Below are 69,551 nucleotides of genomic sequence, written 5' to 3'. Positions count from 1 at the left end.
GATTCCATGAGTTGATTTATATCATTTTCAATCCAAAAAGGTATCCATACCGAAGTTGCCGAAAAATAACACGTTAAAAGAGAAGGCCACATGCTCTCATCCTTTATGCAACTGACAAAGCTATGTTAAATGAGTGCTAGGCAGGAAGCTCAGCTCTCAATTTATAGGAAGGTACTTCTTAAGGAACTCTCCTTCATACAACCGTTCTCTCATTAGAGCACCCCTGTAACTTTTCATGAGCATGCTTGTCCTACTACGAGTGCAAAACTTGTTCTCTGAATAATAGCTATTCCAAACCTACCAATCAACCTTTGCAAGCATGCCTTGGAATCATATTACACAAGCCGCAGAATAATCATCTTACCTGACAGCCTCTGGTGCAGAATTACAATAAGGTGTATGCAAGCAAACCAACTTGGTGCAAGTCAAACACAAGGTAGCGAACCCCACTCCCATAATGAGGCCATAAATGCATTTCCTTGAATCTAACCTCGTTGCTCTCTTAATTATTCTTCCGAAGCTTGGTAGTAATCCCCCACAAGCAAAAACCATCACATGGTCTAGACCACTATAGTCAATTCCTGCAAGTATGGCTCCAATTGCAGATACCGGCCCCATGAATCCAATTAGAGCGGCAGCCGCAAGGGAAGCTTGCCAGCTGTCAGTGGCACCAAAGATGCAGCTTGCAACAGCTGCACCTCGGGGGAGCCCATGTAAGGAGACAGGAAGGACCATATGTCGTCCAAGTCCATAAGCTTTTGGTGCAGCCACTCCTAGCGCGAGCCCTTCAGCCAACGCATGGAAGGCAACTGCTCCACAGGATAAGAATGATTGTAGAGTGTGAATGCTCACCGGGAAACCACTCAAGGTTGGTAAGTCATTTGCTGAAGTCTTCTTGCAACCAGCAAGCCTCAAAATGTTAGAGCTTAAAGTACGGATAAAAATAGCACCCGCTGCAAGCAAAAATGAAAGGGGGATAACTCCCATCTTTGAAGAAAAAAGTAACTGTAGTGGTCGCCATGCGCCAAGGACAAAGGCAATGCCAGAGGCTGCACCCATGAGTACAGCATGCTGAAGTTGGAAAGCCAATGCAAATGCAACAAGAACAATTCCACCAAGCAACGGCCCAAGACCAAAGAGTAGTGAAACAAAGAAGCCCGAAGCATCCTCTGAGCTGCAATGTAGAGAAAGTTAAAATTTGTCAGTAACAGGAAATGCAGACACATTCTGGGTCATATAACTATCTCCTCTTAACTCTAACCTAAACCTATTGACGATGTGAACATTTTCTGACACAAAATTATGGAGCTGCAACCCCAGTATTTGAATAAGAAATTACGAACCATGTAGTTAAAAGAATGGTCACCACAAACGACAAAGAAGAAAAACAAAGATAGTTATATAGATATCTCTCTCTCTCTCTCTCTCTCTCTCTAGATATATATAAATATATATCGCCCTTAGTAGACAAAGGTACTTCAAAACTCTAAGGTGCTTACTGCCTAGGCCTGAAGATATCAATTTCAACGGCCAAACTACAAAAGCTTGATTATCATATCTAAATTACTGATGACATCAAAGACGGATTGCATCACAAGACATTCTAAGAAATGTAACTACCAAAAAAGCATAATATGGGTGTGCAATAGCATGGATAAATTGGCAACTCTTATAATGAGAGAAACCACACTGAACAAATATTGTTACAGCTTCAATTCTCCAGAATAAAACGAAACTTCTAAAACAAACTCACTTGTAGTCATGGCTGAAATTCTGAAACAAAGTGCTAAGAGCTTCCATAAATGCCACAGAAAGAGTAGCTGCCGATGCAACTTGTGATGGAGAAGCTTCCTGCAGCCAAGAATCCGGCAGATTTTAATCATGGCTTTCTTGTGTTGACACCCCCTCAACTTTTCGAATTTAGCAATTTGGTCCCTATTCTTTTGTTTTGGCAATTGCCCCCTTAAACTTGAAAATCTTTTTGGCGATTCTGATCATGTGACGTGCACGTGGGCGTTTGTTGAGGGCAATGAAGGTCATTTATCACCATTGGAATGTCTATTAAGGGTAACGACACTTGAAAATCAAATGTTGTTTATTACAGCTTATTGTCTTCAGACACATTAGATGACTCTAACATCAATATAACGGAACAAATGGTATGCGAAATGGCCTTCATTACCCTCAACGAACACTCACGTGTGCATCACATGATCAGAATCATCAAGAAAACATACGCCGTTTTCGATTGGTCCTTAATTGCAAAGATTTTCAAGTTGAAGGGGTCAATTGCTAGGAACAAAAAAAGAATGCGGACCAAATTGTCAAATTCAAAAAGTTGACGGGGTATCAGTAACAAATAAACCTTAATCATTGTGTGTTTGGATACTGGAAGCTGGAAGCCAACAGCAGCAGAAGCATAAAACGAAAAATTCCACACAAGTCAGTGAGATATGTTACCTTGAATGCGTCAGGAAGTACCTCTGCAACAACCATCCAAATCATACATCCAGCAGCAAATCCAGTACAGAAAGGCAGAAACTTGTTGAATGCATCAGCACACATGAATGCAGGGACTGCTACAATTGGCTGCAAGAAGCAAGAACAGTATGTTCAAAAGGGAAATGGGTTAACGGGATCCAAGTTGGGACAAATTATTTGTGCAAAATTAATTATCAATATTGAAACATTTCTACAAGGGTCATAGGGCTGAGCTGCACAATTATACATGCCATGTATATGTAAAACAGAGTTTCATTGTGGACCTATGCCACATCTCGTTTCTCCAATCGCATTGAGGTTATAAACAATGAACAAGGGCATTCATAAATCCATAATCCCTCTCCCCTTTAGAAGCTCACAATTCAAACATGCTTCAAGGTATTACAAAGATACATGCATAATCACTACCTGTGGCAAGGATGTAATTACACTCCATAACATGGCATTCTGAGGAGACACACCCCTGGATGCAAGCACCATACTCACAGCTAATCCTTCGGGTATGTTGTGCACAGCAATAGCCAGAGTTACTAAAAGACCTTGAGAAAAACCCTTGGAACCAGCAAAAGAAACCCCAACGCCAGAGCCCTCTCCAAATGAATGAAGAGTCATTATCCCAATAACAAGAACCACCTTAGCTGCATCTGCACCTTTTATGTCCAACATACTTACCTCACCATATCGTTCAAGAGACTGAAACCAAACAAGAAAATTCATTATGTAAAGACATAATAACAGCTCGATAAACCCTCAGATTATGCACTAAATAATACATATAAAATAAAATTTTAAAGGCATCCTTTCTATTATAAATTAATCAACTCAGATACATCCCAATTCATGTTTCCTGTCACGCCAGTCTAGCATAAAATGAGATGATTTTCTTCATACCTTAGATTAAGCTACCTTCAGAAAACTAACAAGAAAGGTAAATCACTCCGCTAGAGGACATAGAAATCGGATTTCCAGGAACCAGCATCTAAATTTCCAACAACGAAGAACATGCATAACACGTATATAAGAAAATGACACTGGAAAGTCATTACCTTCTTACAAAGCCAAATAAAAACGCCACCAGCTATAATCCCTACCATGACCCAATTTCCAGCACCATGCTCTTGCCCTTCTTGTACAAGGTCAAAGCTCGCAGCCAGCATCACGCCAGCAGCCATTCCATTGCATAATCCAGCCCATTGTGGATGAAGCTCCACAAAGAAGAATGGGACCGCACCTAAACCAGTGGCAGCTGCCATAGCTAATGTAAATAATGCAACAGTTGATACTGAAACTTTACTATTTCCACTCTTCTTTTCGCCCACTCCACCATTGGTGTCCTCAAAACTGAAAGAGGTCTCTGCCCCTGAGCCATCAATTACATTGCTTCTAACATTCTTGTGAGGAGCTTTTATCGACTTTTGTGAAAATTCATATTCAGACTTTGTTGTAGCATAACCAAAGAACACTAGGAACAACAGTGAAAATAACAGCACTTGCTTAAACCTCAACCACATTTTCGCTCATATAAATATTAACACCTTCCGAAATCTGTGCAGCTGCTCGCTAAATTCTTCCTTCACTGCACTCAGATATTAAAAACAGTCTAAAGCCACTTCTCCACAATTGATGAGAACAACACTCAGCGTTCCGAACACAATGAACAATGGTAGTGAAGCAACAATGAGCCACCTTCCCTTTAAGGTATATTAGCATCACGTAGGATCCACTTTGTGCAGTCCTGAGTCTGGATTTCAAATGCAAGATAACTCTTAATTACACATTCACAACTATGAAAACATTGAGACCTGGACATTAAAAAATTAGCAGACTATTTTTTCTTCCTTCAAACAGAAAATATATTATAATCTGAATAACCCAATACATTAAAAAAAGCTAAGATTGAGATAAGAATTCACACATTCATAATTTAGGATCCAAAATTCTAAGATCTCCAAACTCATACACCGCAAAACATGTGCTCTTTTTCCCACCGATAATGACAAAATCCAATCAAATTCCCCGTTTCCACAAACAATTTCGTACAAATGATTTCGGTTCAAAAGCTTCAAGTTCAACAGAAAAGAAAAAGAAAAAGAAAAAACACAAAACTGAAAAATTCAAAGCATTAATCGGGTTCCAGGTCAATGCCCTATCGAAAAACTCAAAATTCAAGACAACCAGCGCCGAATCCAGCCATTGACCAGCTATCATTAATACGATTCCCAAAAAATTACGTAATTGTGTAAATTGAGAAACAAAAGGAACGAAATTGGACGCGCTTTTAAATACAACCTTTTGATCGGTCCTACAAAATTCGACTTTTCCGTTTCTTCTCAATCACCAAAAGTTCTCGAACACAAAGCAATCTCTCAAATCACAAAACCCTAGCGATAGATTGATCACCAAGAGATTAGCATTAGACAGAATTATTCCCAAAATTTCAAAATTTTTCCCGTAAAATGCATCAGAGAAAATTGATCAACAAGGTCAACTCCAAATTCAGAATCGAATTTACACAAAAAAAAAAAAAAAAAAAAAAAAAAAAAAAAAAAAAAAAACTTACCGGCACAACGAGATCGCTGAAGAAAACAAAAACGAAACGGGGCTACAATTCCATCTAAGGTTCCAAAGGAATAATAAAACCTTAATTTTTATAATTTTTTGTTTTGCTGAATAAATAAAACTAAGGGAGTGTGTGTGTATAATTATTTTTGTTTTCGGATTGTATATGAACAAGGAAAGTTTCAGAGAGATTAGGAATTGAAATTTGAAAGAAATATAATTGTCAAGGGACGAGGAGTGGTCATAAAGTATGGTATTTCGTCCACAGCACCTTGTTTTGGGGCAAAACCAGCTCCTGAAATTAAATAAAAACAATTAAACAAGTAAAAAGTTAATTTTATATTTTTCATCCCTGCCTCTTTTTTTTTCTTTTCTTTTAATAACATATCCTTTTTTTATATATATTTGATAGGAGGGAAAGAAAATGTATGGGGCGAGAAAGACATAATAGAAAACATGAATGATAAAGAAAAAAACAAATGTTGTAATGTAAATCCATGCTTTTCTTATTAAGATTGAAAAAAAAAAGTGAAGTTATGTTTTACTTATCTGATAAAATAATTCATATTATCATATGTTACATTGATTTACTTGATTTTTTTGATTCATCACATTTTTTCTTAACTTAAGACCTATCAATTCAAAAAAAAAAAAATCGATAGTATTTAATAATAATGAAGAATAAGAATAGTCTGTACATTCGACAGTTTGAATTTTTTTTTAAATAATTAATTTTGAGTGGACAAACATACTCTTTTAAACTATATCCACATTGAGCTTGATTTCAGTTTTTCACATAAATTTTAAAAATCACTATAATTTCTTAGAATTGTTTTTATTTATTTGTATATTTGCTTGCAAAGGTAGAAAACAAAATAAGTTATAAACATAATTTAGATGGCAGGTCATACATCTTGTAGGCGCTTTGATGCCTTTTTTAAATTCTCTAATATTGACATGTTCACAGCTCTATTTGTAGAAAAAGAAAAATAAACAATTTGCAAATAAAAAAGCGGAAGTCAATGGAATGGAATCCCCCCCGGTGTAATTCATGATACGGTGAGACAAGAAAAATAAACTCGCGACAATGATTTATATTAAAAATTATCTATTTTATTTATTTTTTAATTTAATATAATTTTAGTCAAATTTAACAATTAAAAATAGATCTTGACTATAAAGAAATCTAATAAGAGAAACTCTCTTCTTTTAATTAAAAATACTTGAAACATCTTGCGTTTCTATTGAATATATTTTCTGCTTTTTTGTATGTAAATGCTCAAGACACTTCAGGAGTTTATAAAACCAAACTGAAATCACACTGACGCAATTAACTTTAGAAATAATCAAAATTACTTTTTACAATGTATATTAAATGTTATTTTAGATATAATTTACAAAAAATAGAGTAAAATTTTAAAAAAAAAATATTGAAAAAATATTCGAAAATATTTCAATCAAATAAGAGCCAATAAAAACCATATTATTTCATATATGGTTAATTATATATTTAAAAAGAATTTTATAAATATATTATGTTTGTGTTGAGTCAAATCTCATCCCTCTAGTTATTTTAGATATGATTTACAAAAAATAGACTAAAAAAATTTTCAAAAAATTGAAATAATATTCGAAAAATATTTCAATTAAACAAATACTTCAATCATTCACGAACCAATAAAAATTACAATAAAACAAAAGCCATGTTATTTCATATATGGTTAATTATATATTAAAAAAAGAATTTTATACATATATTATGTTTGTGTTGGGTCAAATCTCATCCCTCTACTTGTTGGATGGATCATATTAGGTCAGATCTCGATTAACAAGCACTGATAAATAGAAAGAACAAAAGTGCTTCGTCAGTTGGACTTGACATGAGTCACATCGTCTACTAGGAGGCAAGAAAACTGTTTCCATGCCAACTATCGAACCTGTAAAATGGCATTAGGGTGACAATTCATGTTACCGTGTCGGGTTCGTGTCGTGTCTCCTCTGTTGACACTATAATTTTTGACACGAACACGATCCATTTAATAATCATGTCAGAATAAGAAATCCAAACTCGACTCTTTTATTACAAGATTGACACGAACACGATATAATCAGCCCGTTTATTAAACAAGTCAATAACGTGTTGTGCCAACCTGCAAACACGTTTACTATTTGTATACTGAAATTCAATTCTTAATGATAAAAAATCAACAATATAGCAAAATAGTAAATTAAAAGAAATTCCATAAAAAATGTGAGGAAACCCTAGGGTCTTCCTTATATATCACCTATTTTTTTCTAAAAAATATATATATTTAAACATTTCTCAATAAAACAAGTATTAAATGAGAAATGTTTAAATATATATATTTAAACATTTCTCAATAAAACAAGTATTAAATGAGTTAAAAATGTGTCATGTTCATGTCAAATTATTTATGAATCGTTTATTAAACGAATTATTTTGGGTTAATTTCGTAATGGAGGATTTGTGTCGTGTTCACCTTTTATTTAATCGTGTCTGGTGGGTTTGACTCTTTTTTTACCTAGACCTATTTAAAGAATATCCAAACTATTTAATTTCATGCGGGTTTTAAATCGTGTTATTAGGTCGTAACATAAATTGCCAGTCCTAAATATTGTCTTTCTATGAGCATAATATTTCTTGTCATCCGCCAAAGGCAGAGGTAATGTGCATTGTGGCGGATTATCAAGAGATCTTAGAAGCTATGACTTGTCCATATATCTTGGAAGCCATTATTCAAATTCAGCCTATATTTTATCAGGAGTGAATCTACTTAAGATACCTTATTATCACATTCAAGATATGGATTCTTTTTTATTCACATTTCCATTAATGGATAATATAATATATGACAGAAAATTGATCAACTTACCTTTAAATGTGCATAGGGATAGATTTTTACCTCTTACTCTTGATTAGTATCATTTTGTTAATATAGTTATTTAACTAAAAACATATTAATTAAGAATAAAAATTAAGACCAATGCACTTTTAAAAAGTATTTATCACAATTTCTCTATAATAATATCCCAATTTACAGGGTGTGATTATTGAAAGAATCCAAGCTTCTGCGGCAGCTGAGGGAAACAAAAGGTTCATCAATCTTGGATGATGGCGTTGGGGATGAAGCACAAAGAGAGAATTTTGTCAATGCCAGGAAAGAATTTCCCAGTGTAGGACTTGATATATTTTTACCCACAACTTATCAAGGCCAAAATCCATGGGTGAACCGATGGGGGAGAATTTGAGAAGATATTGCTTTGCCTTGTTGCCTCAATTTCCATAAAGGGAAATTCATTTCATTGCAACTGACAGGAAGTTATGATTACTTGTTTGTTCATCATTTTATTGTTATCAATATTGTTATTATTACTATGAACTAATGACAGGTGAAAGGACATGGACAAACCCCTTTGTACATAACAAGTATTAAATGAGAAATGTTTTATAAATGTGTGTGTGTGTGTATATATATATATGTGTGTGTGTGTGTGTGTGTGTGTGTGTGTGTGTGTATAAATATTATATGCATTTTGTTTATAGTTTTTTTTCGAGAGGACCATACTTCCACGTTTAACAATAGTTTAGAACAACTATTCTAATATCAGTGACATTAGAAAGGAATAAGATAGTCTTGAGTATTTTCAACCTCGGTTTTTCATTGTCACATTACGTTTCTCATTTCTATACGCCATCAGGCTCATATTTTGTCTTCTGTTGTTCCAAGAAGCAGGAGGAGGAGGAGGAGGAGGAGGGCATTATTCAAGAATTGTATTCCAGATCGTGCATTAGAAGAAGAAGCAGAAGAAGAAGAAGGGCATTATTCAAGAATTGTATTCTAGATCGTGCAAATTGTATTCCAGATCGTGCATTAGAAGAAGTAGAAGAAGAATCGTGCAACATTTTTACAGAGATATACCTGGCTTCACAGCTAAGCTAAGAAGAAACAACCGTCCTTTTCTCACTGCTATTGCTTTCTAAAATGACCATACACTTGTTACAAAATCGTCTACATCTACATTCACCGCTTTTGAGGAATAAAACGCAGAGAAACTCCTTGAAATCAGTCTCAGCGAGGTGTGATGGTTGGAATGACACCGCTGACAAGATCACTTCCTGACATAGATGAGGACACGAGCGAGCTGCTCGCCATAAAGGATGAAGATTGTGTAGTGGACAAGCCAGAAAATGTGGAAGTTGATTCTGAAACAACAGTGTCGGATTCTGGCATCATCTTAAGTATGTCTTCTAGCTCCCTCACGACAGCCAACATCGACGGCCTCCTCTCTGTTTTTTCATCACAACAACTAAGCGCCAAAGCAGCAAACCTTTCCAGACATTCAGATGGATAGGACCCCATTCTGCTGTCTATAACGGAGAACATCGTCCCAGAATGATTTGCTGTCATCACCTGAAAAGGGTACGTTTGTATTATTCCTCGGGAAAACAGTACTACAAAAAGTAACAGTAGATGCAGACATCTTATAGAATTTTTTGTCATATTTAAGTTCCACGAGTTCCAAATGTGACATTACAGCAGACCAAAGTGCCAAAGCAGTAAATTGAGTCAATTTTTATGTGTGTCAAATGAAAAAGCTCAACTGTAAAATTTTTCAGAGCCATAAATGCGAATAAGAGAAAATAGCAAATTTACGTTATAGATAACAAAGGTTCTAGTGTACCTCGCGCACAATGTTTTTGCCATGTGATATCGGATGCATACCCGTCAATAGCTCCAGAAATACAACTCCCAGGCTATAGACATCACTTTTATCTGTCAACTTACGGGTCAAGAAATATTCTGGATCCAGGTAACCCTGCACATGTGGTTCCAAACTAAATAAACTATTGCAAGAGATGCAAAATGTCAAGGAAATTGACAAGAGAAAAGACTAACTGAGAAAACAGATAAGCGACGTGAAAATCTATGGCCCAAACAGGTCCATAACATGGTTCTACAGCTATGTTCTTGGCTGGGAAAAAAATACTGATAACAGTGTTGTTAAAGGTAAAATATTGTCAAAAATATTAACATTTGAGTGGTAATTTCCATTAATACGTTATTAAAACAATTATACAGATTCATTGATATACAGAATATTAAATAACCAACTTTCCAAAAAGCTCAAGTGATTGGAAACAATGCATTCTGCACAACAAAACTTCCAAGGGGGAGCATATGTTTGTGCAAATACATATGACTTTTGATTCCATGCTGTGCTATGCGACATAGTAAACTTCATCTTTAAACACTTCCTACCCGGTTGGTCCCCAACCCAAAACTTAAAGATACCATCTGACATTCTGAAGGAAGATCCATTCCACCGTTAGACCATTATCCTGTAATATTGTGATAGGACTAAGCCTCTACTAAAGCAAGTGTTTGTTAGAAAGGGAAAGAGGGAATAGGTGGTATAAGAAACAAGCAATAAGTGTAATTGTTAGTTAGTAATAGTTGTTAGGCAGTTATTGAGATTGTAGTGTGAACATGAGAATAGGCGATTAAGGAAAAGTGAGGGAATAAAAGGAGGAGGAAGGGAAGAGTGAGGGCAGGAATGATCTGAGTCTTACTGGGAAAGTCTTAGCTCATAAGCTGAGCAGGGGAGGTCTAGCAGTACCTCGAAGCACTGCATATGTAATTCATTTTCTTCAATTCAATAAAAGATCATCTCTTTCTTCTCAATTCTTCTTATTTCTTGAGTAATTGTCCTAGATTCTATCATATTGAAAATCAATCACATTCATAAGACCAGTCATTTGTGTGTAACCTAAAAAAAAAAAAAAAAAGTTGAAATTAAGATAAAAGCATGTGTGGAAGATGATGTTTGAATATTCTTCAATGAAATTTTGAAATCTTAGCAAAATCAGACATACTGGTGTTCCCTTCACAACTGTAGATACATATTCAGGCACAGTTCCTTCAGCATCCAGGAGCGGTGCTAGTCGTGACAGTCCAAAATCAGCCACTTTAGCGGTGAGGTGGGAATCCAGAAGTATGTTGGTGGCTTTGATATCTCGGTGGAATATAGGAGGCTCTGCTTCAGTATGGAGATAAAGAATACCTTTAGCTGAACCCAGTGCAATACTCAACCTCATACTGAAATTCAAGGTTCTCTCGGCCTTAGCTGTGACACCATGGTTACAACATGATTAGAAAGACGCAACTGAAGAACAGAAAGGGATTTAATTTGACACAGGACAGAAGATTCTCAGGTCTCTCACACTCCACATTCCCTTCACTTAGTTTTCCTCTTAGTTGAAAGAGTAATAAGAATAAATTAGACATAACACACAGATTAACCATATTTGATAATACCAAATGAGAAAAAAAGAACTGATGGCAGAGGTCCACCGTAAGAACCAAAGCATAAAACACAAAGAATCCAAGCAACAAAAACTGCTGTTACAGTATTTAAGCAAGCTTATATATAATTGAGTTTGAAACACTCATTTCAAACCAAAATGCAACGATGCATAGACTACATTATTAACATGAACATTTTGCATATCAAGTAATCAAAGTAAGGGCAACAATTCGCTAGCATACAATCAAGGCAAAGACTAAAAGCAGAAGAATATAGGAACCCTAAACGCCAGAGATTCTCATACCAGAAAGCCAGTCCCTCAATGTCCCATTAGGCATGAACTCGTAAACTAGCATCTGCACAAGCACGGAAAAACAGAAGTTGATGAATGATATTTATTAATAATTTACTTTTTGTTTGTCAAGCAACATAAAACAGGGAACATAATTATCCATGTAATGACTTCTCGTTGGTAAATATCATCTACATAATTGCTGCAATATGCTCATGTCTTGAATGTACTTTACACTTATTTGGAAACAAAGCCAGGACAATATCTATCACCAGTCCTCATAGTAATGAAGTTTCCTACTGTGTAGTTGCCAATCAAAGAGAGATTGTCTCCAGAATTTCATGCAGCTTCAAAGCTTGAGCGGTAACCAAAATGAAATCATCATAGAAAAGAGTAAGAGCCCCAACCTATGACTTTTGACTTTTAAGATTGAACTAGACAGCCTTGCGCAAAGCTCAAGGGTGAAAGTAAAAGAGTAAAACATGCTCAACTCTCGAAGTGAAAGCAGTAATAAGCAGAAACAGACAAACAAACAAAAAAAAAAATTTCCAAGCAAGTAATAATAACAAGTTAACAACAACAGTAATGACACTAATATTGTCCCTACTATTATTAGAATAATAATGTCAATATTAATACCTCAAGATGGCAAAAGAAAGGGAAAAAGATACCTGCTCCTCTTCCTCATCACAATACCCAATCAATGAGACGAGGTTTCGGTGATGTACCCTTGATAACAGTTCTATCTCTGTCAAGAATTCTTTCTGTCCCTGCAGTGATCCTTCTTCTGCACGCTTTATAGCCACAATTGTGTCATCACCTAAGATGCCTTTATAAACCTTCCCATAACCTCCTCGGCCAACTTGAGTTGAGCTATCAAAGTTCCCAGTAGCTGTTGCCATTTCTTTGAAACTAAATGCTTTCACACCATCAATCTTTATAGAAATTGTCGAGGCTGCAAAAGAGGGAAAAACGGAGTTCACATCACTTTCCATATTAACATATAGATCTGAGTGCATCGTTATGCTTTCATACTTCAATTATACACACTTACTACAAAGAACTTACATTGGCGTCTCCTTGATGGTGCTTGCTGGTATTTATGTCTAGAGATCAAAAGAAGTACTATTGCAGAGATGGTAAAAACACAAGCAATGGCTCCTAGTACTATGGCTGCCAAAATTCCTTTACTAATGCCTGATCCTTCAGCATTAGTAATTATGACTGCAGAGAAAGAAATTACTATCAATAAGATGGCCTACCTCATAAAACAATTTTCCACCAAACATGTAATGTAATAGTAAGCATACTATAATTTTCCAAATAAATGATAACCATAATTCTTATACTGATATTTTATTCTACCTAACTCGATCACAAAGCCACATGTAACATCAGCTCATATCAAGTGATTCAGTAATCAAAATAATCAATGCATCCACATGCTACTTACATAGAAGGAAAGACACCATAATCTACCTAATTTGGTCAAACAAAGGAGAATTCACCAGGACTTCAAAAGGTTTGTCTTGAATACATACCATCTGAATATGGCCCCAGGAGAGTGAAGTTAAGAAGCTCATATGGCCCAAAAAAGTCGGTGCGAGGAAATTCCCATGATATAAATATGCGTCTTATTCGCTGAACCTCGCTTGTGTTAAATGTATTTGAGTGGGAAGAATTGAACATAGGAAAAAGCTTCAAGTACATCCGGAGACGAGGCCCACTTTCCCAGAAGAAGGAATCAATTGATAATTGTGAAACATCCAACTTGAGAGACCTGGTTAGGTATACCTTAAACTCATTATAATATGGACGGAAATAAGAAAAACTTGGGCTCTTTAGTCTATATCCAATTCTTATTGGTGCTGCGCAATAGCATCGTACAGAGGAAGTTGGTACATATTCATAGAAGTTATCGAATGGACATGACTGAATAGGACAGCTTGTTTCAGTTGGATCTTTTGATTTCTCAGGGATCTCGTTCTTCTCAGCTGAAGATGTACAAAACTGGCCTATGTTTTGTTGACTTGCGTTCTTGCAGATGGGATTGTTTTCAAGCCTGAGGAAAAACTGTTAGAGTCATAAGAACTTGAGAGCATAAAATCAAAGCTAAGGCATATGTGCACCTATTATTATTTGGTGCTACTTGCATACTTTCCAATCTGTTGCTAGCTCTCCTATGTGGCAGGTAAACATGAATTTATGTGCCGAAAGGCCCGAAACTAATACAAGGAAAACCAAAATCTACTTTTTCTGTAATTTAATTATCAGCAATGTACTTGCTTTTAACGTGAAAAGACAATTGTAGTTTGCAACTTCTGCCTTCAGGAAAAAGGGGTAGGTTCTGGTTATAGGCACCTGCACCAAATTACACGGCAAAAGAGTCCACTGTCTTTTTTTTTTTTCAATGACTGAACGTTGATTATAATTTTTTTTAGTTTACCAATCCATCCTAAAAGCTTAAGCTATTACGTGGTGGGCTAACAATAGTTGTATACGTTAACACTCCCCCTCACGTGTGGGCTGAACAATGGGCAATCGTGTATGTAAATTAATTGGAAAGCCCAACACGTGAATATTTAAGCCCGAGATATATTAAAGATCAAACACATTATGACAATTTAAATGAGAATAAAGAGTGTAATTACGGGAGTTTGAACTCAGGACCTCCCGCTCTGATACCATGTTAGTTTACCAATCCATCCTAAAAGCTTAAGCTATTAAGAGGTGGGTCAATAATAGTTTTATACTTTAACAATTTTAAATAGTTCTATCCCAATCAGATCTTAGCAAGCGAGTCCCAGTCGCTACAGAACAAGATATTATTTAGGTGGCGTAACTTGGTTATGAATTATGATTAGAGATTAGCATTGGAGTTTCTTTTCTCTATTTTGTTCACTTTTGCCAGTGATCAACGAAGACTCAACATTTAGAGAAATGAAACTATAAAAATGTAAACCTTGTTTTGACATAATTACTTAGATCATTATTTATTTCATAGCTAGTTATTGCGGGAACATAAAAAGAATAGGCAAAAAAGATGCAGTAACTAAAACCACCTGTCTGTATGTCAAGTAGAGAAAAGGTCAGAAACTTCTATGGAAAAGAATTCATTCTTTAAAAACTAATATACAACAACTGTTCTGTTTTATAAGGTCATCTCAAATAGTTAAAAAGAATTAAAGAGAATCCACTCACCAATGAAGCATATGCATTTTTCTTTTAAGAAAATCCTATGGTAGGCCGCCTATGGTTTAGGATTTCAGGCATGAATGTTCGTATAGTAAGAAATTTCCTAGTATCTTCACATATTTTGCTAACATGTATTTCAAAATTGCAGTCTGCAGAAGCATAATGTGGAGTAACAGATATATTGAAGAATGCGGTTTTCATGTTTGTCAAAATTCTTACAGGCTTGCATAAACCAATGCATAGAAAGCATACCTCAGACTGACATTGGCACCAGGATCTAGATCTCCTGAACTGTCTGACAATGAGTTGTTCCGAAGATCGCTGAAAAAATCAAATTAACAGTCAGTTGAGTGCATTGAGACTATAAAATATTTGGTTCACCCACTGTGGTAAGACTGTAATAGCTAGTTGTCGGGTGCCAATATGTATAGTGAAGACTCCAGTACCATGAGAACAACAACACCGACAACAACAGTAACAAACAACGATAAATAATGAAGCAACAACAAAAACAATAAGAACAACGAGGATAAAAGAAGATTCTATAGTTTTTGCATTGGAGGGAACATGTTTCACCATGTGTCAACAAGGACAGTAACAATTATTTAAAATGTGTTTCCAGTGTTCATTCAGCAATAGAAATAGCAGGCAAATATTTGTCTAATAGCGCCTTAAGTCCATAGTGACTCATACCTAAGATGCAAATATAACTATTCACCGTTCAGAAAAAGAGACAAAGAATTGCTAAATATCATATACACACTTACAGTTTCTGGAGATGAGGAAGATCTAAGAAAGTGCTGGGAATAGAACCATTGAGATTGTTATATGACAGATCTCTGCAACAAATAAGAATTAATTTCTTTATGGAGTAGTTCACATAAAATATGTAACAAAATTATATGGAAAATCCAAAACCAATTTCATGATCATACTCATTTTAAACTTAACTTACGGATAAGCTTTATAAGAACATGTGCAGTGAAAAACTGATTAGTTTGAAAAAATGTCATGTACATACATAGTTGTCATGCTATCAGAAAGCTCTTGTGATGGTATAGGTCCAATAAGATGATTCCGGCTCAAATCTCTGTAGCATGAATACAGTAAAACATTAGACAAGATCATAATAGAAAAGAGAAGAAGAATTTTTCTAATAATAGACACCACCATGAAAGGCACAAACACAATCTTCATTGTCGAACCAAAAACTTACAAATAACTAAGGTTGGCTATCTTGCTAAGATCAGGAACAAATCCTTGCAAACGGCAATTTCTAAGACTTCTGCCAAGCCAAAATGGGGGGAAAAAAAGAGGAATTAGTAAAAGCATTGGCATTCGTCAAAGTATCTGTACTTGTGCAGTATTGCTGCTTGCTTCATCTTAAGACATGCCCCTGTATATTTCTGATCTTATATTCTGATTCTCTGAATAATAGTTTCTTAAGTACGAATGAAATGCATAGATTTCAATTTCATTAAAATAATATTGAGAATGCTAAGGATTAATATGCATATATACCCTTCACAAGATGAGTAGTATTTTTTTTTTTTTTTCAAATAATACTTACAATTTTGCTAAACTGTAAAAGTTTCCATATGTAGCTGGAATGTCAGACTCACTGAAGTTGTTGTTATCAAGTTGACTGCAAAAGGAAGACAATACACATTGAAAACATCAGTACTTTGTTGTTTCCCTTCTCAATCACGATAAACACCCTGATACAGAACCAATATTCTCAAAAAGATAGTAAATAAAATCATGGTAAGGTAATGGCATTAAAAAGAAACTGTTCCCCGATAGCATTTGTCATAGGAAATTCTGGTAGTGTTCTGGGAAAATCTTCCCAATCCAGACAGGGGGCTTAAGTAGGAAAGCAGGGTCTCGGCAGGGTTTTTCTGAGAGATCTAACAAAAAGTGGGGAAGTTTTGATAATCAAATTTGTTGTTAGTCTGATTGTATTGTATTTTAGTGAATTGAAGATCTTGTTATCTTTTGAAGGCATTTCATCTTATAGCTTGAAAATGCCAATAACTGAAGGTACTGCCCTTACTGTGGATTTTTTCTTCTAAATTAGTATGCCATATAAACATTCACTAAAAATGTCTCGGGCAATTAGTTTTATAAGTAATATAAAGCCAAAACATCAAGGAAGAAACACATTTGAGAAACAAAAGTCATTTGCAAAACAAAGATCATATGATAGCAAAATTTATGTAATCACAAATAGCAATCTAATAGTGTTGAATGAAGGAACATACAATATGCGCAGCTCTGTTAAGTTGGAGAGTTCTGGCGGAAGATGCCCAGACAAGTTGTTATTATCCAAAAGCCTGTGAAAAGTTGTTTTATCAACCACGGACTCTCAACAATGAGTCGGCCAGTTTTCATTTCAAAAAATCTTATAAATAAATAAATTAAGTGACAAGTAAACTCACAAGTGAAGAAGAATGGGTAACTTGGAAAGCTCCGAAGGAATTTGACCACTGAAAGAATTGTTGTTCATGTGACTGCAAAGTTACAGGACCAAAGGTAAGACGCACAAAAGAAATGCACACTCCTTGCCAAGTTGAAGTAGCGTTTGGATCAAAGATGACTTACAGGTGCTTAACGCTGACCAAGTTAGTAAATGATTTTGGTATTGGACCTGACATTTGGTTCTGGTCAACCTGAAGCCGGTTTAATTTTGAAAGATATCCGAGCTCATCAGGTAGAGAACCTGAAAGTTTGTTTCCATTCAAGAGCCTGCAAATGAAATGTACAACATACAATCAAAATGGTTGGAGCAGAATCTATTTATTCTTGAATTTTGTCGTATTGAGACTAGTATAAAGATTCCACAACGTGTCTTTCCCAGAATTAACATCATGATTGATAATTTCATTGATTCATGGCCTGATCAGCTCCTCTTTACGTCAAGTTTCAAACTAGTACTTCTCTTTTTTTTTTTTTTTTGGCTGAAGAACTACTACCTCAGATATATACATTATATGCTACAAAGCTTTTAAATGGTATCATCCAATTCACCTATGGCGGTATGGGAAATAAGATGACATACATTAATACGGGACTTCTCTGATATTGAACCTCTATAGTATACATTTCAAGAAGTATCAATCAGATTAAAGGAAGTATACACATCCGATGGAATCTGATGAAAGTATGATGGTTTAGACTTTAGAAATATTATTGAACCCCTTTCTCCTATCCTTGGTACCTCCTAAATGCTAATATACTGCATTTTTCACGCCGTACTTGAGAACCCCCTTATTAAGAAGGGATTCGTTAGAACAACTTTCATATCAGGCACAAATAAAGACGGGTTACCTAAGCTATTCCTTCTAATGCAAGAACGTAGAGAACACAGCGGAAAATGGCATGACAAAGTTTCAAAACAAAACAAGATGTCAACTTACAAGAGTGTCAAGGATGAAAGCTTTCCAATCTCCTTGGGTATAGTGCCCGTTAGTCCATTCCACATGAAATCTCTTTCAAAATCAAAAATCAAATAAAACAACGAAAGGAAATGACATTAGCGTCCCTGAGAAGTGTATCAGAAAATTTTTTGAAAACAAAATGTAAACACAGAGCAGATTACAAGTGATACAACTCACATTATCCAAAGATGATACAGTTGACCAAGCTCAGGTGCTAAATTTCCTGAGAGATTCACATCCAACAGCTGGCTGCATATAAAACTTTTATTGTAAAAACGGACGGCCTAACTGACAAACTGGATCACAGATAGACAAAGGACTACATAGAAATTACGATCTTTGGTGCGGGTCGCGCATTATATTTAATGAAGGGAAAAGGAACAAGTAGTCTCAATTATGCAGGACATTCTGGGAATAACAGCCTGAAGGTATATCATTTTTTTTTTTTACAAAATTGGAAAAGACTAATGGACACAATTAACAAAAGAAAAAAGTGTAAAGAGTGGTATTGGAGAATAACGACATACAGCTCTGTAACATGTAAGTATCCATCATTTCCAGTTTTGTTCGAACATACAACTTTAGTCCAGTTAGATGTACAAGGATCCCCCTTGTGCCAGTTTCTGAGATAATTGTTGGGATCAATTAACCTGCTCTTCACAGCCCGCAAGGCTTTCACTGCATATAGAAACCAATAGTCAAACATTTCAAAGTCTAGTTAGACCCTTCTTCAAGAAATACAGTACTACGCTCATTTTTATAGCAATAAAAATCGAACCTCTTACAATCACTATTAAGACTAGCCAGAATACTGACACTAAACAGTATCCAGAACAGAAAGTTTGCAAAAATGAAATAATCAATAAATAGCATTTGAAGTTTCCAATTAAGTCGGTGATCATCAGATTTTAAGGAAAATTAAAAGTTGACCTTCCGAAGGATCTGTAACTTGTGCTGTCACAAGAAGCAAAAGGCAGCAATATGACGCCGCGATAACACATCCCAAAACTCTCAACCTTCTCATCTTGAAACCCTATAAGAGGACCAAAAAAAAATTTGATAAAACAATCTCAGATTATCAACCATTTAGTATAACCACAAATCACAGAACTTGGAGAATTGTACTACTGGTACCAAGTGTATTCAAATTAATTACTTATTAAGACAAAATGCAAAAAGATGATTTTCACGCTCAATTTTCCAGGAAACCAAACAGAAGACAATCCACCATCCAATTCACCTTAGCTTAAACAACTTTCGGAAGAAATCAAAGGAAAAGACAAGACAGAGACAACAAAAGAAGCATGACTCTCTTGAGATAAGAAGCCCATTGCTGGAGAATTGTACCCTGCAAAAGAGAGAACCGATTACAGTTCCAAATTATCAAGCATTTCTTACCATCACAGTACGGGAAAGAGAAAATTACACTTAAACATCAAAACTATTATTCAGCAAAGAAAAAAAAAAATGCCAGAGAGTTGAAAAATCTTCCCCCCTATATTTCCAGCAAAACCAAACAGAACTAACGCAATGTAACAAAGAATTCAAAGGAAACGGCATAAAAGGGACTCCAAAAGAATCATTGTTCGAAAATTGTATTCTACAAGAGAGAAAACCAGCTAAGTTCCAATCACATGAAACAGAACCATTACACTAAAACGCCAAAATTGAAAAATTTTCCTCGCTATATTTCCAGGAAACCAAACAGAACAGTACTTGCGGAATTTGAGAAAGAATTCAACAAAAAGGACAAGAGAATTGTACCAAACATATTATAGCATAATCACCATCACATGAAATAAACTTACACTAAAACGCTAAAAGTCGAAAAATTTTCCCCACTATATTTTCCAGGAAACCAAACAGAACAGTGGCTGGGGAATTTGAGAAAGAATTCAACGGAAATGACAAAAGAACTGTGCCAAGCATATTATAGCATAATCACAATCACATGAACTACACTAGAAACACCAAAAGTCGAAAAATTTTCCACCTATATTTTCCAGGAAACCAAACGGAACTGTACCTGCGGAATTTGAGAAAGAATTCAACGGAAAGGACAAGAGAGAGACTAAAAATGGAAAGTCATTGAATGATCATACTTGAGATAATAAGTGCAGTAGCTAGCGGTGGAGAGATTGGGGAAGAGAGAGAGAGAGAGAGAGGGGGGGGCAGAGCTCGAAACCCAAAGAAAAAGAGGAGGAAATCTAAAGGATAAAGTCAATGGGCTGTTGGTGGCCATTAACATATGAAACTGAAGAATCAACCATCATTGTCGTCGTCACGATTATCCTAATCCAGAATCGTCGTTTTCTCTCATACTCGCAAGTCGCAAGTCGCAATAAATTACTAACTTCTTTTCCCGCCGACAACATTTTCTTTTAAAAAATATTTCTAACAAAAATGACTTTTTGGAGGAAAAAGAAAAACCGAGAGAAACACTACCCGTCCGGTTTACTAATTCGAGTTGATATGTGATGTTATGTGAGAGTTTTTTATTGTAACAAAAAAGTTAAATGTGACTGTTTCTGAGAGCTTTTTACTGTAACAAAATTCGAATTCTAAACTTGAATCAGCGAAAAAAACAGAGATTCTAACTTGCAAGCCAAGGATAACAATAACTGTTGAGTTGTTAAGCTACACTCAAACTCTAATAATGATTTTGTTGTAATGTTTTTTTATCTTATAAAGAGTTTAAATTTTAAATTTTTTCTAGGGAAATAGTAGAAAATAGACCAATATGAAAAGCTTAAGAAAGTATATATGTCAATTTTTAGTTATAGAAATTAATAGGTCATAACTTGTTAAGTTATGGTTTATAACCAGATAAGTTATGGATAAATTTGTCAAGTTATGGTTCATAGCCAGCCAAGTTATGGACAAAAACCATGAATAACTTGTCAAGTTATGGTTCATAACCAGACAAGTTATAGACGAAAACAATAATTTAGCTTATTTATTAACTTGTGTAAACTATTGGCCTATTAATTTTAATTCATCTCAAATCTTGGCCTATTTCTCTATTTCTCTATTTTTTCTATCACAAAGTTTTCTCTAATAAACTTAAATTTAAGTATACTTTTTAAAAGGGTCTTAAAATATTATCAATAAAACAGATAACTGAAATGGTGACATTGTAAGGAAGGTTTTTTTTTAACAGACAACCCCTCAACTTTAAGTATTTAACAAATTGGCCCTTTAAGTTTTAATCTTAGCAAATTCACCTAAATTTTGAAATTCGTTGTAATGTTTGTTTCAAATTAAAAACAAAGTTCAAAATTTAGACTTTTCTTCCCCGCTAGCGTTTAATGAAGTTAATTCTAATCTATTTGCATTAGTTCTTATTACATAACATGATTGGAAAAATATTTTAAAATTATTGAACCCCCAATTTTTCTCTCAAAATGGTAGATCCCTAATTTCAAATAAAATCTACTCACGTCACGATGTTCATAAGAGGATCAATTTGATGCAAAAAATACCAAAATTAGCCTCATTAAATGTTCAAGTGAAAGAAACCATCCGAATTTTTAATTTTTTTTTTCAATTTGATCAACACTGCTACAAAATTCAAAATTTAAGAGGTAAATTGATGAGATTATAAGTTAAGAGACCAATTTATCAAACTCATAAAATTAAAAAGTGTATGTATAAAAAAAAGGGTAGAGGGGGTATTTTTTCTTTTTTTTAGAAATACAATGATGTCACTCAAAATTCAATACATTCACATTAATGCCATCTCTATTGATTTAGAAAAAATATTTTGATTGAAAAATATTCTATGGAGAAGAAAAAACAATCAGGTAGAATATTATCCCAATAGGATATTTTGTAGTGAAATAAGTGGTATAAATATTACGTCACTAAGTGACATAAATATAAATATGACATTTTTAAGTGGCACTTCTAAATTTAATTTTTTTTAAACTATGAATCGACCAAATTTGAGTTCTATATTTTATGATGGAGTTGGGCATACTTACAGTTACAGTTAGAGAAATACAAGATCATTTTTTTCAATATATATATATATATATATATATTTTTTTTTTTTTGCTCGCTTATTTCTCCTTTTACCACATGTCATCTCAATTCTCTATAAAAATAATACCTAATTATAGACCATTTTTTTTATCTTTTATTACAAGTTTGCCACTCATTAATATAACAAAATTACAATAATTTATTCCTCACTTAATCTTTTATATTTTAAAGAAATTATCTAGTATGCATGGTGTATCGGTAAATCAGATTTTTTTAACCATTAAATTTACGTATTTTTTAATTTTTATATTATTTTATATAGATTTAACGGATAAAAAACTCACCTACCGATATATTAACGTACCGGAAGAAGTCCCTATATTTTATATGTATGTTGTTTTCTATTAATCAAATTATTTTGCAATATTTTCTTTAAAGTTCCATACTTTATAAGTTTATATATATCGTTTGTAACAGTAATTATACATTATGGTTTTAACAGTGTATATGTATTTTGTAATGTTATATACATAACGTCTCATATATAAATATATACATGCACACGCGCGAATAATGTTGCAGTTGTTTTTCTTATGACTTGTGCGGTTTTTAAGGGTAAATGTTATATAAATATTATCGTTATATATGGATGTAATCTTTCTTTTTCTAACTTTTTAAAACCTTTTTCCTAGCTTTGACAATATAACTAAAAATAATAATAATCTTGTAAGCAGATATTAATTATAGGTCCATTTAGTTCGCTGATTTGAGTTTTTAATTTGAGTTAAGACATAACTTTATGTGAGAATTTTTTACTGTAGTAAAAAAGTTAGATATGACTATTTTTTAGAGTATTTTACTGTAATAAAACTCAAATTTTAAACTCAGGTCGTTGAAATGAACGGAACCTATAATAACAAACCTTGATTCTCATTTTACTAATAAAGAATAAAGTGGTAAAAGTGTAATTAAAGGTAAAACAAAGGTTTGTAGTTATGTTTTATTTTTATTGGAAAGTGAGATGCCATGGGGTAAGAGGAAAATATATGGGGCGTTTGGTATGAGGTAATTTTTTAGTGTGAATGAGAATCTTCTCACATTACTATATTTGATATAAGAGTTATGATTTTCAGATTCTTAAAAATATTAATCCCATAGGATTCATTTTACCTTAAAATAGAATAATTTGAATAACACTTAATATAATATTATTTATTTTCCTAGGAATATAATTACCATACAAAACTCACGACTTAAAAAAAAGATAAATTTAATCAAAATTCATTCACTGTTCAAAGTCCCACCAAGGCTCAAGACACTGTCGCATATCCACCACCATCGCAACCCCACCTCGCCGGCCTCTAGCCGCCGTCGAATCATATTTATGGGAATCTCACCATAATACACAAACTCACAGCCTACCCACACCACCATCACCATAGATCTTGACTTGTCCAACACCACCACCAAACTTGCAGACCCATCTCCAATACTCATCTGTTGGCCGCCAGCCATCGCCTCCCCACCCCATGGCTCCCGGTCGTCGAGAAAAACCATGTCGTAGGCCCCCTTTTGTCTCAGCCCCCTTACCTCCTTCAATCGCATCCTCTCCGTGCCAGCCCAAATATGATTTTTTCGGCCAATTGGTCGTTAAGGAACTCACCAATTAGGCGGTTCCAGCCAAGGCAAAGAACGCGCAACGCCAGTAAGTAGGCGCATATGTCGGGTGGGAAGTAGCCGGATAGAGACCAACCAAAGAGGTCGAGCTTGACGACAAGGCCTCGATCATCACAGGTCACCCCCTAGTGAGGTTGCAAATAGGCTTGTTGATCACGTCCTACTCGGATATGGCGTTGCCAGAGAAGGAGATTTCTTCATGAGGGCGAAGTTAGACAACAGAAATGATCAAGAGAGTGGAATATTTGATGCCATCGTCGTAAGATATAACTTAGAGAGAGAGAGGCCACTTTTTTCCTTCTTTTTTTTTTTATTTGTTTCCTAATTGTAATTCATTTAAAAATATATATGTTTCGTAAATACACAACATTCTCATGCACAACCAAACACAGTAACGTATTATTTTTAAGAATTTAAAATAAGATTTATATATAGAACCAAACACAATAATGTATTATTCTTGAGAATCATAGTACCATCCATCACTTTCTCAAAAATATAATTCTTACTGTAAAGTGAAAAAAGAGTGACCAAACAAATGACTTTAGCATTTCTCACTTACAATTTGATCATGCTTGCAATCTTCGTAAGCATGTTTTTTAATCATTGTAGGTAATTCCCTTAATTTATTAAATTTTTTAATTTAATAAATTCTAATTTAATCTGTCAATTTAGAATATATTCAAGTATGATCTATAGCTTATTAGAATTCTATGTTTTACTAACCCAATCTATTCCTAAAACTCGACGGGTTTAGGGTCGATTCAGTCCAATCTGAAATTTTATAATGTATTTAAAAAAAAATTAAAAACGACGATTGGCATCTAAGTCAGAGATTAAAACTAGGGAGAAAGAAGGAAATATGCTAAGACTTGAGATAAATTAAAATTAATATGCTAATAGTTTACATAAGTTAATAAATAGGATAAATTACTGTTTTCATCCGTAACGTGTCTGGTTATGAATCATAACTTAACAAGTTATTGTCCATAATTGTCCATAACTTATCTGGCTATGAACCATAACTTGACAAGTTTATTCATAACTTATCTGATTATGAACCATAACTTAATAAGTTTTAACCTATTAATTTTTATAATTAAAAATTGATCTATATACTTTTTTAAACTTTTCATATTGGTCTATTTTATACTATTTTTCTTAAAATTAACCCAAACTGAGCTCAGGTTAAAAAAGGTGGGCCTCAAACCGAGTCTAATCTTACAGCTCTAGTTGTCAAATTGATAAGCATGAAATTCTTCCAAAATGGTGGTCCACTGGCTGACGAAACTACACAGTGGGATTTTTCTCTTTCCTTTTCTTTTCTCTTTTTTTTTTTTTTGAAAAAGACACTGGGATTTTTCTTTTTTTGCTTTTTTGTTTTTTGAATGGTCATTGTGGGATATTATGGTATTATATTTATTTAAAAGGAAAAAAAAAGGGAACGAAAAGACAAGGAAGAAACAACGTGGTCAACTCCAAGTGATATGGAGTATTGGAAATTTGATTTTTGTTTTTTTTCCGCTGAAATGACATTTGATAATTTTTTATATCCCTAAGGAAGCCAAATACTGGAGTTCATTAAATTCAGTGAAACCATCCAACTACATCAGAATTAAAAAAAAAAAATTTGATGAACTTTGCCTAAAGTGCATAAATCTGAATTAATGAATATAATTATTTGATTAAAAATAATGACTCAATGTTTGTGAGTCAAACATCAAAGGGATATTATTTAAAGAACAACACCATTACTTATGCCACAAGGCTGCATTTACTCTAGAAGAAAAAAAACAAAAAACAAAAAAATAGCCTTAACGTTTAAATCTTTCTTAAGAAAAGAACAAAGGTTAAATTTCCCAACAAAGACAAAAAATATTGCACTTAATTCATATCTCAATCTCTATCAGATTTTTTTTTTCTTTGTTTGTATCAGAAGGATGAAGCACTCAATATTAAGACTAACCTTTTTTTTACTCTGCAAGCCCTATATAATTTTAAAAGAATTAAAATTTTTTTTACACACCTCTATCATTTTAACATTACACTTAACTATATATTTTTATACAATAACTAAATTTTGTCCACTTCAATTTTCTTTTCATACCCACCATTTTAAATAGTATTATTTCTCTATCCCTTCATTTTTTTTTTTGTTGTTGTAGTTTTGGATGTGAAGCATTTTCTCAAAACAAAAATAAATAGAAGATCAAACGCGAAAAAAATCAATTCAACTTTATAAAAAAATGAAATAAAAAACAAAATAAAATATTAGTCTTTACAAAAAAAAAAAAAAAAAACAGTGAGAAATATAAACATGAAATGAAAAAAAAAGACAAAAAAAAAAAAATTGTCATACAACTAATAGCAAAGAAATTTTAGCATTATATCAATGCAACTTTTTGAAATAGTCATTGAAAGGTAAAAATTAGAGGTTTGTTTTTTTATAAATTTCAAAACAGTAATAATTTATAATTTAGGATATAACATGTGGGGTGTATGGAGAGAGATAAAAACTATATAATTGTTTGTTTGAATTAAATTTAATTACACAATTAAATATATTATAATTGTCTTTTTTTATATTGTATGTGAGGGTCTTTTTATCATAAGAAAATTAAGATAAAATAGGGTGTGTACCACCCTATAGTTGATCATTCTTAAATTATTATAGAATTCTCTTGCACGTTTTAAAATTACTGAAAGTTTGAACGTAATTGACATATAGTTCAAAAGTAAATATAACCGAACAAGAGATGCACGCTTCTATATGTCTTGTTAAACTTAAATACCATTAACCAAGAGAAAATAATAGTAATAATAATAATTCGGGTAGGGGAAGGGAGAGAAGGTGGGGCTTATACTAAAACTATGGGATAAAATGGATTAATTACACTATTAGATGTAGGGTAGACATAGAATTTCATTAAATTTCACATATAAATTAAAAAAAAATCATATTGAATTTCATTAAATTTCACATATAAATTAAAAAAAAAAAAATCATATTGAACTGTCGTTTGTATTCGATTGTATGTGGCTCCGCACATGCTATTTATTAATTAACACAGGTAAGTTAATTGAATGATGCATATTCACGGTGAGAATTGTAACATATGACCGTATAATATTTATAGCAACATTATTGAATTATCTAATTAAAGATATGGTAATTATAAGAACTATCGATGCCCGCTTTTATTATCGTTTCAAACTTTAGGTTACTAATTTCAAGACCAAATTGTTAAATGCCTAGAGTTTAGAGAGTAGCACTGGTAATAACTCTCAAACTCTTTTTATCCTAAACAATTTATACACGATTAACTAATTGAAGCACACCGATGAATTTAGTAATGATGAAAAAGAAAATGAGAAAAGCAGACTTTTCAATGTTGATTCATATTTCATAGAGTATTGTTGACTCCTCAGCATTGATATTGATAACCACCACAGAAAATGGTATATGTTCAATTACGTGCGTTGCGGTTTAATTGATTAAACAAAATCAACATCTCATCTAGAAATGTGTTATCATGAGAGAACAAGTCAAAAGCCGCCCTTGGAAGGCATTCATTAATAATTGGTCCGACAAGTGTTCATGAATGATTGCATTATTTAAGCTTTAGAATTTGCACAAAATAATATTTTCTCTGAAAAATTACGACAAACAATTGGTTCTAAAAACTGGTGTTAAATTACTAGCTTTCTTGAAAACTTTCTAAAAATACCCAAATTGCCAGTACTAGATGGAGGTGGTGGATGTTGTTTGTTAGAACGGTAGGACGAGGACAGACAGAGAAAAATGGTAGGGGATAGAGTGAAGGGCTATGGTAATAACAATAGTGAGAGGTAGGGGACGATTATGGCGGCGGTGGTCGGAGGTAAGCATGAGGTAGAGTTTTTGATTTGGGGCCTTGGGGTTAGGGTTAGGTTAATTTGAGGTTTCAATTTTTAGATTATAGTGTTAGGGTTCTGAGTTCAGTGGCTGACCAAGGACTGATTTGCAATTTAGGGCTTTTAGGGTTTTAATTTGAGGAGTCTTTCTTATTTATTACTAATACCAGCTTAATATTGCCACTTTTTTTTTACTTGATAAAGAAATGGCTTACTTAATATTTAACAAAAATATTTTTCTACAAATATTTACCTAATATCGCAACTTATTCATCAATTTCCGTGCTTAGTACCTAAAATTTTTACCATTTTTGAGTTAAATATTTACTAATTTTTATTCCTAGTAAATACATTATTTTGTTCATATTTACTTAAAAAATACATTATTTACTTAATATTTACTAAGTAAATAATTTTACGTAATATTTACTCTATAAATCCATTATTCACCAAACATTTTAATAATTTTATTTACTTAGTAAATAAATAATTAAAATTTTTTATACCTAGTAAATACATTATTACCCGATATCTACCAAATAAATAAATTTACCAAATATTTAGTTAATAAATAATATGTTTACTTAATATTTACCAATTTATTTACTTAGTAAATATATTATCTATCAATTTTTATACCAACGAAATACGTTATTTACCTAATATTTATCAATTCATTTACTTAGTAAATACATTATTTATTAATTTTTATACCTTGAGCTATTTTGCTTGGTTTGAGGTATCGATATGGTTAGGATAGACTTGGGAGTTGCTTTCTAAAATGACCATACACTTGTTACAAAATCGTCTACATCTACATTCACCGCTTTTGAGGAATAAAACGCAGAGAAACTCCTTGAAATCAGTCTCAGCGAGGTGTGATGGTTGGAATGACACCGCTGACAAGATCACTTCCTGACATAGATGAGGACACGAGCGAGCTGCTCGCCTTGGACCAGCATGAAGCAAGATGTGATTTCTTTTGTCGCAGCCTGTCTTGTTTGCCAACAACACAAGACTTCGACCTTGTCTTCGAGAGGATTGTTGCAGCTCTTCCACTTCCTACGCAAGTTTGGGTTGATATTACAATGAACTTTGTGGAGGGACTACCTAAATCGGCAGGATATGACTCCATTTTGGCGATTGTAGGTCGTTTGAGTAAGTATGCTTATTTGTTGGGTCTTCGCCACCCTTATTCAGCTAAGTTCGTGGCTGCCCTCTTTGTGAAGGAGGTGGTTCGTCTTCATGGCTTTCCTAGAACAATTGTTTCTGATCGTGATAAAGTTTTCCTCAGCCACTTTTGGAATAAGCTCTTTAAGTTGCAAGGGACATCCTCAAATCATAGTACGGCTTATCATCCTCAATCCGATGGCCAGACCGAAGTGGTGAACCAGTCCTTGGAAGCTTACTTACATTGTTTTGTCTCAAACAAACCTACATAATGGTTTCCTCATTTAGCTTGGGCCCAATATTGGTACAACACAAGTTTCCATGTCTCCGCAGGCATGACTCCTTTCAAGGCACTTTATGGTCGTGATCCTCCCAAATTACTCTGTTTTGAGTTGGGGTCTACCACGTCTACCGCTAACTCATCACTTGAACAGCAGCTGCAGTCTCGGGATGCTATTTTGGATGAATTACACACGCATTTGTCAAAGGCACAACATTCCATGAAATTGTAGGCTGACATCAAGCGGCGGGATGTGAATTTTGAGGTGGGAGATTTAGTGTTTCTGAAGCTACGGTCGTATTGCCATCGATCGTTGGCAAAGTTGGTCAACGAAAAGCTGTCTCCAAGGTTTTATGGCCCTTATAAGGTGCTCGCTCGTGTTGGTCTGGTGGCGTACCGTTTGCAATTGCCAGCTACCGCGAAAACTCATCCAGTTTTCCATGTATCCTAACTTAAGAAAGCCATTTGACTTTCTGTTCCCGCACAGGAGGTTCCCCCCATTTTATCCGCTGATATGGAGTTAAAAGTGGAACCGGACCAATTGTTGGCTACTCGCTACTCCCCGGTGACTGGACAGTTGGAAGTCTTACTACAGTGGCGGCATTTACCTGACTTTGAAGCCTCCTCGGAACTATTTGATGTCATCCAGCAGCAATTTCAGGATTTTCATCTTAAGGACAATGTGACTTTTTTGGGGGGCAGAGTACTTGATAGGACTAAGCCTCTAATAAAGCAAGTGTTTGTTAGAAAGGGAAAGAGGGAATAGGTGGTATAAGAAACAAGCAATAAGTGTAATTGTTAGTTAGTAATAGTTGTTAGGCAGTTATTGAGATTGTAGTGTGAACATGAGAATAGGCGATTAAGGAAAAGTGAGGGAATAAAAGGAGGAGGAAGGGAAGAGTGAGGGCAGGAATGATCTGAGTCTTACTGGGAAAGTCTTAGCTCATAAGGACTGCATCTGTAATTCATTTTCTTCAATTCAATAAAAGTTCATCTCTTTCTTCTCAATTCTTCTTATTTCTTGAGTAATTGTTCTAGATTCTATCAATTTGGTGCATAATTCTGGGCATCTATGGCTGGCAAGAAATCTGAGGAAAGGTTTGAATCAGTGGAAAAGGAAATTAAGGAGGTTAGGGCAACGATGGAGAAAGGAATCGGCGAAGTTAGGGTTGAGTTAACTCAGAATCTGACTGAGATTCATTGGTTAACGGAGGAGCAGATGAAGCTCTTTTCGGCGCCGGCACCAGCCCCGGAGAAGACAGGAGTCCGACGACGGTCGTGGATGAAGATCGCGAAGCGATCCCGACCGGAGTTGCGGAGTCGCATCTGGCGGAAGTTCTGGGGTTGCGCGCACGGAACGAAGAACGAGCGGTGGATCATAGGGTTCCGCAGAACCTTTGTCGCAAGTGAGGGAAGATGGGTGCGACAGCAGTAGGGAAGCTCCGGCGAGTACTCAGGGGGCTGAAATGTACGGTCTCCGGGGAGATTGGACGGGTGGGTTCGCAGAGGAAGGCTCTCGCAAACTAGACGAAGGAGCACGGCGTGGCTGTTATGGTGAAGGACGCCGAGGATTGGAAAGGGGGAGAATGCCACACGTTGGTGGTCGGTTCAGGGAACCTAGGGAGAACAGAGGAGTTTATGAGGAATTTTCGGCGAATGATGATTGGGCAGCGTTACGCCGGCGGCAAGTAAGATGCCCGATTTTTAGTGGCGATGATCCCGACGGCTGGGTTTTCCGAATGGAGCAATTTTTCTCCATTAATCGCTGCTCAGAAAGAGAGAAATTGATCACTTCCGGAATAGCCTTGGAGGGTGAAGCTTTGTCTTGGTTTCAATGGCAAAATGGCCGAAGGCCTTTTTACAATTGGGCAGAATTTAAGATGGCTTTGTTGCAGCGATTTCGTTCCTCGCAGGAAGAGAGTCTTTGTGAGAGATTCTTGGCTATTCGACAAGAAGGTTCGGTGGCTGATTACCGCAGAAAATTCGAGGTGTCAGTAGCACCACTTCGGGATGTTCTAGAGGAAATTTTGGAGGGGATCTTTGTTAATGGATTAAAGGCAGAGGTTCGGGCTAAACTACGGCTCTTAAAACCGGTTGGTTTAGGTGAGATCATGGAAATAGCACAACGGATTGAGGAGAAGAATGAGTCGCTTCGTCGCGAGGTGGTGGGATCGAAATTTTTGAGACCACAATTTCTTGGTGGGCCACGGACTGAATTTTCAGCACCTCCATCGCGGTTGGCGTTGGGAATAGAACGTCCACCACGAGTTCCTGCAACGTTGGAGAAAACGGCACCACAAAAGAGAGATTTTCCATTCCGAAAGTTGTCGGATTCCGAGCTACAAGAGAAAAAAGATAAGGGATTGTGTTTCCGGTGTGATCAGAAATTACATTAGGACGTCGATGTAAGAGGAAGCTTCGAATCATGCTTGTTAGTGATGACGATGCACCCGACTGGGAGGAAGAAGAAATTGTTCAACCATGGACTGGTTTGGAGGAGGGGCAGCCTGAGATCATTGAATTATTCTTGAATTTGGTGGTTGGGCTTTCGACACCAAAAACTATAAAGCTTTGCGGAATGATTGCTCAACATGAGGTAATTGTTTTAATCGATTCCGGAGCGACTCACAATTTCATTTCTTTGAGTATTGTTGAGAGATTGTCTATACCTATTGTTCCCACTGCCGGTTTTGGAGTCCAAGTAGGAACGGGAGAATCGGTTCGAGGAAAAGGGCTTTGTCGGGAGGTGGCGTTGTGTTTACCGAATTTGACAATTGTGAAAAATTTTATGCCTTTGGAATGAGGAGGTGTGGATGTAATTTTAGGCATGCAATGGTTGGAAACTATGGGGGGAATGCATGTGAATTGGAAGTCTCAAGTGATGAAATTTAAGGTGAGAGGAGAAGGGGTTACCTTGAAGGGCGATATGAGTCTCTCGAAAGCCATGGTTTCTCTTAAAGCTATGCTCCGAACTATTCAGTATGAGAGACATGGTATTTACTTGGAATTGCACACTTTAAGTGTGGAGGAGGATTCGGCACAGCCACTCCAAGAGCAGGTCCAAGTGTCCGGCCTTACAAATATCCACACTTTCAAAAGAATGAGATAGAAAAGTTGGTGCAGGAGATGTTAGCTGCTGGAATCATCCAACCCAGCACTATTTCGTTTTCTAGTCCCGTGCTTCTCGTTAAAAAAAAAAAGATGGCAGTTGGTGATTTTGTGTTGATTATCGCGCTCTAAACAAGGCTACAGTCCCTGACAAATTTCCCATACCGGTGATAAAAGAGCTCTCGGATGAATTGTGTGGTGCCACAATCTTTACTAAATTGGATTTGAAATCGAGTTACCACCAAATTACGAATTCTTTTCGTACTCATGTGGGTCATTACGAATTCTTGGTTATGCCTTTCGGGTTGACCAATGCTCCGGCCACCTTTCAGTCCTTCATGAATGAGGTATTAAAGCCTTTTTTAAGGAAATTCATGTTAGTCTTTCTTTAATGACATTCTGATTCACATCAAGACTTTTGATGATCATTTAGCACACTTGGATATGGTTTTGATTGCCTTGGAGGACAATCACTTGTATGTTAACCAAAAGAAGTGCACTTTCGCTCGGAGACAACTCGAGTATTTGGACCATATTGTTTCTCGGGATGGAGTTTCTGCCGACTCCAATAAGGTTCAAGTGATGTTGGATTGGCCAACCCCTTGATCTATTAAGGAGCTACGCGGTTTTCTTGGTCTTACTGGTTATTACCGGCATTTTGTCACTAGTTATGGCCATCTTGCTTGGCCATTAATGCAGCAATTAAAGGACAATTTTCATTAGACGGAGATGGCTGACACTGCTTTTCAGAAGTTGAAACAGGCTGCCGGATTTCTCTCGACCTTTCGTGGTTGAATCGGGTGCTTCGGCGTTTGGCATTGGTGCGGTTTTGATGCAACAACAGAGGCCCATAGCTTATTTCAGTCAAGTGTTGTCTTCTCGGGCTCGTGCTAAATCCATCTATGAGTGCGAATTGATGGCGGTGGTCCTCGCTATTCAAAAATGACGACACTATCTCCTTGGGTGGCATTTCATTGTTTGCACTGATCAGAAAAGTCTAAAGTTCTTGTTGGAACAATGATTGCTTAGTGAGGAAAATCAAAAAGGGTTGTGTAAATTGTTGGGGTATGATTTTGAGATTCAATACAAACCCGGTTTGGAGAATCGGGTTGCTGATTCTTTTTCAAGAACGCACTCGGGTTTGGAGTTGATGCAGTTGGCCACTACCGCTATCTTCAATGGGGCTAAGATTCGTCAACAAATCCTCCTTGACCCGAAGTTAGCTCCAATCCGGGCAGCCTTACTCGACAATCCCACAACCGTTAAGGGGTTTACCTTGTTCAATGACATGTTGCTTTACAAGAATCGCATGGTCATTCCACGCCAATCCCCCCTCATACCGGTATTGTTGAAGGAGTTTCATGGCAGCAAGGTGGGTGGCCATTCTGGCGTTCTTAAGACTATTAAAAGGTTGGCTTCTGAATTCTTTTGGACCAGCATGAAGCAGGATGTGGTTTCTTTTGTCGCAGCCTGTTATGTTTTCCAACAACACAAGACTTCCACCTTGTCTCCAGGAGGGTTTGCCGCAGCCTCTTCCACTTCCAACGTAGGTTTGGGATGATATTACAATGGATTTTGTAGAGGTACTACCTAAGTCGGCAGTGACTCCATTTTGGTGATTGTTGATCGTTTGAGTAAGTATGCTCATTTTTTGGGTCTTCGCCACCCTTATTCGGCTAAATCCGTGGCTGCTCTCTTTGTGAAGGAGGTGGTTCGCCTTCATGGATTTCCTAGGACTATTATTTCCGATCGTGATAAAGTTTTCCTTAGCCACTTTTGGAATGCGCTCTTTAAGTTGCAGAGGACATCCTTGCATCATAGTACGGCTTATCATCCTCAATCCGATGGCCAAACTGAAGTGGTGAACCGGTGTTTGGAAGCTACTTGCGTTGTTTTGTCTCCAACAAACCTACACAATGGTTTCCTCATTTAGCTTGGGCCAAATATTGGTACAACACAAGTTTCCATGTCTCCGCGGGCATGACTCCTTTCAAGGCTCTTTATGGTCGAGATCCTCCCAAATTACTCTGTTTTGAGTTGGGGTCTACTGCTAACTCATTACTCGAACAACAGTTGCAGTCTCGGGATGCTATTTTGGATGAATTACAAGTGCATTTGTTAAAAGCACAGCATTCCATGAAATTGTAGGCTGACCTCAAGCGGCGGGATGTGAGTTTTGAGGTGGGAGATTTGGTCTTTCTGAAGCTGCAGCCGTATCGGCATCGTTCGTTGGTAAAATTTGTCAACGAAAAGCTGTCTCCAAGGTTTTATGGTCCTTATAAGGTGCTCGCTTGTGTGGGTCCGGTGGCGTACCGTTTGCAATTGGCAGCTACCGTGAAAATTCATCCGGTTTTCCATGTGTCCCAGCTTAAGAAAGCCGTTGGAATCTTTGTTCCCGCACAGGAGGTTCCTTCCATTTTATCCACTGATATGGAATTAAGAGTGGAAGACCAATTGTTGGCTACTCGCTACTCTCCGGTGACTGGACAGCTGGAAGTCTTACTGCAGTGGCGGCATTTACCTGACTTTGAAGCCTCCTGGGAGTTATTTGATGTCATCCAGCAGCAATTTCCGGATTTTCACCTTGAGGACAAGGTGACTTTTTTGGGGGGCGGAGTAGTTAATAAGACTAAGCCTTTAATAAAGCAAGTGTTTGTGAGAAAGAGAAAGAGGGAATTGGTGGTATAAGAAACAAGAAATATGTGTAATTGTTAGTTAGTAATAGTTGTTAGGCTGTTATTGAGATTGTAGTGTGAACATGAGAATAGGCGGTTAAGGAAAAGTGAGGGAATAAAAGGAGGCAGGAAAGAGTGAGGGCAGGAATGATCTGAGTCTTACTGGAAAGTCTTAGCTTATAAGTTGAGCAGGGGAGGTCTAGCAGTACCTCGAAGCACTGCATCTGTAATTCATTTTCTTTAATTCAATAAAAGTTCATCTCTTTCTTCTCAATTCTTCTTATTTCTTGAGTAATTGTCCTGGATTCTATCATATTGAAAATCAATCACATTCATAAGACCAGTCATTTGTGTGTAACCTAAAAAAAAAAAAGTTGAAATTAAGATAAAAGCATGTATGGAAAATGATGTTTGAATATTCTTCAACGAAATTTTAAAATCTTAGCAAAATCAGACATACTGGTGTTCCCTTCACAACTGTAGATACATATTCAGGCACAGTTCCTTCAGCATCCAGGGGCGGTGCTAGTCGTGACAGTCCAAAATCAGCCACTTTAGCGGTGAGGTGGGAATCCAGAAGTATGTTGGTGGCTTTGATATCTCGGTGGAATATAGGAGGCTCTGCTTCAGTATGGAGATAAAGAATACTTTTAGCTGAACCCAGTGCAATACGCAACCTCATACTGAAATTCAAGGTTCTCTCGGCCTTAGCTGTGACACCATGGTTACAACATGATTAGAAAGATGCAACTGAAGAACAGAAAGGGATTTAATTTGACACAGGACAGAAGATTCTCAGGTCTCTCACACTCCACATTCCCTTCACTTAGTTTTCCTCTTAGATGAAAGAGTAATAAGAATAAATTAGACATAACACAGATTAACCAAATTTGATAATACCAAATGAGAAAAAAAAATGCACTGATAAGAATACCTTATAAGTCTTAATCTTCCCTTTTAAGTTAAAAATCTTATCTCCTAATAAGTCTTAATCTTCCCTTCTAAGTTAAAAATGACATTTATCAAGAACTTGATTAAACATTGAGAAACAACATTTTGAGAATTAGTTCAAATCTGGTAGCCACTCAAGTAAATTAGAGAAAAATGCAAGGATTTGTAGTACGTGGACAAAGTATTTAAGCAAGCTTATATATAATTGAGTTTGAAACACTTATTTCAAACCAAAATGCAACGATGCATAGACTACATTATTCACATGAACATTTTGCATATCAAGTAATCAAATTAAGGGCAACAATTCGCTAGCATACAACCAAGGCAAAGACAAAAAGCAGAAGAAAATAGGAACCCTAAACGCCAGAGATTCTCATACCAGAAAGCCAGTCCCTCAATGTCCCATTAGGCATGAACTCGTAAACTAGCATCTGCACAAGCACGGAAAAACAGAAGTTGATGAATGATATTTATTAATAATTTACTTTTTGTTTGTCAAGCAACATAAAACAGGGAACATAATTATCCATGTAATGACTTCTCGTTGGTAAATATCATCTACATAATTGCTGCAATATGCTCATGTCTTGAATGTACTTTACACTTATTTGGAAACAAAGCCAGGACAATATCTATCACCAGTCCTCATAGTAATGAAGTTTCCTACTGTGTAGTTGCCAATCAAAGAGAGATTGTCTCCAGAATTTCATGCAGCTTCAAAGCTTGGCGGTTACTGTGGAAGAATGTGTTTTACATGTGTATAGACTAAATTAGGAAAGTTTGAATATAATAGTTAGTTTCCTGTTTTAGTGTGATATCCCACATATTATGGGATGTGATTGCCGTTTCTATAGGCTAGGGTTTCTGTATATAAACCGGTTGTAATTGTCATGTAATATACAATTCCTTCAATTTTTCTCTCAAATTTCCACAGTAACCAAAATGAAATCATCATAGAAAAGAGTAAGAGCCCCAACCTATGACTTTTGACTTTTAAGATTGAACTAGACAGCCTTGCGCAAAGCTCAAGGGTGAAAGTAAAAGAGTAAAACATGCTCAACTCTCGAAATGAAAGCAGTAATAAGCAGAAACAGACAGACAAACAAACAAACAAACAAAACAAAAACAAAAACAAAAAAAAACAAAAAAAACTTTTCAAGCAAGTAATAATAACAAGTTCAACAGCAGTAATTACACTAATATTGTCCCTACTATTATTAGAATGATAATGTCAATATTAATACCTCAAGATGGCAAAGGAAAGGGAAAAAGATACCTGCTCCTCTTCCTCATCACAATACCAAATCAATGAGACGAGGTTTCGGTGATGTAACCTTGATAACAGTTCTATCTCTGTCAAGAATTCTTTCTGTCCCTGCAGTGATCCTTCTTCTGCACGCTTTATTGCCACAATTGTGTCATCACCTAAGATGCCTTTATAAACCTTCCCATAACCTCCTCGGCCAACTTGAGTTGAGCTATCAAAGTTCCTAGTAGCTGTTGCCATTTATTTGAAACTAAATGCTTTCACACCATCAATCTTTATAGAAATTGTTGAGGCTGCAAAAGAGGGAAAAAAGGAGTTCATATCACTTTCCATATTAACATACAGATCTGAGTGCATCGTTATGCTTTCATACTTCAATTATACACACTTACTACAAAGAACTTACATCGGCGTCTCCTTGATGGTGCTTGCCGGTATTTATGTCTAGAGATCAAAAGAAATACTATTGCAGAGAAGGTAAAAATACAAGCAATGGCTCCTAGTACTATGGCTGCCAAAATTCCTTTACTACTGCCTGATCCTCCTCCATTAGTAATTATCACTGCAGAGAAAGAAATTACTAACAATAAGATGGCCTACCTCATAAAACAATTTTCCACCAAAAATGTAATCTAATAGTAAGCATACTATAATTTTCCAAATAAATGATAACCATAATTCTTATACTGATATTTTATTCTACCCAACTCGATCACAATGCTAATATGTAATATCAGCTCATATCAAGTGATTCAGTAATCAAAATAATCAATGCATCCACATGCTGCTTAGGTAGAAGGAAAGACACTATAATCTACCTAACTTGGTCAAACAATGGAGAATTCACCAGGACTTCAAAAGGTTTGTCTTGAATACATACCATCTGAATATGGCCCCAGGAGAGTGAAGTTAAGAAGCTCATATGGCCCAAAAAAGTCGGTGCGAGGAAATTCCCATGATATAAATATGTGTCTAATTCGCTGAACCTCGCTTTTATTAAATATGTGTCTAATTTGCTGAACCTCGCTTGTATTTGAGTGGGAAGAATTGGGCGTAGGAAAAAGCTTCAAGTACATCTGGAGACGAGGCCCACTTTCCCAGAAGAAGGAATCAATTGATAATTGTGAAACATCCAACTCGAGAGACCTGGTTAAGTATACCTTAAACTTATTATAATATGGACGGAAATAAGAAAAACTTGGGCTCTTTAGTCTATATCCAATTCTTATTGGTGCTGCACAATAGCATCGTACAGAGGAAGTTGAGACATATTCAAAGAAGTCATCGAATGGACATGACTGAATATAACAGCTTGTTGCATTTGAATCTTTTGATTTCTCAGGGATCTCGTTCTTCTCAGCTGAAGATCTACAAAACGGGCCTATGTTTTGCTGACTTGCATTCTGGCAGATGGGATTGTTTTCAAGCCTGAGGAAAAACTGTTAGAGTCACAAGAACTTGAGAGCATAAAATCAAAGCCAAGGCATACGTGCACCGACAATTATTTGGTGCTACTTGCATACTTTCCAATCTGTTGCTAGCTCTCCTATGTGGCAGGTAAACATGAATTTATGTGCCGAAAGGCCCAAAACTAATACAAGGAAAACCAAAATCTACTTTTGCTGTAATTTAATTATCACCAATGTACTTGCTTTTAACGTGAAAAGATAATTGTAGTTTGCAACTTCTGCCTTCAGGAAAAAAAAAAGAGGGTAAGTTCTGGTTATAGGAGCCTGCACCAAATTACACGGCAAAAGAGTCCTATGTCTTTTTTCTTTTTTCTTTTCAATGACTGAACGTTGATTATAATTTTAAATAGTTCTATCACAATCAGATCTTAGCAAGCGAGTCCCAGTCGCTACAGAACAAGATATTATTTAGGTGGCGTAACTTGGTTATGAATTATGATTAGAGATCAGCATTGGAGTTTCTTTTCTCTATTGTGTTCACTTTTTCCAGTGATAAATGAAGACTCAACATTCAGAGAATTGAAAATATAAAAATGAAAAACCTTGTTTTGACATAATTACTTAGATCATTATTTATTTCATAGCTAGTTATCGCGTGAACATAAAAAGAATAGGCAAAAAAGATGCAGTAACTAACACCGCCTGTCTGTATGTCAAGTGGAGAAGGTCAAAACTTCTATGGAAAAGAATTCATTCTTTAAAAACTAATATACAGCAAGAGTTCTGTTTTATAAGGTCATCTCATATAGTTAAGAAAGAATTAAAGAGAAATACTCACCAATGAAGCATATGCATTTTTCTTTTAAGAAAATCCTATGGTAGGCCGCCTCTGGTTTTGGATTTCAGGCATGAATGTTCGTATAGTAAGAAATTTCCTATTATCTTTGCATATTTTGCTAACATGTATTTCAAAATTGCAGTCGGCAGAAGCATAATGTAAAGTAACAGATACATTGCAAAATGCGGTTTTCATGTTTGTCAAAATTCTTACAGGCTTGCATAAACCAATGCATAGAAAGCATACCTCAGACTGACATTGGCGCCAGGATCTAGATCTCCTGAAATGTCTGACAATGAGTTGTTTCGAAGATCGCTGAAAAAATCAAATTAACAGTAAGTTGAGTGCATTGAAACTATTAAATATTTGGTTCACCCACAGTGGTAAGACTGTAACAGCTAGTTGTCAGGTGCCAATGTGTATAGTGTAGACTCCAGTACCATGAGAACAACAACAACAGTAACAAACAACGACAAATAATGAAGCAACAACAAAAACAATAAGAGCGACGAGGATAAAAGATTCTAATAGCTTTTGCATTAGAGGGAACATGTTTTGCCGTGTGTCAACAAGGACAATAACAATTATTTAAAATGTTTTTCCAGTATTCATTCAACGATAGAAGTAGCAGGCAAATATTTATCTAATAGCGTCTTAAGTGTCTTAAGTCCATAGTGACTCATACCTAAGATGCAAAGACAACTATTCACCGTTCAGAAAAAGAGGCAAAGAATTGCTAAATATCATATACACACTTACAGTTTCTGAAGACAAGGAAGATGTAAGAAAGTGCTGGGAATAGAGCCATTTAGATTGTTATATGACAGATCTCTGCAACAAATAAGAATTAATTTCTTTATGGGGTAGTTCACATAAAATATGTAACAAAATTATATGGAAAATCCAAAACCAATTTCATGATCATAGTCATTTTAAACCAAATTTACGGATAAGCTTTATAAGAACATGTGCAGTGAAAAACTGATTAATTTTAACAAATGTCGTGTGCATACATAGTTGTCATGTTATCAGAAAGCTTTTCTGATGGTATAGGTCCAATAAGATGATTCTGGCTCAAATCTCTGTAGCATGAATCCAGTAAAACATTAGACAAGATCATAATAGAAAAGAGAAGAAGAATTTTTCCTAATAATAGACACCACCATGAAAGGCACAAACACAATCTTCATTGTTGAACCAAAAACTTACAAATAACTAAGGTTGGCTATCTTGCTAAGATCAGGAACAAATCCTTGCAAACGGCAATTTCTAAGACTTCTGCCAAGCCAAAATGGGGGAAAAAAGAGAGGAATTAGTAAAAGCATTGGCATTCGTCAAAGTATCTGTACTTGTGCAGTATTGCTGCTTGCTTCATCTTAAGACATGCCCCTGTATATTTCTGATCTTACATTCTGATTCTCTGAATAATAGTTTCTTAAGTACGAATGAAATGCATAGATTTCAATTTCATTAAAATAATATTGAATGCTAAGGATTAATACGCATATATACCCTTCACAAAATGAGTAGTATATATATATATATATATTTTCAAATAGTACTTACAATTTTACTAAACCGTAAAAGCTTCCATATGTAGCTGGAATGTCAGACCCACTGAAGTTGTTGTTATCAAGTTGACTGCAAAAGGAAGACAATACACATTGGACACATCAGTACTTTGTTGTTTCCCTTCTCAATCACGATAAACACCCTGATACAGATAAAATATTCTCAAAAAGATAGTAAATAAAATCATGGTAAGGTCACGGCGATAAAAAGAAACTGTTCCTCGATAGCATTTGTCATAGGAAATTCTGATAGTGTTCTGGGAAAATCTTCCCAATCCAGACAGGGAGCTTAAGTAGGAAAGCAGGGTCTCAGCAGGGTTTTCTGAGAGATCTAACAAAAAGTGGGAGAGTTTTGATAATCAAATTTGTTGTTAGTCTGATTGTATTGTATTTTAGTGAATTGAAGATCTTGTTTTCTTTTGAAGGAATTTCATCCTATAGCTTGAAAATGCCAAAAACTGAAGGTACTGCCCTTACTGTGGATTTTTTCTTCTAAATTAGTATGTCATATAAACATTCACTAAAAATGTTTCGAGCAATAAGTTTTATAAGTAATATAAAGCCAAAACATCAAGGAAGAAACACATTTGAGAAACAAAAGTCATTTGCAAAACAAAGATCATATGATAGCAAAATTTATGTAATCACAAAAAGCAATCTAATAGTGTTGAGTGAAGGAACATACAATATGCTCAGCGCTGTTAGGTTGGAGAGTTCTGGCGGAAGATGCCCAGACAAGTAGTTATTATCCAAATGCCTGTGAAAAGTTGTTTTATCAACCACGGACTCTCAACAATGAGTCGGCCAGTTTTCATTTCAAAAAATCTTATAAATAAATAAATTAAGTGACAAGTAAACTCACAAGTGAAGAAGAATGGGTAACTTGGAAAGCTCCGAAGGAATTTGACCACTGAAAGAATTGTTGTTCATGTGACTGCAAAGTTACAGGACCAAAGGTAAGACGCACAAAAGAAATGCACACTCCTTGCCAAGTTGAAGTAGCGTTTGGATCAAAGATGACTTACAGGTGCTTAACTTTGACCAAGCTAGTAAATGATTTTGGTATTGGACCTGACATTTGGTTCTGGTCAACCTGAAGCCGGTTTAAATTTGAAAGATATCCGAGCTCATCAGGTAGAGAACCTGAAAGTTTGTTTCCATTCAAGAGCCTGCAAATGAAATGTACAACACAATCAAAATGGTTGGAGCAGAATCTACTTATTCTTGAATTTTATCGTATTGAGACTAGTATAAAGATTCCACAACGTATCTTTCCCAGAATTAACATCGTGATTGATAATTTCATTGATTCATGGCCTGATCAGCTCCTATTTATGTCAAGTTTCAAACTAGTACTTCTCTTTTTTTTTTTTTTTTGGCTGAAGAACTACTACTTCAGATATATAGATTATATGCTACAAAGCTTTTAAATGGTATCATCCAATTCACCTATGGCGGTATGGGAAATAAGATGACATACATAAATATGGGACTTCTCTGTTATTGAACCTCTATAGTATACATTTCAAGAAGTATCAATCAGATTAAAGGAAGTATACACATCTGATGGAATCCGATGAAAGTATGATGGTTTAGACTTTAGAAATGTTATTGAATCCCTTGCTGCTATCCTTGGTACCTCCTAAATGCTAATATGCTGCATTTTTCATGCCGTACTGAGAACCTCCGTATTAAAAAGAGATTCGTTAGAACAACTTTCATATCAGGCACAAATAAAGACGGGTTACCTAAGCTCTTCCTTCTAATGCAGGAACATAGAGAACAAAGCGGAAAATGGCATGACAAAGTTTCAAAACAAAACAAGATGTCAACTTACAAGAGTTTCAAGGATGAAAGCTTTCCAATTTCCTTGGGTATAGTGCCCGTTAGTCCATTCCACATGACATCTCTTTCAAAATCAAAAATCAAATAAAACAACGAAAGGAAATGACATTAGCGTCCCTGAGAAGTGTATCAGAAAAATTTTTGAAAACAAAATGTAAACACAGAGCAGATTATAAGTGATACAACTCACATTATCAAAAGATAAGATAGTTGGCCAAGCTCAGGTGCTAAATTTCCTGAGAGATTCACATCCAACAGCTGGCTGCGTATAAAACCTTTATTGTAAAAACGGACGGCCAAATTGACAAACTAGATCACAGATAGACAAAGGACTACATAGAAATTACTATATTTGGTGTGGGCCGCGTATTATAATTAATGAAGGGAAAAAGGAACAAGTACTCTCAATTATGCAGGACATTCTGGGAATTACAGCCTAAAGGTATACCATTTTTTTTTTTTTTTTTACAAAATTAGAAAAGACTAATGGACACAATTAACAAAAGAAAAAAGTGTAAGTAGTATTGGAGAATAACGACATACAGCTCTGTAACATGTAAGTATCCATCATCCCCAGTTTTGTTCAAACATACAACTTTAGTCCAGTTAATGTACAAGGATCCCCCTTGTGCCAGTTTCTGAGATAATGGTTGGGATCAATTAATCTGCCCTTCACAACCCGCAAGGCTTTCACTGCAAGTAGAAACCAAAAGTCAAAATTTCAAATTTATAGTTAGACCCTTCTTCAAGAAATATAGTACTATGCTCATTTTTATAGGAATAAAAATCGAACCTCTTACAATCACTATTAAGACTAGTGATAACTCTAGGAATTAGAGTTATTTTAGGCATTTCTAGGCTTATAGTTAGCTCATCCAAAGGTTTAGTTGTTCATTTTCTGCTTTATTTGTTCAACTTTTGGTTCTTGTGATGCACTATGTTAAGATTTGTTTGTGTGCTACGTTTGTGGTGTTTATGAAGAAAATTTAATCAAAGAAAGGGATGATTTGTGTCTAAGAGGCGCTGTTGTGATCTGCAAGTTTTGTGAGGAAAAATGCTGCAGCAAAACATATAGCAGCAGGCACTTAGTGGAATGACATCAGCGCGGTGCTTTGAAGGAAAAAGACAAACGCCCACAAGAGATAATTCTGTGCAAGGTCATTTTGAGCCATTAGCCTCTCACCAAGTGACAGCTCTGCATCCTTTTTGGTGCCCTAAAGAAGAGTACATCTGCGAAGAAGAAAAAGAGGGGCGCCATGAAGAAAAAGGAGAGCAGGACAGAAAACACATATGAGGGAACGAGAGAGAAAATAAGGCTTTATGCCATTTTTTGTGAAGGAGTGAGCAAAAACAGATCAGAGAGAAAGAGAGAAAGCAAGGACGAGTAGGAGACGAAAATTAGAGCTGAAATCTGAAGGAGTGAAGCTACAAGAAGAGACTACCGGGCTTCATTTTGTCTTCACTGTTATTCTCCTAATTTTGGTTTATTCTTCCTCTTCCTCTGTACTTGAATGATGGCTGTTTATTTTGTTGCATTTAACAAGACAATTATGAGCTATATTTTCTTGGCTGAGATGATAAAGTACGCGGATCTGTAATTAAAGTTGTGTATGCTCACTTTGCTATATTCATGCTGATTTGGTTTATTCAAAATAATCTCTTCTGTTAATTTTTGTTTATTGATTGGCCATCTTGAACAAATATTGTGATTTCAATTTGCTGAAAAGTTGATTGGAATTAGACTAATATTGAACAGTGTGAGTTTAGCTTAATTTCATAAAGAGAACTAGCTAATTTGCGAGTAGTATAGGAATATACACTTGTCTCACATTGCCCAATTGAAACCCAAGCTTAATACAACCTCTATGTTTAGATTTTTCATAAGAATATGTTGAAATTTAAGTAAAGAGGTGAAATCATAAGTAGATTGGAAGACTCTGGTGTAAATTCGTGTTTCAGGCTAACTAATAGTATTGCTGTAGCAAAACTGTAGCATACATAGCCCAAGTTGCAAAAAAGGGGAAATTGAGTTCCAGTCCTTCCGCCATAGATTGATTTTTGTCTCTGTTAGCCGAGTCTGTATTTTGCCATTTATGGTTATTTTAATTTTCTTTTAGTGAATTTTTGTTAATCTATTCTTTCATTAAATTTGTTGTTTCAAGACTTCTACATTTTATTATCAGTGATTCAATCTTCGTGGGATCGACACTCTTATTCACACTTTATTACTTGAGGCGACTCACGCACTTACGAGCACAAATCACGCAACAAGTTTTTGGCGTCGTTGCCGGGGATTGAAATTATTGCGAATATTTGTAGAAGTCATTTTTTTTTTTTGCCGGGATTCTTTTGTTTAATTTTGATTAATACTAATACTAATTATCCCTAGGATTAATTTGAGCATTTATTTTATTTGTTTATTTTATTTTTAGTTGTTTCTAATTTTTTCTTTGAGTTGTTTGTTTTGCGAGGTACTTCAAGATGTTTCATTGACAAGTCCTTGTGAGTTTTGCCCAACAACACTTGGAGCCATTTTATGTCGCTTGGGGGAGATTCAATGACATGGTAGAGAGATATTCTACCGACAATCTTTCGAATTAGTTTCTAACGTTTTGTTTCTATAATGGATTGGATGAAGCAACAAGAAGTTGGGTGAATTATGGAGCGTTGAAAACCGGTGGTCACTTATTAAATAGAAGCCATGAAAGTGCAATGTACTTATTGAATGACATGGCGGATTTCGACTACCACTGGCATTGGGATCCTTTACTACAGGGTTGGAGTCATCAATTCCCTCCATATATCTCACACCCCGATATTATAAACTGAAGATTTTGAGGAAGAATAATCTTCTCTATTTTCTCATTGAATTAATCGGTAAACAATATACACTTATATACACGATTTACATAACCTAAGAAGATAATAAATCCCTACAAATAAGGAATAAAACCATATCCTCCTAAACTTATGGGATCTAAATAGGGGAAATCCGGATTCTCTAATCCACGGATTTCCTCCTATAACTACTCCTAAATATACGAACTTTAGAGGGAAATTCCACATTCCCCCTAAAGTTGGGTTGTACATATTGTACATGCCTAACTTGTTGCATAGTTCCTCAAAGTTCGGTCCTAGGAGTGCCTTTGTCAAGATGTCTACAAGTTGCTCCTGGGTAGAAGTGTAGACCAACTGCACTTCTGAGTTTTCAATGTATCGTTCTGTCGTGATGAACTGGATCCATTGCGATACTAATAGTAGCCTGATTATTGCACTTCAGTGTCACCGACTTCTCAAACTCCAACCCCAACTCGGTCATAACTCTCCTGATCCATACTCATTCACAGATCGTTGCTGCTAATGCTCTTAGTTCAACCTCTGCACTGCTTCTGGAAACCACAGTCTGTTTCTTACTTCTCCATGTTACAAGGTTTCCCCAGACTAGAGAGCAATACCCTGTGGTTGACCTCCTGTCTATATGGCTTTCTGCCCAGTCTGCATCAGAGTATAGAACTATATCTCGGTAACCATTTTTCTTAAACAATAACCCTTTTCCAGGGGTCATCTTCAAATACCTGAGAATTCTGTACACAGCCTCCATGTGTTCCTCCATTGGATGGCTCATAAACTGACTTACCATACTCACTGCAAAGCCAATGTTAGGCCTAGTATGGGAGATGTAAATGAGCTTCCCCACTAGACGTTGATATCTTCCTTTGTCTATTGGAGTTCCTTCCTCTTCACGCCTTAACTTCTTTGTAGAGTCCATAGGGGTGCTTGCAGGTTTACATCCTAGCATACCAGTCTCTTTGAGTAAATCCAAGGTGTATTTGCGCTGAGAGACAACTATTCCCTTCTTGGAGCGAGCCACTTCCATGCCTAGAAAGTACCGTAGAGGACCAAGGTCTTTTACTTCAAATTCTTTAGCCAAGGATCGTTTAATCTTCAGTAACTCTTCCTCATAATCTCCGGTTAGGATGATGTCATCAACGTACACAATGAGAATGGTTAATTTATTCTTGGGAGAGCGCTTTATAAAAAGTGTGTGATTGGTTTGACACTGAATAAAGCCATGTTCTTTTACCGACCGTGAGCATCTACGAAACCATGCTCGTGGAGATTGTTTAAGTCCATACAGAGACTTCAATAACCTGCACACCTTATTGTTGCTGGTGCTTATTTGTAGACCCAAGGGGACTTCCATGTAGACTTCCTCTTCGAGATCTCCGTTAAGGAAGGCGTTCTTTATATCAAGTTGATGAAGTTGCCTGTCTAAATTCGCTGCTAATGAAAGGAGTATTCGAATGGTGTTAAGCTTTGCAGCAGGAGCAAAGGTCTCCTGGTAATCAACACCATAGGATTGAGTAAAGCCTCTTGCTACTAACCGAGCCTTGAGCCTTTCAATGCTTCCATCTGCCTTGTGCTTCACCGTAAAGACCCATTTACAACCCACCTTTTTCTTTCCTGGCGGGAGTTCAGTGATGGTCCATGTTCCATTCCTTTCCAAGGCCATAATCTCTTCTTGGACAGCCTGTTTCCAACCTGGGTGACTCAGGGCCTCTTGAATGTTTGCTGGAATTTGAACATTATCCAGCCCTGAAGTAAAGGCTCTATAGGATGGAGAGAGACCTCCATATGATATAAAATTCTTGATTGGATGTTGAGTGCAAGTTCGATTACCTTTCCTTAAGGCAATAGCTAGTTCCAAATCATCTATAGTTTGAGTCTCATGTAACCCTTTTTGTTCCAGCTCATTTCCACCTCCTGTACTAGTTTCTGCAGTCATTGGATCCGGTTCAGATTCCTGGACAGGTATGAGATGTGCCAAGTTCTCAATCTCCCCCTGAGGTTGCTTTTTCCTCTTGGTGTATACCTGGAGTTCTTTAGTTACTAGACGGGACAGACTCAAGGAGGTACACAGACTGGACTGAATGGTGATGTTTCTGGCTGATTTGATGGTACACGGATTGGACTGGACATAGGACTAGACTTTGCATTTTGTGGCTGTATATTTGGGCTGATTTCAGGCTGTTCTAGCAAGGAATCCCAACTCCAAAGCTGAAGTTCTTTTTGTTTATTCTCCCCCTGAATTTCAGTTTTGGAGAAATAACGAATTTTTTCAAAGAATGTCACGTCCATTGTGTCATAGACTTTTCTTGTGTTGGGACAGAAACACTTATAACCTTTCTTGTTTGTGGAATAACCAATGAGAACACATTTTATGGATTTCGGGTCAAGTTTACTCCTGTTTTGGGGGTATATGTGGACGAAGGCAGAACACCCAAAGATTTTGAAGGGAAGGTCAGAGGAAAAGACACGAGCATGAGGAAATATGTCAATAAGGGCTTGACGTGGTGTACCAAATTTTAGAACACGAGATGGCATCCTATTGATGAGATATGCAGAGGTAAGAATAGCTTCCCCCCAAAGATACTTTGGAACACCAATAGAAAACATGAGAGATCGAGCTACTTCCAATAAATGACAATTTTTTCTCTCAGCCACTCCATTTTGTTGGGGTGTATTGACGCATGAACTCATTTGGACAATTCCCTGTTGTGACAAGTAGTCGCCTAGAACTGAATAGAAATATTCTCGAGCATTGTCAGACTTAAGAATTCAGATTTTAGTACTGAACTGTGTTTGGACCATGGAGTTGAATGATTGAAATATTCTATCAACTTCTGACTTTTCTTTTATAAGAAAAACCCAAGTGAGTCATGTATGATCATCCACAAATGTCATAAACCACTGTGCCCCATTAATATTTTTTATTCGAGCAGGTCCCCAAATATCACTGTGAATCAATGCGAATGGTTTTGATGGACAATAGGGCACACTTGGATAGATAGAACGAGTGTGTTTTGCAAGTTGACAGATCTCAGAGGTAAAAAACTTTGGATTTTTATTGACGAATAAATGAGAGAATAACTTTTCAAGATACATAAAGTTTGGATGACCTAGCCGATAGTGTCATAACATGACTTCACTATCGTTATTGACACTAGAATTAAAGACAAACTTTGGAATGATAATACTAATTGACTGAGTCTTAGGAAGGTTTCTGCCCCCAACTAAAGCTTCTCCAAGTTGAGGTGTCTTGAAGAGATAAAGTCCCGAGCACATCTTAGCACTGCCAATCCTCTTCCTCGAAACCAATTCCTGAAAAACACACACATTTGGGAGAAATTTAGTAACACAATGATGATCTCGAGTGAGCTTACTGATGGACATTAAGTTACAATCGAGTTTGGGGACATGGAACACGGATTTGAGAAGGATTTCGGGTGAGAGTCGAACGGATCCAATCCCTGCCACCTTAGATAGAGAACCATCGGCAATGCGTATTGTGAGATTGATATTACTTGGTTGATATTCATGGAAGAGAGACCTATCGCTCGTCATATGGTCTGACGCCCCTAAGTCAATAATCCAATGTTTTGAATTGTTAGCACACACGGAGAGGGCAGATTGTGAATTACATGCTTGTGCGTGCATGCTTGCGGATGGGGCAGGAGCGGTGTGCTATGAGAGAGTACTGCTTAGTAGCTTTTGGAGCACTTCAAGTTGTTCCTTAGTGAAGGGGCTTGACTCGGTAGTGACTGGCTTATCCTCGGCTGCAGTGGCTGAATTTGCACGGCTGTCTTTGTCAGAACCTGATCTTGATGGCTTCCAATCAGCAGGTTTTTCGTGTATCTTCCAACATGTGTCCTTGGTGTGACCAGTTTTAGAACAGTGATCGCACCACAATCTTCGCTTCCTCTGTTGGCGAGAATCATTCTGATTTGAAGGACATAAGTCATGAGCAGCAAGGGCAGATCCTTCCAACGTAAGAGATGAATGTTGACTGCCCATGACGACCTTTTTCTTGCTTTCCTCACGGCGAACTTCAAAAAAGGTTTCTCGAAGGCTAGGAAGAGGTTTAGTTCCCATTATTCTGCCTCTAACTTCATCTAGGTTCTTGTTCAAACCCAGTAAAAACTTAAATGTCCTCTTCTGCTCCACTATTTTTTTTATACAGGGCGTTGTCTTCTGGGCACTTCCACTCGTGGCTTTCAAACATGTCTAGTTGCTGCCAGTGACGGGTGAGTGTGTTGAAGTATTGTGTCACAGTGAGATCTCCCTGCCGCAGATCGTGAAGGATGGACTCAACTGCGAATAACTTTGATGTATTTTCAAAGCCGGAGTAAGTCTCTCTTGCGGCTTCCCAAATTTCTTGTGCAGTTGCATAGAGAAGAAAATTCTCACCAATATCAACATTCATTGAATTGATGAGCCATGACATAATCAGATGATTTTCAGCCTTCCACTTTTTGTATTCTGGATCATCCTTCTTCGGAATTGGAATCTCCCCTGTTAGATAATCCTCTTTGCCTCTGCCACAGATGAACATCCGGACTGATTGAGACCATTGGAGGAAGTTTTGCCCATTAAGTTTATGGCTAGTGATCAAGGGTGATAGATTTTCAGAATTTCCAGAATGTCCAAAATTTGAAAGACCGGATGTTTGATTTGAATGAGAAGAGACTTCAGAGGTAGAGCTGGTTGTTTCGGGAGCCATGGTTGTACCTGGCTATGAGGGATGGTTGGGAATGGCGGCTAGGGTTTTTCAGAGAAAAAGAAACCGGAGCTCTGATACCATGAAGATTTTGAGGAAGAATAATCTTCTCTATTTTCTCATTGAATTAATCAGTAAACAATACACACTTATATACGCGATTTACATAACCTAAGAAGATAATAAATCCCTACAAATAAGGAATAAAACCAGATCCTCCTAAACTTATGGGATCTGAATAGGGGAAATCCGGATTCTCTAATCCACGGATTTCCTCCTATAACTACTCCTAAATATACAAACTTTAGAGGGAAATTCCATATAAACCAACCATTTGGGTATCAAGAAGAGAAGAAAATGACACTGGAAGAAGCAATGGCTGAGTTAGAGAATACTGTCAACCATTTTGGAGTGGACCAAGAGTTTAAAGGTTGAAAATCAATTGGTGAATAATCAAATGTGGCTTGATAATGATGACTCAAACAACCCAAGTTGGGAGAGTGAATCGAATGATATGGGAGCTTCATAGGAATTTAAGCCTCTAGAGGAAATAGAGCCTCAGGATGAAGAGAAAGAACCATTCGAAGTTGTTTTAGCTCAATCTTTCACTAAGTTAGAATATCACATGACCGATACCGATGTACACGTTTTAGATTAAGAGATGTCCTTCCAAGGCCATGATTTTTACGAAGATCAAATCGCAAGCATGGTTTTGGATAGCCAAGTGGAGCGTGAAGACCATTTTGAAGAAATGTTGGAGGAATTCCTACAAGAGGGAGAAGTAAAAGAGTCGTTGGAGAATGTGGAAGCTCCTGACACCATTGATTTAAGCTCATCAATGGCACTATTGCATACAACTCCAAACGACCCATTTTGGCCATCGTCACCAACACCACTATATTATACTATTTTCAAGCTCGAGCCGAAAATGAGGTTCTCCGATCAAGCCTACCATTATTCAAATACATGCCTTCTTGGTGCCACGTGCCGAAACCATTATCATTTTGCCAAGCTTGAGGACGTTGCAAGGAAAGACCCGTGTGTAGTGTCATATGACGCTTACTATGGGCGGAAGCCGCTCTTTGATGAGCACTTCTCCAAGAGGCCGGCTGAAGACGTTAAAGCAAGCACTTTTTGGGAGGCAACCCAAGTTTTCTAAACCTTTTCTTATTTTCTTTCCTTTCAAGTTTTAGTTTTAAGCTTTTAGAACTTTTTACTTTGCTTTAGTGTTTCTCTTTTGTAGGTGCAAGCGTCAGAGCTTAAGGAATGGGTTCAATTCAAGAGAGCGAGCAAGCATTCAAGCCTAAGTGCCAAATTAACATAGGGGAGTTTTCTTTAAACCTTTCCCTAAGTTTTTAATTGCCTACACATTGAGGATATTCTGCTTGATAAGTTTGGGGGGAAACTTTGTTTGTCTTTGTATTTATGTTTGTTTGTTTTTGCATCTTTTAAACAAACAAAAAAAAAATTTAGAGTCTTGTGTTTTCTTGATGTTTGGTGTGTTTTTGTGGTGAATTCTCTTAGACCTATGATGAATGTGATTGGATTGAGCATAGCTTTTAGAAAAGGATGACTTCTACTTAGTTTTGTTCTTAGATTCAATTGATTGTCTTAATCAAAGATTGTGATTTTCTTCATTTGAGCACTTAGCCTAGTGTTATTGATTCATTGAATTTCTAGAGAAGGATTGTGTAAATGTGTTTTATTCTTCGATCTCACAAGCTCTAGAACTTGCTTGATGAACTCTTGAGGCGAAATCCTAGATAAGCACTTTACCGAGGAAATGATTTAGGCCATCTTTGGACCGTTTGAGCTTTTCGGTCCTACCTTGATTCATTATATCCCTAGTATACCTTGTTGAGCCTATTTATACCGTTTTCTTTGTTACCTACATCTTAAGCCTAGCCTATTCAATAATCTCTAACTTTCTACCCCTCACCTATAAGCATGTTAATCATTCTAGGACACATTGAGCTGTGTTAGTATATGGGAGGAAGAGTGATGTTGTGAAAATTTATTTGTTGTGATGAATATGTACAAAAAAAAAAAATAAAAAAAAAAAAAAAAAAAAAAAACAGAAAAAAAGGAAAAAAAAAAGAGAAGAGAGTATCCTTTACCCTCTTTGTTCTTTTTGCCACATTGAGGACATTGTTGATTTTAAGTTTGGGGGTAGAGGGGATTTGTTCAAAACAATAATAATAAGAAAAAAAAAAGTTGAAAAAAAAAGAAAAAAAAACTAAAAAAAGTGCTACATCTTTGGTTTATGTAAGAATGAAATAAGTTTACGGGTGTAGTAATTCAAAAAAAAAGTGGTTGATAAAAGAAAGTAAAAATCAAGTTTGGGGTGTTACTTAGGTGTGTTATTTGAGCTCTTCTAAGGTCCTAGAATTATTGATGTGTTTAAAGGGTGATTTGAGCCAAAATATTACCTCATATCCTATCTTTACCCTAACCTAACATTACAAGCTTAAAAAGTCCTATTGATCCTTAGTAATGTATTGATCTACATTAGTGGAGAGAATTTTGAAAAGTGAGCCTATGGAGTTTGAAACTCATATTTAGAGATTCTTTGCATAGAGCATGTTTGCATGTCCTATTTAGATTGACAATGATGATATGGCACTTGGCTATTCACACACACAAGAAAGGTCCAAATGGAGAAGAAACAATCTTTCAGATTTAAAATCAACACTTGGTTGGAAATTGTCTTTTTCTTTAAGCTATTTTTTCTAATTCAATTTTTTAGGAAAAACTTCTTGAGAATTCACCCACAAAATTCACACTTTATTTTTTGGGTTTTTCTTTTCGTTTTGCTCGAGGAGGAGCAATACTTTAAGTTTGGGGGTGTGATAACTCTAGGAATTAGAGTTATTTTAGGCATTTCTAGGCTTATAATTGGCTCATCCAAAGGCTTAGTTGTTGATTTTCTGCTTTATTTGTTCAACTTTTGGTTCTTGTGATGCACTCTGCTAAGATTTGTTTGTGTGCTATTTCTGTGGTGTTCATGAAGAAAATTTAATCAAAGAAAAGGTTGATTTGTGTCTAAGAGGCGCTGTTGTGATCTGCACGTTTTGTGAGGAAAAATGTTGCAGCAAAACATATGGCAGCAGACACTTAGTGGAATGACATCAGCGCAGTGCGTTGAAGGAAAAAGACAAACGCCCACAAGAGATAATTCTGTGCAAGGTCATTTTGAGCCATTAGCCTCTCACCAAGTGACACCTCAACATCCTTTTTGGTGCCCTAAAGAGGAGTACATCTGAGAAGAAGAAAAAGGGGGCGCCGTGAAGAAAAAGGAGAGTAGGGCAGAAAACACATATGAGGGAACGAGAGAGAAAATAAGGCTTTATGCCATTTTTTGTGAAGGAAAGAAAAGAAAAAAAAAAAGGGAAGACAATACCGAGAGAGCAGCAGAGAGCAAAAATAGACCAGAGAGAAAGAGAGAAAGCAAGGACGAGTACTGGAGGAGACAAAAATTAGCGCTGAAATATGAAAGAGTGAAGCTACAAGAAGAGACTATCAATCTTCATTTTGTCTTCACTGTTATTCTCCTAATTTTGGTTTATTCTTCCTCTTTCTATGTACTTGAATGATGGCTATTTATTTTGTTGCATTTAACAAGACAATTATGAGCTAAATTTTCTTGGCTAAGATGATAAAGTACCCGGGTCTGTAATTAAAGTTATGTATGCTCACTTTGCTATATTCATGCTGATTTGGTTTGTTCAATATAATCTCTTGCGTTAATTTTTGTTTATTGATTGGCCATCTGGAACCAAAATATTGTCATTTCAATTTGCTGGAAAGTTGATTGGAATTAGACTAATATTGAACAGTGTGAGTTTAGCTTAATTTCATAAAGAGAACTAGCTGATTTGCGAGTACTATAGGAATATACACTTGTCTCGCATTGCCCAATTGAAACCCAAGCTTAATACAACCTCTCTATTTAGATTTTTCATAGGAATACGTTGAAATTTAAGTAAAGAGGTGAAATCATAAGTAGATCAGAAGACTCTTGTATAAATTCGTGTTTCAGGCTAACTGACAGCATTGCTATAGCAAAGTTGTAGCATACATAGCCCAAGTTGTAAAAAAGGAGAAATTGAGTTCCAATCCTTCTGCCATGATTGATTTTTGTCTCTGTTAGCTGAGTTTGCATTTTGTCATTTCTGGTTATTTTAATTTTCTTTTAGTGAATTTTTGTTAATCTATTCTTTCATTAAATTTGTTGTTTCAAGACTTCTACATTTTATTATTAGTGATTCAATTTTCGTGGGATCGACACTCTTATGCACACTTTATTACTCAAGACGACTCGTGTACTTGCAAGCACTAGCCAGACTACTGACACTAAACAACATCCAAAATAGAAAGTTTGCAAAAATGAAATAATCAATAGCATTTGAAGTTTCCAATTAAGTCTGTCGGCGATCATCAGATTTTAAGGAAAATTAAAAGCTGACCTTCCAAAGGATCTGTAACTTGTGCTGTCACAAGAAGCAAAAGGCAGCAATATGACGCCGCGAAAACACTTCCCAAAACTCTCAACCTTCTCATCTTGAAACCCTATAAGAGGACCAAAAGGAAAAAAAATAATAAAAGAATCTCAAATTATCAACCATTTAGGGCCCGTTCACTTCTCTGATTCGAGTTTAGAATTTGAGTTGAGATGTGACTTTATGTGAGAGCTTTTTACTGTAGTAAAAAAGTTAGATGTGATTGTTTGTGAGAGCTTTTTACTGTAAAAAAACTCAAATTCTAAACTCGAATCAGCGAAGTGAACGTGGCCTTAGTATAAGCACAAATCACAGAATTTGGACACTACTAGTACCAAGTGTATTCAAATTTATTACTTACTAAGACAAACTGCAAAAAGATGAATATTTTCACGCTCAATTTTCCAGGAAACCAAACAGAAGACAATCCACCATCCAATTCACCTTAGCTTAAAACAACTTTCGGAAGAAATCAAAGGAAAAGACAAGAAAGAGACTACAAAAGAAGCATGATTCTCTTGAGATAAGAAGCCTATTGCTGGAGAATTGTACCATGCAAGAGAGAGAACCGACTACAGTTCCAAATTATCAAGCAGTTCTAGCCATCACAGTAGGGGAAAGAGAAAATTACACTTGAATATCAAAACAATTATTCGGTAAAAAAAAATGCCAGAGAGTTGAAAAATCTTCCCCCTAAATTTCCAGCAAAACCAAACAGAACTAACGCAGTGTAACAAAGAATTCAAAGAAAACGGCATGAAAGGGACTCCAAAAGAATCATGGATCGAAAATTGTATTATACAAGAGAGAAAACCAGCTAAGTTCCAATCACATGAAACAGAAACACTACACTAAAAAGCCAAAATTGAAAAAAGTTTCCTCACTATATTTCCAGGAAACCAAACAGAACAGTACTTGCGGAATTTAAGAAAGAATTCAACAAAAAGGACAAGAAAATTGTACCAAACATATTATAGCATAATCACAATCACAAGAAACATAAACTTACTCTAAAACGCTAAAAGTCGAAAATTTTTCCCCACTATATTTTCCAGCAAACCAAACAGAACAGTGCCTGGGGAATTTGAGAAAGAATTCAACGGAAAGGACAAAAGCACTGTGCCAAGCATATTATAGCATAATCAAAATCACATGAATTACACTAGAAACGTCAAAAGTCGAAAAATTTTCCACCTATATTTTCCAGGAAACCAAACGGAACTGTACCCACGGAATTTGAGAAAGAATTCAACGGAAAGGACAAGAGAGAGACTAAAAATGGAAAGTCATTGAATGATCATACTTGAGATAATAAGTGCAGTAGCTAGCGGTGGAGTGATCGGGGAAGAGAGATAGAGAGAGAGAGAAAGAGGGCAGAGCTCGAAACCCAAAGAAAAAGAGGAGGAAATCTGAAGGAGAAAGTCAATGGGCTGGTGGTGGCCATTAACATATGAAACTGAAGAATCAACCATCATTGTCGTCGTCACGATTATCTCATAAATTTCAATTATAACACCCGTCAACCACGGCAATGCTTATAACACCCGTCAACCACGGCAATGCATAGCATTCGTATTAGTAGCAACTTGTTGGAGTGAAATTCCAGTCCAATATCACACTACATGTTGACAAATTCACCAATCACTAATTACATTGTAGAAGTCATTATTATTAGTTCTAATAATTGAGATGATGGCTTGATATATCTTTATAAAATGGTCGTTTCTTAAAAAACAAGCAGATCAAATGCTTATTTTCGCCTTTAAAAACATATAACTCTACATATACATACCAAATATGCCAAAGATCATATCCACGTAGAACTGCCTCGTAGTGAGGTCAAAAAAGGAGAGTAATTAGCTAGAAAGATTGATGATCAAGACAAGAGAGGCATAAAATTGAGGCATAAGTCTCGGAAGTGACGTTACTCTCAAGTAAACTATATAATATAACGGTCAACCAAGGCAATATTGCTTAGGATTTCGTATCCTCCTTTTTTTCCACAACGACTTCAAATTCTATGTCCACTCGGTAGATGTTTGGAAATTTTGAGTTTGTGCACCATAGCAGAAGCCAATAATATAATTAATCGATCCTTTTTAGTCATTTGTAAGAAATGAATTTGTGTGGGGACTGGAATGGACGTATATGATTTGGACGTACGTGTAATATGGTACATTTTAGCTATATTTTATACGTATATGAATTTGTTGTTGTTTTCAACGATGCGGTCGTTTTTATAGAATTTTGTGGCTTTTCAATTGCATTGTCGTTTCTAGGATGTTGTCGTCTGAACGCTTTTTTATTTGTATTTTTTTTATTTTTTTTCCGGGGCATTGTCTAAGCTTTCGTATTTGTCAAGTCGTTGTCCTTTTTCTTTGGGGTCTCCAATTGTTCTCTCTTTAAAATTGTTTTCGTTTTCAATAAAACTGTCATTTTGGGAAGGTTTATTGTTGTTTAGTCTTTTGTTTCGTGAGACGCTTGTGTGATTTTGTATTGTTTTAGATATTGTCGTTTCCTAACATATAATATGATACGTACAATGCGGCATGATCATGAATATGTGTTGCACAAATCTTTTAAACCAAAACTTCCTAAATTTTTAAGTCATATTTGCAAAAATTGTACTTTTAAAGTCTACTATTAGTAAATATGTAAATGTTTCTAGTTTTGTTAAATTAAAAAAAAAAAGTTATGCATTATAATAATTTAAGAATCAATAATGTACATGATTGAAAATTGGTACACTCGGTATATATGTGCTGATGAGCTAATGATTAATTAATCAACAATTTATCAAAGATCAATGAGGGATTTACTAAAAGATGAGTGAGATTAAAGCTCTAGGGGGCCAACTTTTGAAATTGATTGCTCATAAATTTCAATTATAACACCCGTCAACCACGGCAATGCATAGCATTCGTATTAGTAGCAACTTGTTGGAGTGAAATTCCAGTCCAATATCACACTACATGTTGATAAATTCACCAATCACCAATTACTTTGTAGACGTCATTATTATTAGTTCTAATAATTGAGATGATGGCTTGATATATCTTATAAAATGATCGTTTCTTAAAAAACAAGCAGATCAAATGCTTATTTTGATAATGAGTAATTAGTAATTACATAATAACAAAGGCTCTTCACGTAGATGCAAGTGTTTTATTCTTATGTTTAAGTAGATGTCCCTAATTTTGTCAAATTAGGAAATGTTTTTTTTTTTTTAAATGACTTTCTTAAATCCTTCATTGATCAATCATTAGCTCATCAGCGTATACCGAATGTAAATGTTTCTAGTGTTGTTAAATCATTAGCTCATCGTATTACTTTTCAATCATGTACATTATGATCTATAGCTTATTAGAATACTATGTTTTACTATTCATTGCATTTTTATTTTCTTATTTTAAAATTTGAATATGTTTTCTTTGTTGTGGTATTGTCTGAGCACAGAGGTAAAGATTCTATTTATATTTATAAGATGTTTGGTGAAATGATTCGTTCTCTAATTCAAATCGTGATTCGTAATTTGTTACAGTATTTTCTCTCATAAAAAATACACATAAATAAAAAATGATTCGAATCACATAATTTTAATTCTCTAACCAAACACCCTCGTACTTTTCTTAGCTGTCAATAAATATTAAAATTTAGGCCGTTCGGCTAGCTCAGCTATTAAAGGAGAGAGGGTGCACAACCCATTCTTTAAACTCTACGGGCGCCATCTGAAATTTTATAATGTATTTTTTTTTTATAAAAAGAATGTCGGCCCGTCACGTCAATAAGCGTGAAATTCTTCCAGAATGGTGGTCCAGTCCAGTGGCTGACTAGCGGGATTTTTCTTTTTCTTTTTGTTTGTTTTTTTTTTTGAAAAAGACACTTTGGGATTTTTCTTTCTGCTTTTTCTGAATGGTCATTGTGGGATATTATGGTATTATATTTATTTAAAAGAAAAAAAGCAAATTGGCTTAAGGGAACGAAAAGACGGAGAAGAAACAACTTGGTCAACTCCAAGTGACAGGGAGTATTGGAAATTTGATTTTTTTTTCCCGCTGAAATGACATTTGATAATTTTTTATATCCCTAAGGAAGCCAAATACAACGTCGTATGGAGTTCATTAAATTCGGTGAAACCATCTAACTACACCGGAATTAAAGAAAAAATTGATGAACTTAGCAAGTTTATAATATAATTATTTGATTAAAAATCAATGACTCAATGTTTATGAGTCAAGCATCAAAGGGGTATTATTTAGGCAACGTTCAGTTCAACGATTTAAGTTTTTAATTTGAACTTAAATGTGATTTTTTGTGAGCTTTCAATGTTGCAAAAAAAAATTAGATGTGATTTTTGTGAGAATTTTTAACTGTAGTAAAATTTTAATTGAAAATTTAAATCAGTACAATGAACAAGACCTTAAAGGAAATTTATCTTCTTTTCTGTGAATTAAAAGTTTTATTCAACCCTTGCTCACATCAAAACAACACCATTACTTATGCGATAAGGCTGCATTTACTCTAGAAGAAAAAAACAAAACAAACAAATAGCCTTAACGTTTAATCTTTCTTAAGAGAACAACAAAGGTTAATTTCCCAACAAAAAAAAAATATTGCACTTAATTCATATTCCAATCTCTATCAGATTTTTTTTTTTCTTTGTTTGTATCAGAAGGATGAAGCACTCAATATTAAGACTAACTTTTTTTTTTTTACTCTACACGCCCTATATAATTTTAAAAGAATTAAATTTATTTTTTACACGCCTTTATCATTTAACTATTTTTATACAATAAATAATTCGTGTCCACTTTAATTGTCTTTTCATACCCTTTTATTTTAGTTTGTAATTTAAATAGTATTATTTCTCTATCCCTTCGTATTATTTTTTTGAAGTTTTGGATGTGAAGTATTTTCTCAAAACAAAAACAAATAGAAGATCAAACGAGAAAAAAAAATCAATTCAACTTTATAAAAAATGAAATAAAAAATAAAATAAAATGATTAGTCTTTACAAAAAAAAGTGAGAAATATAAACATGACATGAACGGAAAAAAAAAAGACCAAAAAAAAAAATTGTCATACAACTAATAACAAAGAAAATTTAGCATTTCATCAATGTAACTTTTTGAAATAGTCATTGAAAGGTGAAAATTAGAGGTTTTTTTTTATAAATTTTAAAACAGTAATAATTTATAATTTAGGATATAACATGTGGGGTGTTTGGAGAGAGATAAAAACTATATAATTATTTCTTTGAATTAAATTTAATTACACAATTAAATATGTTATAATTGTGAGGGTCTTTTTGTCATAAGAAAATGTAAGATAAAATAGGGTGTTTACCACCCTAAGACTAATCTATAGTTGATTCCTAAATTATTATAGAATTCTTGCTTACAAGTTTTAAAATTATTGAAAGTTTGAACGTAATTGATATATAGTTCAAAAGTAAATATAACCGAACAAGAGATGCACACTTCTATATGTCTTTTTAAACTTAAGTACCATTAACCAAGAGAAAATAATAATAATAAGCTTCTATATGTCTTCTTAAACTTAAGTACCATTAACCAAGAGAAAATAATAGTAATAATACTAATAATAATAATTGTTGACAGTCGAATTTTGTCAACAGAATTGCGCCGGATTACTTCTAGGTATCTTCTCAGGTTACTGGCATGAAAACGTTATATACGTGGTACAATACTGCTAAATTGCTTTTTTTTTTTTTTTGTAAAATAGAATTTAAGGAGAGGCAAAAGTAGTGCTTGAATGAATGTAAAAGACATGCAAGTTTTATAGTAGTTCACTCTGTTAATCAATAGCTACATCTACTATGTATTGTATATATTTCTTTTTCTATAGTTCTTCTAAGATTACACAAAGTAGTCTCCTCTCATTTTTTGAGGCTCTCCCCCTTTTATAGCCCAACGATTACTTCGTGGGTGGTTCTTCTTCGTAGGCTTATCCACTCGAGTGGCCTATGGCTCTATGGGCCCAAATCATAACCTGTCAACACCTTTTGCACTATTCACTCATCCAATTTGTCCCCTATTACGGCTCTGCAGACCCCGTAATCTTCAACCGTCCATTATTGGTGGTTTTAAAGACTCACAATTAATCCCTGCGTCACTGACACCTTTTGAGCCAGATGCATCCTGCCTATATCAGAGATCTTTATTGAGGCGTTTCCCAACCCGTATTCTACCATCGACGTCTATACCAGGGAATTAGGCTCTTCGCTTAGCTGACTCGTGGAACTTCCAATGCGCAAGTCATACAGGCCTCGACGGTCTTGAGTGGTTAACGGTCTGAGGATTCGCTCGTACGATTGGCATTCCCAATCATTCAGAAGAAAACAAGGTCCAGACGTCGACTGCTATCTGCTGTGGCAAATATAGAGCCACGTGGAGTGTTGTCGCTGTCCCACGTGTTAGCGCACATTTTCCCATATAACAGTTGCCCCCCAGGTCGAGGAATTCCTTTGGAGAGCCTCGAGTTTGGTTGGGATTCGCTATGGCGCTTCGTTTTGCCTCGGGCATGGGAACCTGACTCCGAGCCTCCTTCGTAATGATGGTAATGATGATTCTGACGTTTTTCAAAATCCCTCGAGAAGGGCAAACGTCGCATCGCCTCAATATCTATGCTGATGCAAGCTTTTGTTTTAAATGGACAAATTTGGGCCATTGGATCATGCCCTCTCGTCTTCCCGCCTTTGTTTCTACCATTGGATTTCGATCGATCGCCCCTGCCATTAGATTTGCTGGGAATTCATCCAATGGTTGGGGGTCGAGGACTCGCCTTACTTAAAAGGGCTGCCTCGAACCGAGACCTCTACCCAAACTTCTGTACCGTTATTCTGCCCAGATTTCTCCAGAATTCATACCTCTTCTTCCTCATTCTTTCTGGCGTTCTGTGAAGTTAATTTGAGTCGCGTTCCAGAATCCAACACTTCTTGATCTCCTAGTAAGTCCCTTTATCCCCTGCTTCTTCTTTTTCCTTGGTCTGTTGAATCATTTATGTGCTTTGGCTTTGAAATAGACATCTAGGGTTTTAGAAAACTTACTTTGCATACATATGATCCCTCATAGGCTAGCTTTCTGATTTCTGGTTGTTTTTAAGGAAGTGAGATTTCAGATTTGGGGTGTTTGGCTGAGAAATCTGGGTTTCCTATGAGCGTTCATAACCTTTTCACTAAATGATCAGCAGCTTTATGAGTCATCGGCATCCTCACGCCTTTGGTAGTTTTTTAATCAGTCGTCATTGTAGATTGTTCCTTCCCTCTTGACTTAGGCTTTTAACTTAACCCCTTACATCATCCCTTATTTTTGTTATACCAGAACAATGGCTTCTAAACCGTCTAACCGTCGAGAGGTTCCTTCACACATCTTAAGGCCAGACTCCTCTTCTGTCGCCGAGGTCTTGTGGACATCCTCCTCAACTGATGACGACCCCATCCTGAAGGAAGTCGAGGATTATTCGGCAGAGGCAGAGATCGACGGTGTCGATGCTTTGGTTGAGGGGGACGACAGCGGAAAAGGTTCCCTGGTAGGGGGACAGATGCATGGATTTGCCACCGCTTTCATAGATGCCCCGCTGGCCAGTATAAGTGGAGATCCCGATCAGCCTTTCTCTACGGCCGATGTGACGGCGCCAAGGACTCGGAACAGGGACATAGTCTGAGCGTATAAAGAGGGGCGCATTGATGGGAGGTGGTTCAACTACCTTCTTTCGGACGCACATTTTAGGTCCAGCCTTCCCCCTCCTGGGTTTCTTCCAGTGTATACCCGGGCTTTTACAACATGGATGACTTTACCAATTCATACCTTTGTGAAGGATTTTTGTCATCACCATGGCATCTCCCCTGCCCAATTGGTGCCAAACTTTTGGTATTGCTTTACCGGTGCCTGGGTTTTGTAGAGCCAGCGGTTTAACTTAGATCTGCCGTTGGACGAGTTTATGTATATATATATATATATATATATATATATATATAATCTAAACCACGTCACCAAGTGCGAGGGGTGGTATTACTTAGGTGGCCATGGGCGATCTCAGCCCCGATTAGGAAGGCTCATACATGGGATCCCCTCTTCCTCTCATGGCTGGAAACCCATGTTCTTCTTGGTCAGAGGGCCTTTTAACTTTCATCCCGCAGACCGTCAACCCCACCGCCGAAGGGTGCAGATGTCGTTTAGAACCCTAAGTGAGAACCAATAAGGTTTACTCTCCTTATTTCCCTTTCCTTCTCATAATGCTAATAGTCACTTTGTTATGATGTTAGCCACGATCGGCCGAAGCTAGCCGGGGACAGACGGGGCAAGGGTTGACGATGCCTTTGCCATCCCAGAGGGTGATCGCCACATCAACGTCCTTTTAACCGAGGATAACTTGAGGGAGGCAGGGATGATTCTCGATCTTCTAGATCCTTCGAACCCTCATCTCGTTTAAGAATTTTTTGACCTGAATGCAGAAGGTATATTTCTGGGTTTGCTGCCTTAGTTTTTTTTATTTGGAACGATGTCCTGTCAACCTCTTACCTTTAACCCTTTGTTGTGCAGAAATGGCTTCTTTGAATATTCAGCTCCCCAGTCGTCGTCCTCAATCCAAAGGGAAGGAGAAGGTTGGGGCCTCTTCCTCGACCCCAAAGAAGAAAAGACCTTTAGGTGGTGCGTCTGGTTCGGTGCCAAAGGCTTCCGCACCTAAAAGGGCACGCCAAGAGGAGGTGCGGGTAATTGGAGGGACTTGGACGCCCGTGATTCTAATTCCTGATGTCGCTGAGGTTCCTCCTCCGCCCAAAGATTGCCTCCTCATGCCTGAGGCAAAGATTATGGACCCGACCTTTCAGGTCCAAGATGTCTCCGACGCCCAAATCGAGGCGATGTTGAATCTTCCTCCCCGCTTTTTGCTCGTATTTCAGGCCCTATATGAATCATTTTTTGACAAACATTGGGTCTTCGCTGCCCGTTCTTCTCTGGTGGATTATTAGCATAAGCAGATATCCTTCCAGATTCATGTAAGCGTCGACCATTTTCATTTTTAGATTCGACTCTCATCTTTCTGACTTGTTTTCAGGGCCTCGTTCTGGCCATTCTCAACCTCATAGACCTGGTCAGGGTTGAGGAATGCAGCGGAGAAATGGATAGTTTGGAAGCTAAACTTACATCTCTCCTTGTGGAGGCCAAATCCAACTGCTCGACTGCCGTCGAGGAGAAGAACGTGGCCGTGGCCCAATTGGCGAGTTTAAACGATGATTAGTCAATCTGAAGTTACAGGTTGGGGAGGCTACTAGCCGAGCGGAAACAGCCGAGAAAGACGCTGCTGAGGCTAAGGAGAAGCACTTTGCCGAGGGGAGAGCTGAAAGGAAGAAAGAGGCTGAACTCGCGGCCGCAGATGGTTTCGCCGATAAGCGCAGGGAAATAATTAAGGAGTTCATGTCTTCCGAGGAACTCATTGAGATTCATACCAAGGATTTTCAGTCTGCTGGAGAGCAGATAGTAGATTTGATCAAACAACAGTATCCTGAGTGGGACCTGAGCTTCCTGTACGTTCCCCCTCCTGCTGGCGATGATGTTTCTCCTCAGCTGGTGAAGGAGACGGAGAAGGTTCTAGTGGTGGTGAGAGCTGATTATTTTTATGTATATATACATTGTTTTGTTCATCTTCTTATTTTGAGACAATGTTTTCTCTCCTTTATTATAATGTATTTAATTATTATATTATATATTTTTTTATTTAGTAATTTTGTTAAGTAAATTCTTTCCTTCTTGGAGGGGTCGACGTTTTATTTTACCCCTTGGAGTCTTCGCTCTAGCAAATTCCTTAAAATTTACTAAGTAAATTGTCTCTCTTCCTTGGAGGACTCGACGTTTTATTTTACCCCTTGGGGTCTTCGTTTTAGCAAATTCCTTAAAATTTGCTAAGTAAATTGTCTCTCCTCCTTGGAGGACTCAACGTTTAGTTTACCCCTTAGGGTCTTCGTTTTAGCAAATTCCTTAAAATTTGCTAAGTAAATCATCTCTCCTCCTTGGAGGTCGGCGTTTCGTTTACCCCTTAGGGTATTTATTTGAGCAAATTTCTTAAAATTTGCTAAGTAAATCGTCTCTTCTCCTTGGAGGACTCGACTTTTTATTTTATATATGCATATTTTTATGATCTGTATACCCTTTACTGCCCCCATGTGTGTTTAAAAAATTTTAATTTTTTAGACAGACATATTTAAAGGGTTAATTTGTGGACATACGCTATGAATAAGCTTCATTCATATTAATGAAATGCCAAACACAATAAAAGCACGTAAGAGTTCGTACACTATTGGTAGTACAGCTTTAGCTGCTCTGCATTCCACAGGTGTTGAATCCGTTTATCGGCAAGGCTTTCCAGAATGTAGGTCCCAGGACGTAGCACCTCCCTTACATGGTAGGGTCCTTCCCAAGTCGGGTCCAAAGGGCCAGTAGTTTTTGGTTTAGTACTCTGCATCACCCTTTTTAATACCAGACTTCCTGGGATAAACCTTCTTTGTTTTACCTTTTTGTCGTAGTATCGGGCTGTCTTCCTTTGGTAAGCAGCGAGTCGTAATTGGGAGTCGAGCCTTTTTTCTTCCAATAGGTCGAGTTCTTCGTTCATGGCCTCCATGTTTACGTCATCATTGTACACGACCGTTCTTAGAGTTGGCATCTCGATCTCTACAGGGAGCACCGCTTCGATTCCGTATGCCATAGAGAATGGTGTTTCGCCCATGGTGGTTCAAATCGTCATTCTATATGCCCATAAGACTTTGGGAAGTTCTTTGGCCCACTATCCTTTTAGGTCGTCGAGCTTCTTCTTCAGGGTATATTTTAAGATTTTATTGATGGCCTCAACTTGGCCATTGGACTGCGGATGTATTAGAGCTAAGAAGTCCTTTCGTATGCCTAAATCATCACAGAATTTACGTGTCGAGGCATTGTCGAACTGCTTCCCATTATCCAATACGATTGAATGTGGAACGCAGAACCTACATATAATGTTGTTCCATATGAAGCTGGTGCAGGCTGCCTCAGTGGTTGTAGTAAGTGCTTTTGCCTCGGCCCACTTGGTGTAGTAGTCTACAGCGACAATAGCGAAATTAAGGTCCCGGGTGCAAGGTGTAGAGGTCTAATCAGGTCGATCCCCTATTTGGCAAAAGGCTATGGGCTATGAATGAAAGTTAGGTTCTCTGGGGGCGCTCTAGGAATTGTGGCATATTGTTGGCACTTATCGAAACGCCGAGCGTACTGAAACGCATCTTTTTTAAGCGTAGGCCAATAGTACCCCTGCCTCAAAACCTTAAGAGCTAGAGATTGTCCCCTCGTATGAATACCACACACTCCTTCATGGATTTCCTCGAGGACCCCTTGCGCCTCATGATCATCTAGGCACCGATGCAAAGGCGTTGAGAAGCCTCATCTATATAGCAGACCATCATACAGTAGGTATCTAGCGGCTCTGTACCTGATCATTATGGCTTCGTCTCTGTCACTGGGCAGCTATGTGTTCATTAAGTACCGGACGAGAAGTGTCATCCAATTCCCGGCTATCTGAATAGTCAAAACTTCTATCGCCTCATCTATGGTCAATCGTTCCATTTCTTCGATGGGGACGACCCCTACTAGGTCTGAATCCTTCGATGATGCTAGTTTGGCCAAAGTGTCGGCGTTTGTATTCTTGGTTCTTAGCACCTGTTGTATCTCATAGCTTTTAAACTTTGTAAGCTCTTTATTTATCTTCCTTAGATAGGCCCCTATCTTTTCTCCTCGTGCATGATACTCCTATTTTACCTACCCGACCACTAATTGAGAGTCACTAAAAATTTCAAGTTTCTCAATTTTTAAATGACTTGCTAACCGTAATCCTGCGATCAGCGCCTCATATTCCACTTCATTGTTCAACGCCTTGAATTTGAATCATACTGCCGAGGTAATTTTGTGACCTTCTGGGCTTAGTAGCATAACGCTGGCTCTTGACCCGGTTTCATTTGATGCTCCATCTATATAAAGCTTCCACCTTATTTCTTTAATCTCTCCATCGGTGGCTAACGCCGGTCTGTGGGAATGTTCGACCAGGAAGTTTGCTAGTGCTTGTCCCTTGATCGCCGCCCTTGGTATGTATTCGATGTCGAATTGGCTCAGTTCCACCGACCATTTCAAGAGTCAACCCGATGTTTCAGGCTTTTGTAAGACCTGCCTTAGCGGGTGGTTCGTTAGGATTCGTATGGTGTGGGCCTGTAAATAGTGCCGAAGCTTCCTCGAGGCTACCATCAAGGCGAGAGCCAATTGCTCCATCTGGGTGTATCTTGACTCAGCGTCCAGGAGTCTCTTGCTTACGTAGTAGACCGGTAACTAGATGCCTTCTTCTCTGATCAATACAGAGCTTACGGCATGCTTTGATACAGATAGGTATAAACTCAGCTTCTCACCTGGTATAGGTTTTGATAGGATTGGGGGTCTGCTCAGGTGCTCCTTCAGTCTTTGAAAAGCCTCTTCACATTGTGGCATCCAATCAAAATGCTTGCCCCCTTTTAAGGCATCGAAGAAGGGGACGCATTTATCAGTCGCCTTAGATATGAATCCATTAAGGGCGGCGACGCATCCCGTCAATCTTTGGACCTTTTTTGGTTTCGTGGGAGACCTCATATCCTAGGACGCATTTATCAGTCGCCTTAGATATGAATCCATTAAGGGCGGCGACGTATCCCGTCAATCTTTGGACCTTTTTTGGTTTCGTGGGAGACCTCATATCCTGTAAAGCTCTTATCTTCTCGGGGTTGGCCTCTATTCCTCGATTACTGACCATGAAGCCGAGAAACTTTCCTGACCCAACTCCAAAGGCGCATTTTAAAGGGTTTAGCTTCATGCGATATTTCCTTAGTATGTTAAATATTTCGCCCAGATGGTTGACTTGTTGTCCTGCCTTGACACTTTTTACCAGCATGTCATCAACATATACCTCCATTGATTTCCCGATTTGTTTAGCAAACATTTTGTTCACCAGCCTCTGGTATGTTGCTCATGCATTCTTTAAACTGAAGGGCATTTCTTTGTAGCAATAGAGGCCCATGTCTATTATGAACGACGTATGCTCTTTATCAGATGGATGCATTGTAATTTGATTATAGCCGGAGTAGGCGTCCATGAAACTTAACAGCTCGTGCCCAGCAATGGCGTCGGGGAAGTGGGAAACCGTCTTTTGGGCAGGCTTTGTTGAGGTCACTGAAGTCGACGCATGTCCTCCATGTCCCGTTAGGCTTGATTACTAGGACAGGGTTTGAAACCCATCTGGGATAGTGGGCCTCCCTAATGAAGCCGTTATTGATGAGTTTGTCAACTTCTTCCTTTAGAGCATCGTACATTTCTAGATTCATTGGTCGGCATTTTTGACGTTTTGGTGGATAAGTAGGGTTGACGTTCAGAGCATGGCATATGACTTGGGAGTCGATGCCTTCCATGTCTGCATGTGTCCAGGTGAACACATCTAGATTTTTTTTAGGAACTCCTCAACCTTGATCCTAAGTGCCGATGGTAGGTCCGACCCTATCTTTAGTACCCTCGTTGGTTCCCCCTGATCCACCTGGACCTCTACCAGTTGTTTGATTGGTTGAGACCATGTTTCTTCCGTGACTCTAGAATCTGTGTCCTCAACTAGTCCCTGTTGCACCATTCTCGCCTCTTGTTTCCCTGGTTGATCGTACCCACGAAGGGCATCTGTGTATGCAATCTTGGACTCATATTGATTACTTTTCATCTCACCTACACCATTGAAGGTTGGGAACTTAACCTTCTGGTGATAAATAGAGGTTATTGCTCTTAGCGCTTGAAGGGTCGGCCTTCCAATTACGGCGTTATACTGTGATCCCCCCCTTTATCACCACAAAGTTTGCCATCGTGGTCACCTGCCTAGGCTTTTCTCCTGTGGTGATGGGCATCCGGATCGTTCCTTGGGGGATGACTGAGTCCCCTGTGAACTCGAATAACGGCCGCATTGTTTTCTCGAGTTGCTCCTTTGGAATTTCTATTTTTTCTAAGCAATCGGAGTATAAGATGTCTACCAAACTTCCATTATCCACGAGGATCCTGCACATAATATGGTTTCCAACCACTGCTTCTACTACCAAGGCGTTATAGGGGAAATGGATACCATTCGCATATTCCTTTGTGAATGCCACGTTAGTGCCACTGAATTTTGCTGCTTTGGTAGTGGAGAGACCCCAGAACCTCTCCAAGTATACCCCTTTCTTCGTGGGCATAACTCTTCTGGGACTTCCTAGAATCCCCGCCGAGATACGGCGCCCCATGAATGGTTCTTATGACGCTGACCGGTTCGCGGTCTTCTCTCCGCCGGCTATCCTCTCAACGTCGACCGTTATTTCCTGGGCTTTGGCCCATTCTTTCGGCTTTGAACTCTTACAACCTTCCTTCGCGGATTAGCGTCTCGATTTCATCCTTTAGGTCGGCGTAGTCATTGGTGTTATGGCCGACGTCACCATGGAA

General features: G+C 36.8%; 2 protein-coding genes and 1 pseudogene across 4 annotated transcripts in view; all 3 read right to left on the bottom strand.

Annotated features, from left to right (window-relative positions):
- LOC21392121 (putative zinc transporter At3g08650) overlaps positions 1-5,348 on the bottom strand; it is a 5,581-nt gene extending 233 nt beyond the window's left edge. The window contains exons 1-7 of one of the 2 annotated variants that reach the window (XM_024167094.1): positions 5,063-5,348; positions 4,792-4,883; positions 3,549-4,243; positions 2,911-3,195; positions 2,461-2,589; positions 1,754-1,851; positions 1-1,174 (exon numbers count right to left, since the gene is read on the bottom strand). The exon at positions 1-1,174 is cut by the window's left edge and continues 233 nt beyond it. In XM_024167094.1, coding sequence (XP_024022862.1) covers positions 361-1,174; positions 1,754-1,851; positions 2,461-2,589; positions 2,911-3,195; positions 3,549-4,013 — 1,791 coding nt within the window. In that variant the 5' untranslated portion in view covers positions 4,014-4,243; positions 4,792-4,883; positions 5,063-5,348 and the 3' untranslated portion in view covers positions 1-360. The remainder of the gene's footprint in view (positions 1,175-1,753; positions 1,852-2,460; positions 2,590-2,910; positions 3,196-3,548; positions 4,244-4,791; positions 4,884-5,062) is intronic. The other variant, XM_010100299.2, reaches the window with a different exon arrangement.
- Positions 5,349-8,904: 3,556 nt separating this feature from the next.
- Positions 8,905-20,405, bottom strand: LOC21392120 (probable LRR receptor-like serine/threonine-protein kinase At1g06840). Of its 2 annotated transcripts, XM_024167092.1 has the most exons (22): positions 20,339-20,405; positions 19,553-19,660; positions 19,243-19,345; positions 18,840-18,990; positions 18,490-18,561; positions 18,292-18,363; positions 17,477-17,620; positions 17,314-17,385; positions 17,137-17,208; positions 16,446-16,520; positions 16,092-16,160; positions 15,897-15,965; positions 15,643-15,714; positions 15,128-15,196; positions 13,583-13,742; positions 13,222-13,474; positions 12,749-12,904; positions 12,352-12,635; positions 11,693-11,744; positions 10,958-11,208; positions 9,766-9,900; positions 8,905-9,494 (listed from the first exon to the last, which is right to left on the bottom strand). In XM_024167092.1, the coding sequence occupies exons 3-22, from the start codon at positions 19,334-19,336 to the stop codon at positions 9,153-9,155; spliced, it is 2,664 nt and encodes an 887-aa protein (XP_024022860.1). In that variant the 5' UTR covers positions 19,337-19,345; positions 19,553-19,660; positions 20,339-20,405; the 3' UTR covers positions 8,905-9,152. The 2 variants fall into 2 exon arrangements, with proteins under 2 accessions (XP_024022860.1, XP_024022859.1); XM_024167091.1 differs by having other exon boundaries at positions 13,222-13,742.
- Positions 20,406-35,370: 14,965 nt separating this feature from the next.
- LOC21392118 lies at positions 35,371-61,255 on the bottom strand (annotated as a pseudogene).
- Between the last annotated feature and the right edge of the window lie 8,296 nt (positions 61,256-69,551).

The sequence above is a fragment of the Morus notabilis genome, unplaced genomic scaffold (genome assembly GCF_000414095.1).
Source record: "Morus notabilis unplaced genomic scaffold, ASM41409v2 Scaffold372, whole genome shotgun sequence".
Classification (NCBI taxonomy): domain Eukaryota; kingdom Viridiplantae; phylum Streptophyta; class Magnoliopsida; order Rosales; family Moraceae; genus Morus; species Morus notabilis.
Note: the sequence above shows the minus strand (reverse complement) of the source record. Positions and strands in the feature narration are given on the sequence as shown.

Bases quoted from the DNA above. Each gene is read 5' to 3' on its own strand.
- LOC21392120 (XM_024167091.1), bottom strand. From the start codon at position 19,336: ATGAGAAGGTTGAGAGTTTTGGGATGTGTTATCGCGGCGTCATATTGC. The intron at 18,562-18,839 runs GTATGTCGTTAT...TTTTATATGCAG, and splicing joins TACTTACATGTTACAGAGCT to CCAGCTGTTGGATGTGAATC. The intron at 16,521-17,136 runs GTATGTTCCTTC...TTCCTTTTGCAG, and splicing joins TTAACAGAGCTGCGCATATT to TCAACTTGATAACAACAACT.